General features: G+C 42.9%; 2 protein-coding genes across 3 annotated transcripts in view; one reads left to right on the top strand and one right to left on the bottom strand.

The window, feature by feature from the left end:
* The window catches only part of CAMK1D (calcium/calmodulin dependent protein kinase ID), a 218362-nt gene extending 206571 nt beyond the window's left edge, over positions 1 to 11791 (top strand). For both annotated transcript variants that reach the window (XM_058191375.1, XM_058191376.1), the window contains exons 8-11: positions 1 to 69; positions 4886 to 4973; positions 6174 to 6315; positions 10579 to 11791. The exon at positions 1 to 69 is cut by the window's left edge and continues 10 nt beyond it. In XM_058191375.1, coding sequence (XP_058047358.1) covers positions 1 to 69; positions 4886 to 4973; positions 6174 to 6315; positions 10579 to 10703 — 424 coding nt within the window. In that variant the 3' untranslated portion in view covers positions 10704 to 11791. The remainder of the gene's footprint in view (positions 70 to 4885; positions 4974 to 6173; positions 6316 to 10578) is intronic.
* A 20561-nt stretch (positions 11792 to 32352) lies between these two features.
* CCDC3 (coiled-coil domain containing 3) lies at positions 32353 to 71146 on the bottom strand. Its single transcript, XM_058191378.1, has 3 exons — positions 70699 to 71146; positions 64077 to 64251; positions 32353 to 33488 (listed from the first exon to the last, which is right to left on the bottom strand). The coding sequence occupies exons 1-3, from the start codon at positions 71073 to 71075 to the stop codon at positions 33213 to 33215; spliced, it is 828 nt and encodes a 275-aa protein (XP_058047361.1). The 5' UTR covers positions 71076 to 71146; the 3' UTR covers positions 32353 to 33212.
* Between the last annotated feature and the right edge of the window lie 506 nt (positions 71147 to 71652).

Genomic DNA, 71652 nt, shown 5'->3' with positions numbered 1-71652 from the left:
TATTCGGAACCTGATGGAGAAAGATCCCAATAAAAGATATACGTGCGAACAGGCCGCCCGTCACCCGTGGTAAGCCAAGTTCTTCCATCATTTGCCGTTTTCATAAATTCCAGCCTCATTTGTCTCTGGGGAAAAGATCGCAGCGCCAAGGAAAAAAATAGCGAAGAAGAAAGAGAAGGCGCTGAAAATTTAATTATAATACCATCGCCTGCCGACAAACCCTTGGATTTAAAGCTCCGGGCAACCCAGTCAATAAACATAGATCTGAGATTCAGCTTGGGTAAGCCGAGAGATTTTTAATGGAAAATTGAAGGACCGAAAAATTGAATGCTCTTTCGCTCACTGTAGAGGAAATTTTGCAATGTGCTCCTGGGGGGAAAGGGATGCGGTGGCTCAGGGGCTAGGATGTTGAGCTTGTCGATCGAAAGGTCGGCAACTCGGCGGTTCAAATCCCTAATGCTGCCGTGTAACGGGCTGAGCTCCCGTTACTTGTCCCAGCTTCTGCCAACCTAGCAGTTTCGAAAGCACGTAAAAAATGCAAGTAGAAAAAATAGGGACCACCTTTGGTGGGAAGGGAACAGCGTTCTGTGCGCCTTTGGCGTTGAGTCATGCCGGTCACATGACCATGGAGATGTCCTGGGACAGTGCTGGCTCTTTGGCTATGAAACGGAGATGAGCACCACCCCCTAGAGTCAGGAACGACTAGCACATATGTGCAAGAGGAACCTTTACTTTTACCTTTACCTGGGGGAAAATGTCAATCTGCCATCTCAATTCCTTTTGCCTTCACCCGTCTTTTCTCTCTTTTTTTATTTTAAGTGGAAAAAGATTCAGGGATTTTTTCCCCACTGAATTAACATTATTGTACTGGCAGTCCTCGACAGCTCACTTAGTGAGCGAAGTTGAAAAAAGTGACCATTATGGCCATTTTTTTTTCACACTTATGACGGATACTGTGAAGGGAGAAGACCAGCTCTGAATTCCTGATGGTTGAGGGCTGAGGGGATCTTCCCTCTCATATACAAGGCAAGACCAGAAAAGTTTGACTTGACAAATTTTGTCAGGAAGCTGTTTAAAGAGAGCTTGCGTCCTTTTGCTTATGGAAGGAAAGAAAACCTTCTGGTCTTCAGCAAGTGACTGACTGAAGGTGTGCCAAGACTTTCCGCTGACCCATCCACAATAAAAATCCCCAAAGCTTAGATATCTCTTCTTGGCCAGATGTTTTCCTTGGCGAGATCTAAGCCACACTGGCTCGCCTAGAAACCAAAGTAGAATCAGCCCTGCGGAATATTCGGATGGGAGATTCACCACCAGGAAGCCATTTGGGAATCTAGTTTGCTAGTTTGGGAATCTGAAACCAAGGGTCCTGTAGGATAAGAGTAGGCAGAGCTGGGAGGGAGTTAAACAATCATCAACCAAGGATCAGTACATTGCCACAAATGGTTTAAGTCCAACCCCTTTTGAATTCAGATGATCCTTACCTGGCGCAAATTTGGGGTTCAACCAAGGGGTAGGTTCTACTTACCTTTACTACTGGTTTGCAATGGGAGTGCGCCCAAGTGTGAGAGCATGCGCAGATTGTCAATTATGATGTCCGGATGGGTGGACGGAGCCTCCCGCCGCTTTTACTACCGGTTCTATAGAACCGGACAGAACTGGGAGCAACCCATCACTGGGTTGAACTTTAGATTCTTGCGGGTAGACTTGAGCAATACATGTTCTGAACTGCAATTTAGCATACCCTGATTCTTGGCGCCTGATAGTCCCTGAAGAAACCAACTTTGCTCTTGTCTGTGGAGATTCTCAGTCATCCAGGTGATGGTTGTCTCAAAGGTACTTTTTTTCAAGAGGCAACTGGATTTCCTTGTTTCTGTTTTTGTTTTGAAGACCTTTCGCTTTTCATCCGAGAAGTTTCTTCAGCTCTGACCATATGGTGGGGAAGGGAAGGATTTATGCTCCTTGTAGATAGCTGGTCATTTGCATCCTTTTAGAAGGTCATTGAGGCCACTTGGAGGTTTCTCGAGGTCCTCAGGGTCACCTGAGTGGTGCAAATGGGTGCGGAGCCTCCTTGGCTGCAGGATGTTTTCTGCCCTGTGTCCTGCAACCAAGAAGGCTCCACATCCATTTGCATCACTCAGGTGAACCTGAGGACCTAGAGAAACCTCCAAGTGGCCTCAATGACCCCCTAAAAGGATGCAAATGACCAGCTGTCTGCAAGGAATATAAATCCTTCCCTTCCCCACCATCCAATCAGAGTGTCAGTTTTGGAGGGCAATTTTCTTTTTGCTTCTTAACTGCCACATATTTTAGCTGGGGAAGTTGGGAGGGGGTTGTTGTTGGAGCGGTAGAAAGTTAGTCATAACAACATTCCGTATTCAAGGACATCCAGCATCTGATGGAGACTGCCTGAAGATTGTGTCCAGTTGAGTGAGAAGAGTTGATTGGACAATGTGATGAACTTGTGGGTGTGGGGGCAGGGCTGTGAACTGTCAACTGGGTATGGAAAACCTGGAAGCTTTCAGTTTTGGGTTTTCCCAGCTGTGCCAACATGACATCTCTAATAAATTGGAACTTTGAGGAACCTCAAGCCTCAGAGCTTTATTTCGTTGGGGGTGTTCCTTGGAACCCTGACACAGAGCTCAAGAAGCTTCTTATTTATTTATTTATTTAATTAATTAATTAAACTTTTATACCGCCCTTCTCCCGAAGGACTCAGGGCGGTGTACAGCCTGCATTAAAACAATTTATATACACCCTAAAATAACAATTAAAAAACTTATTCCATAAAGGCCGAAATTAAAACCATCCAAATTGACCATATAAAATACCCAATAAAATACAATTAAAATTTAAAATTTAAGAATTTAAAAATTTAGCAATTAAAAAATCAGGCCAGTCCCGCTTGAATGAATAAATAAGTTTTCAGTTCCCGGCGAAAGGTCCGAAGGTCAGGTAATTGGCGTAAACTGGGGGGAAGTTCGTTCCAGAAAGAGAAGGCCCTTCCCTTGGGGGCCGCCAGCCGACACTGCCTGGTGGACGGCACCCTGAGAAGACCCTCTCTGTGAGAGCGCACGGGTCAGTGGGAGGCATGTGGTAACAGCAGGCGGTCCCGTAAGTACCCGGGTCCTAAGCCATGGAGCGCTTTGAAGGTGGTAACCAAAACTCTGAAGCGCACCCGGAAGACCACAGGTAGCCAGTGCAGACTGCGCAGGAGTGGTGTTACCCGGGAGCAACGTGGTGCTCCCTCAATCACCCGCGCAGCTGCATTCTGGACTAGCTGAAGTCTCTGAGTGCACTTCAGGGGTAGCCCCATGTAGAGAGCATTGCAATAATCCAGGCGAGAAGTGACAAGAGCATGAGTGACCGTGCATAAGGCATCCCGGTCTAGAAAGGGGCGCAACTGGCGGACCAGGCGAACCTGGTAAAAAGATCTCCTGGAGACGGCCGCCAAATGATCTTCGAACGACAGCCGTCCATCCAGGAGAACGCCCAAGTTGCGCACCCTTCTTGGATGAGAAGCGAAACGTCTTCAAAGAAAAACTTCCAGCTGCCTCTTGAAAAAAGCACCTTTGGAAAAACTTCGCTCTTGTTGCCATGAAAAATACATGGGTGAGTTTACGGAGTCTCCAGAAGTTGAGTCAGGTCAAAGAAAACTTTTTGCTCTCCTTTTCTTCTTGTTGCTTCCATTTTTCCTTGGTGGCTTCCCTCCATGAGATGAAAGCACTGTTATTAATGCTCAAAATGGCAGGTGAGCTAAAGATGCTTTTCTAGAGAAGATATTCTGAAGTCAGGGCATCATCACAGTGAAGGGTCTCTGACGTGACCCCCTTCAAGCGCCTCTCAGCTCAAAAGTCCTCAGGGAATTGCTTCAGCAGCAGATAACAAGGCAGGAAGAGACATTAAAGAAATGGTCTATATCCTAACGGCGGCAAGATTACTGATAGGACAGTATTGGAAGAAAAAAGAACTACCTACAATAGAAGAATGGATATTGAAAGTTGCCAATTTGGCTGAGATGGCAAAAATCTCAGCCTTTTTGAAAGATAATACACAAGAAAGATACTTAAATGAATGGAAAAAATGGGTTGACTATATTCAAAGCAGATATCAGACTAAGAGTTATCAGACTGCCTTTGAATGATTAGGATGTATTATTTCTGATTGTTTTGGGGGAAGTTAGGAATTGATGAGAGTTGTAGGAGTATAATTGAGTTAAGAGGAAATTTTTTTAGCGTATGTTTGTTTTATTTTAAACTATACCTTGTGTTTGTTCCGGGAAGTCGGGGGGGGGGGGGAGAGGGAGGTTTGTGAAGGGAGGGGGGAGGGGAGAAAGGGGAAAAAAGTTTTGTAAAACTTTTTCAATTAAAAAAGAAAGAAAGAAATGGTCTATATCCCAGTCAGATCATGATCTTAATGGGTGGAAAACACATAGCCCCTACCCAGAATCAGGGTTTCTGTTCTCAGAGTCAGCTTCCAGATCAACCACAACCTAATCTGATAGCCAGAAGAATCTCCAACTGGACAAATGCCACGTGAAGGCAAAGATTAGGCAATTTTGAAAGACAAGTGAGTAAGCTATATGAGGCTGATCCTTCACTAAATGTAACCCTGCTGGTAGGGAGGGCTACAGAGAGCTTTCCTGAGGCTCATCTTACGGAAAATGATGATTATTTTTTTCATCCAAGAATAAAACGCACTGCTGCGTTTAATTCTGAGTTGCCTTGGTAACCATCAGGGCAGTTATCCTCTTACTGAACCCGTTAATAAAAAAAAATGTAGAGCTGGATCTTATTCTTGTCTTGGTAAGAATGACGAGGAAGGTTCCTACAGTTGTAAACTGTCAAAAACAAGAACTTCATAAAACATCTTCATTTTTTTCCCCCAGGATCGCCGGTGACACAGCCCTCAGCAAAAATATCCACGAGTCTGTCAGTGCTCAGATCCGCAAGAACTTTGCGAAAAGCAAATGGAGAGTAAGTTCTCCGGTGGTTTACGCTGTTGGAAAAGACTGACTGGATGCCTGGATGATTGACTGGATGATTGACTGGATGATTGACTGGATGACTGACTGACTGGATGATTGACTGGATGATTGATTGATTGATTAGATGACTGATTGACTCACTGACTGACTCACTGACTGCTGGATGACTGACTGATTGGATGACTGACTGACTGACTGACTGATTGATTGGATCATTGGATGATTGACTGGATGATTGATTGTATGACTGACTGACTGATTGACTGGATGATTGACTGACTGACTGGATGACTGACTGGATGACTGACTGGATGACTGACTGGATGATTGATTGACTGACTGACTGGATGACTGATTGACTGACTGGATGACTGATTGGATCATTGGATGATTGATTGGATGACTGACTGACTGACTGGATGACTGACTGACTGACTGACTGACTGATTGGATCATTGGATGATTGACTGGATGATTGATTGTATGACTGACTGACTGGCTGGATGATTGATTGACTGACTGACTGGATGACTGATTGACTGACTGACTGACTGATTGGATCATTGGATGATTGATTGGATGATTGATTGTATGACTGACTGACTGGATGATTGACTGACTGGATGACTCACTCACTCACTCACTCATTCATTCATTCGTTCATTCATTTCATTCGCAATGCAGGCATACTTTCTAAGGCATGCGTGAAGGCATTTTCTCATTGCTTTCCAAGGTTATGATATCTTGTTCTCCTCAGGAAAATTTAGCTTGGCCCAGTCAAACCAGCATTAACTTCGGTCATTGGAAGCCAGCTGGGAAGGTGCCAAATGGCGATCATGTGACCCTAGAATGCTACGACCATTGCAAAGACATTCTGAGTATTTGTGCCTGAGTTAGGATCACATCTCAGTAGGGATGCTGCAATGGCCATAAATGTGAGGAACGGATTTCACTCCCTTTCCCCCCCCCCCAGTGCTGTTGTAACTTTGAACAGTCCCTAAACAAATGGTTGTAAACTAAAGCTTGCCAGTATTCAGCCGTGCTATTTGTCATTTCTCAATGTGAGGGTATCTTCAGCAATCCAATATGCTGGGAGAGCAGATATTCTGAAGTATTCTGTAGTAGCGCCATCTTGCTTCTCTTCCTCTGAAATTCCTGAAAGTCGTTTCTTTGGTCTCTTCTTTTCCAGCAAGCTTTTAACGCCACAGCCGTGGTGAGACACATGCGGCGGCTACATCTTGGCAGCAGTCTGGATAGCGGTTCCAACATTAGTGTATCAAACAACCTTAGTTCGGCCAACCCGCTCCCGGATGGCGCACCCAGAAAAGAGTGTAAGTACATGGTGTGTAGCAGACACGGTGTGTGTAAACTAGAGGTTTGGAGCAAGGCTTAATATAATACAGTATTGAACCACCTCCTGCTACATATAATATTGGCCATCTTCTGCATAATATAAAGAAGATGTGGAGACTCTAGAAAGAGTGCAGAGAAGAGCAACAAAGATGATTAGGGGACTGGAGGTTGAAATCTTTGAAGAACAGTTGCAGGAATTGGGTACGTCTAGTTTAATGAAAAGAAGGATTAGGGGAGACATGATAGCAGTCAGCCAATATTTGAGGGGCTGCGACAAAGAACGGGGGGGGGGAGGTGTCATTCTATTCTCCAAAGGCAGGACAAGAAGCAATAAGTGGAAACTAATCAAGGAGAGAAACAGCCTGGAATTGAGGAGAAATTTCCTGACAGGGAGAACAATAATTAGTGAGAACAATAATAAAAACTTAGAAAATAGAAAAATAGAAAATATAAATAGAAAAAATAAAAAATAGAAAAAAAATAGAAAATATGACTTCAGTAACAGAGTTCTGCCAACCTAGCAGTTTCGAAAGCAGGTAAAAAAATGCAAGTAGAAAAAATAGGGACCACCTTTGGTGGGAAGGTAACAGCGTTCCGTGCGCCTTTGGCATTGAGTCATGCCGGCCACATGACCACGGAGACGTTTTCGGACAGCGCTGGCTCTTCAGCTTTGAAACGGAGATGAGCACCACCCCCTAGAGTCGGCAACGACTAGCACATATGTGCGAGGGAACCTTTACCTTTACCTTTTTAACAGAGTTATTAATGCCTGGAATGCACTACCTGACTCTGTGGTCTCATCCCAAAATCCCCAAAACTTTAACCTAAGACTGTCTATTGTTGACCTCACCCCATTCCGAAGAGGTCTGTAAGGGGCGTGCATAAGAGCACCAGTGTGCCTACCGTTCCTGTCCTAATGTTCCCTTTGGTTGTCTTCATCTTGTGTGGTTATTTCATGCTTATACAAAATAAATAAATAAAATAAAATAAAATAAAATAAATAAATAAACTTCCAGTGTTGGAACATTCATAACTTCTAGAGGCAAGTCATTCCGTTGATTAGTTGTTCTGTTAATTTCTCCTTAGTTCTAGATTGCTTCTCTCCTTGATTAGTTTCCACCCATTGCTTCTTGTTTTTTTTTTCCTCCCTAATTACTTGATTCGTTAGGGTATTTATGTTGTTTGTATATATATATATTTGTCATGGATTGCACCAGTGAGGCTAAAACCAATTTCGTTGTATACATGATGTACAATGACAACAAAGGCTATACTACTACTTGTCCTGCCTTCAGGTGCTTTGGAGAATAGGATGAATCCCCCCCCTCCTCTTTGCGGTAACCTCTCAAATATCGGAAGACTGCTTTCATGTCATCCCTAATCCTTCTTTCCCTTAAACTGGACATACCCAATTCCAGCAACCATTCTTTGTATGTTTTAGCCTCTGTGATAATGGAGACCTAGAGATGGTTTGTCTTCTTCTGAAAATATTATTATATTTGGAGATGGTCATCATTTCCTGGAGCCCAGGATTTGATCTCATTACCCAATCAAGTTGTTCACCAAAGTTCAGCCTGTCTCACAGGTGGCTGGCTTGAATCATATGGCTCATTATTATTGGCAGAATTCAAGGTCTCTTATCTCCGAATGTCATTTCCTTTCCAGAGCAAAAGGAGGGTCTTTTAGAGATAGTCAACATAACGCAGGGAAATTCCTCGGGGAATTCATGTCACTAAGACCGGAAGAAGATTTATTCCCCAGGGTTGAATTCGGTATCTAAATGGACCTTATGGGGAGAATGCTGGGCTCCACCAACAGGGTTCGGATCCGGGACATGTGGTTCAGATGAGAATAATATGGGCTTGCAAAGAAGATCATTAGAGTGACTCTTTTTTGAATCCAGTCAAACCATATTTATTTATTTATTATGGCCCCAGATCAGCAGAAGATGGTAGAATGCAAACAATCATTTTAAAAGCCAAAAAAAAAAAAGCTAAAATACACAAAATTAAAAATATTTTAAAGACAGAGGAGGAGGGAGAGAAGGAGGGAGGGAGGGAGATAGTTATTATATAACAATAGATGGTTGGGTGGATAGATAAATAGATAGATAGATAGATAGATAGATAGATAGATAGATAGATAGATAGATAGATAGATAGATAGATAGATAGATAGATGATAGATAGATGATAGATAGATAGATAGATAGATAGATAGATAGATAGATAGATAGATAGATAGATAGATAGATAATGGATGGATAGATAGTTATAGTTATGAATGGATGGATAGATGATAGATAGATAGATAGATAGATAGATAGATAGATAGATAGATAGATAGATAGATAGATAGATAGATAGATAGATAGATATAGTTATAGATAGTTATAGTACAATTTTTTTAAAAAGCTATCAAAAGGTGTAAAAACATTAATAAATTAAAAAAACACAGAATGACTAATTTAGAATTTAGTTATGACTAACTAAATCTACCACAATTCAAAACACTCTTGATTTACAAGTTAAATACATACAAACACACACACACACACACACACACACACACATAATTTTGTGGGTTTTATATTTCTTTGCTTTTAAAATGGTTATTTGCATTGTACCCCTCTTATGCCAATCTCTGACTAATAAAGGTTTGATCGGTAAGGAAGTTCCTTCTTTGGGTCTGTTCTAAATTTCTTTCCCTGAGGGAAGAGGGGCTAAATGTTAGATCTTACCTTCTGTTGGAAGAAAAAATTGGTCCAGTTCCAAGCCGGGAGAAGGATGCTAGAAATAAAATGGAGGCAGGCTGCAGGAAAGGACGTCTCTTTTATTTGGTAGCCAGAAATTTCAGTGAGAGTTGCATGTTTCTGGGCTGGCTAACAAAATGCGGGGTGAGGGTAGGTGGGCTTTTATACATTCTTTGGACTTTGTGTTTGAGTTGCCTGTTTATTGTGAAGTATACTTTGACCTGTGCTTGGGAGTGTCCTTTTAGCATGCTAATTGGTGTTGCCTGACTCCCATTGTGGCTGGGAGGTCATGCCCTGTCCTTGGAGCTGGGTGGGGGAATGTAGATTTTAGGAATCTTTGTTTTTCTACTCTTTAATCCCATCAGCTCCAGACTTCTGGGGGAGCTGTAGCTGAAGGCGTTTTGTTTATGAATAGGCTTTCTTAATGGGTACAAAATATCCATTTCTAAATATTTCAGGTTTCTGCTGGCGGCTGTTTTTCTGTAGCAGGAAGACTGGGGCTGCTTTCTGCCTTTAAGAGCATGTTCCTCCTCTTCTCCTTTTGGGGGAAATAGAATATTCTCCCTCTTTTAATGTCCCAAAGATGCTTTTTTTTCCAGGAAGCAACTGGACTTTCTTGGTGTTTTTTTTTTCTTTGAAGACATTTCACTTCTCTCATCCAAGAAGCTTCTTCTGCTCTGACTGGATGGTGTTGGGGATGAGAAGCGAAGAAGCTTCTCGGATGAGAAGCGAAACTTCTTCAAAGAAAAAACCAGAAAGCCCAGTTGCCTCCTGAAAAAAGCACCTTTGGGACTGTTGGAAGAAATATCCATCTGGGTTCAGTTCCAAGTGGGGACAAAGACACTGGAAACATGGAGGCTGCTTGGAAAGATGGTTTAATGGTGGCCAGGATCACATGGCTTGAGATCCTGAACAGAAAAGGGCTGAGATCCTGTGTGCTCCCTGGTTTTATGCTTTTTCTGAGCTTTGAACTTTCTGGGGCACAGGAAGAGTACCCTGATTGGCTGTCAGACTCCCAGGGGGTAGGGGTCTTAGCTAGCCTTGCTGGCTGATGTAATCTTCCCAGGTGCCATGTGGTGAGTTTCAGTTGTTAGATGGGTTCTATTATGATGCAGATGATGGTTGACAAAGGTGGGGGGAAATGAGTGAGCTTAGCTGAGGCTTTAATGGCCCATTGACAAAGGTGGGGGGGTGGTCAGGAAGCTGCTTTGTCTTTAAAACATGTTTCTCCATTTCTCATCCAGGGAAATATATTCTGCCTTTTAAATATTTTCTAAAATATTTCATTCTTCTAGGAGGGGGGTGGGTGCTAAATTCCTACAGGACAACCATGACCTGGATGACTGAGAATCTCTATAGACTCCCTCTTTTAATATCCCCCCAAAAGGTAGGGGGAGTTTCCCACACTTCCCGATTTCTGAGCATATTATCCATCGGCTGCCTAGAGATTGATTAGTGATGTCTCTTCTCTTTCTCTCGCTTCCTTCAGGTATTCCCTCGTCTACTCCCTGTAGTTTTGCTTCTTCAGCTTCGCCTGGTATTTCTGCTGGAGGAGAGAGGAGGCCCAGACAGACCACGATAACCACAACCACGATACACACAGGGACCAAGTGATCCACAGGTCACCCTGTGATCCCACCCACAAGGAAGAGGTCAGCGATGGGAGAAAAGACCCATCTCGGTGCCCAAACAGGCAGGAAAGGAAATTTTTTCCCAGGTGATGTCATCCTGCATTGCAAACACATCGAAGCATTAGAAGAATAGAAGGATTGGGGGGGAAAATACACACACACACAAAACAAATGGCCATATTTTATACTGCGATTCTGAAAAGTTGCATTCATCGCAAGCGGAAGGGACTTCAGGAAGATGGAGAAGGGAGCAGCACCTGGTTCTAGATCCAGGAATCCAAAATGTTCTAACTTACGTTGGACCTGTTGTTAGTTCCTCAATGATTTAACTCTTTTCTTCTCAGTGTTAACCTGCTTTTGTTTTAATCATTAACAAAATAGTTCAACTGGATGATTTAGAGTAATTTCAAACGTTATTATTATTATTATTTTCGTTGTATATTTGTATTTTTAGCTTTGTTGGGGTTCTTTTTTCCCTTTTTTTTTTCTCCAGAAGTAGAGAATACAAAGAAGTTTGCATTAATCTTTCAAATCGGGAAGGCTTTCGCAGCATGTTTTATATGTACATATATGTACATATCTTTTCTTAACTCCATAACTCTGGACTGCAGACTTGTCTGGATCTTGCAGTGATGTCGAAAACGGACTGTTTTTGCATCTTATTTTGTCAAGAAAATGGGAAGAGGCTCCCGTTTCCTTCCAGTCCCACCGACGGAAAGGAAAGGTTTCATGGGTTGAGTGTATGAATAAGATTCTGTGTTAATTATTCTCTGTTTGTATCCGGACCAGACTCATCTTTATGGGCTCCAGAATCGGGCTTTAAGAATTTCCCTGTGTTTTTCCCCCTTTTTCAATTAAACTGAGGAGGGGGAGGGAAAAAAAAACCCCTATAAAAATTGTATTATGGCCAAAGACCAGCATATTCCATAGGGTGTAAAACGGATATGGAAATATAAAATGACAGTATAAAAAGCAAAGAATGAAACGGTGTGGAACTGCGGAAGTTCATAAAAACACATCAGAATAGACACGTCAGGAAATCAATGTGTTGTAAAAGACTTTGGTGCGATTGTTTCTAGTAAAATATGGAATAGTTTGTTTTAAATCGAGTTTCCTAAGCAAAGGAGCTGGATAAACTTTCACCCAGGCTAAATGTAATTTTTGTTCCCAAGAATTACAATTAGAAAAGGTGTGGGGGGTCCCCCCCCCCAATACCGATCCAGCAGTCATTTGCAGCAAGCTGTGGAAGTGATTGCTGAGTCTGTTTCTTCCAGAAATATTGGGCAATTGTAAATATTAAAATCCACCTTGCATTGAAATATGACCTTCCCAGCCAGGCACAAAAATGTATCTGATTTTTTTTTCCCATTGTGGTTTACTTAAGACTCAAATATACCGCTTTGCAAATCTGAAAAGAAATTGCTGGCGTGCGGCATTCGGAATAAAGGTGGATTTTGCTAGAAGCTTTCCGTCAAAAGACTAGGTCCGGGATTTAAAATGAAAAGGAGGAAATCCTTTAGCTCAAATGGATCCACCATGAAGAAGAAGAAGAATTCGACGCCCAACCACCGGTCTGAATTCTCTCCAATCATTCTTGAGCCAGGAAAAAAATTATAATAATTTTGACAGATGTCTATGGAGATTCTCAATCATCCCAAAGGTGCTTTTTTTTTTTTCAAGAGGCAACTGGACTTCCTGCTTTTTTTCTTTGAAGATGTTTCGCTTCTCATCCAAGAAGCTTCAGAACTGAAGAGGCTTCTTGGATGAGAAGCGAAATGTCTTCAAAGAAAAAAAAAACCCAGAAAGCCCAGTTGCCTCTTGAAAAAAGCACCTTTGGGACAATAATTTTGACACAAAATTTAGATTTTTCCTGTCTCGTTTCTTGGAATTCTCTTCTTAATCTATAGGTGTAGGGCAGTGGTGGGGTTCAAGTAATTTAACAACCGGTTCTCTGCCTTAATGATTTCTTCCAACAACCAGTTCGCCAAACTGCTCACAAAGTTAACAACCGGTTCCCCCGAAGTGGTGCGAACTGGCTGAATCCCATCACTGGTGTAGGGTCTCCTGCTTGGGCGGGGGGTTGGACTAGATGACCTACAAGGTCCCTTCCAACCCTGTTAATCTGTTAATCTCACCCAGACCTAACACCCCTCCACAAATTGACGGATTATCACCGCACCGGTTCAAAACGAGGAAGAAAATACTACTTTTAATGGCAAAGGCCGTGTTACTAGAGTCCATAATACTTCAAAACCGCTGGTTCTGGAATTGAAAGCTCAACTCCAAAACAGATGTAAACATCTGATGCTGTGCTGTGAATTTTAAGCCGGGATAAAGGCACCAGCAGAATCCTATCTTCTGAAAATACAGTATATGGCTAAGTTAGCTTCCAGGACATACATGTGAATATTTAGATCAGTCTATGTGGTTTTAATTCCAGTGCCATCCCCATGAAAAAACTTGGAAAATGTCCCTTTCTCTTGCAGATAGATTTTGCCTGCCTGATTAAAAAAAGGCTGGTTAATAAAATCATCTATATGATACATGAATATAAGCCAATAGCACAGTATAAAGCAACAGTCAGGCCTGTGAGAAAAACGCTGACAGGCTTACGTCCTTCCCATTCAAATCAATAGAAATGCTTAATTTGGGCTGGACCCCCATGGCCAGAATTAATTCCTAACAGTGTTTCTCTTCCTTATTCCTTTCTCTGCCTCATTTTTCCCTTTATCTCAAGGCTTTACAGTGTAAATTAGCCTGCCCAGACTAGCAGATTTGATGATGTTACCTAGTTGGGTCATGAAACATCTGCAGGAAATTAACCAATATATTGCAGAGATATATGGTATATACTACCATTGCAGAGATCTAGGCTAGGAGGGAGGAAACAGTAGGAATTAAGCCTCCATCAACCAGTATGATGACAGCAAAAACAACCCAGCTAATTACAAGTAGGAGATGGCTGGATGGGCGTATTGAACGCACAATGGCCAAATTGATTAATGGCATATAAAGGCAGAGATCTCTGCAATGGTAGTTTAATACTCTGACGATGTCAGCAGATGGCTGATGAAAGCTTAGTAGAATAAAATTGTAATTATTTTAGTTCCGGAGCTCGCAGAATGTCTGTTTTTTGTTTTATAAATATACATGGAATATACATGTATTCCTTTTAATTTGGTAGGACTAGAAAAATCATGTAACAAAAGAGAATCACTATTCTATTTTATTTCAATCTGGGGGGAAAAATCACTATGCCCCTATTTTTCATAAATCAAATATTTTTTCAATCAAGGCTGTTTTTTTAAAAAATCTATTTTACTAATACCCATTTTAAGTCTCAGGGTGCCTGATTTGGTTTCACTTTAGATTGCAGGTAGTTTTAGAATCATGATGTCATTCATCATTTTTATTTAAAAGGGTCTCTGGTTATAGAAGAGGGGAAAATAGATTCTATTTTTATCTTTTTTTAAAAAAATAAGAATAATAAACCGATACATGCCTACTAATGGCAGTACATTTATCTATAGGAACTTTTTTTTAAAAGAGAGATTATTATTTTCTTGATGGGAAAAACAATATAGTTCTGGTTTTGTGCGAGGTTTTCAATGTGTTTTTTTTCCCCCACCCAAATTGAGGAATGGTGAGAAACAGATCGGTGAAGCCAAGCCTTGGTATAGAATTGGGAATTATTGCTTGGAAGAATGAACAACTCCGAGATGTTGAAGGAAAAAAAATAATAATGCATGAAACTGCACTGCATGTTTTTAATGACTGAACTTGCTTCTCCAAACTTTGCCTTTGTATGAAAAAACCTTCCGAATCCGTAGGCTTTCTTTCCATCTCTCAAATTTGATGTTTTTTTGGTAAAACGTATCTCATTCTATATATCTTCTGAGTCATGGCTTACTCATGAAAGTGGAAAAGCTAAACAAGTAAGGATTAAGGAAGTCTTTTTCTTTTTCTGCTTATAGAAACTGAAGTTTCTTTGTAGGTTTATCAGAGAGCATGGAGATGTTTTAATCCAAGGGTCTCCAACCTTGGTCCCTTTAAGACTTGTGGACTTCAACTCCCAGAGTTCTGTCCCCCAGAGACAGAACTCTGGGAGTTGAAGTCCACAAGTCTTAAAGGGACCAAGGTTGGAGACCCCTGTTTTAATCTGAACATCGGTCCATTGTATCTATGGAAGGAAAGAGACAGGAAAGTCCAATAAATTAGACAAAATAGTGAAAGGATATATGTGCCATTTGCATTCCTTCTGATCAGAATAACAGTTAGGAAGCCTTTTATCTCTGGTCATCAACAACAACAACTTAAACATCGGTGGAGATTTTCAATCATCCAGCTCATGGTTTTCCCCAAAAGTGCTTTTCCCAAAAGGCAGCTGGTGGTATTCAGATGGTTCAGACGGGTTCAGGCGAACTGGTAGCAGAAATCGCGGGGGGGGGGTGCCACCCCGCCCTGTTGTGACCCAGGCCCAAGTAGGTAGTAAGAAACTCAGTCTGTGAAAAAACAAACAAACTTTATTCAAACAGCTGAGAATTACTTCATTCCCAGCGTCGTTCAATTCAAATTAAAACAAATTCCTCCCAACACAAATTCCTCAGTCCTATCGCAAACCTTGGTCCAATTAGGCAAACTGCCAAAGGCCTTTCTTGGCAAACGTTCAGATGACGCCGATACAAAAATAAATGCAAGAAGATGAATCTACCAATGTTGATTTCCGGCAAAGCTGAAACACCAGTGCTGGTCTGTTTTAAGCCTTATGGGAGGGGCCAATCATCTCTTGGCCTTACTCCTGAGTTGTCCTCTTTGCTTGAGCTGCTCTTACCTTCTGGCAGCTCTTCTCATGTGTGCATTAGGAACAGGCTCCTCCTGTTCCTCTGCCTCACTACTATCAGGCTCTGGAGTCCACACCTCACTCCCCGATGGCCCTGGCCTCACCTCAGCCTCATCGCTGTCTAACTCTGTTGCCAGCTCCGCAGGTTGCTGGCGGACCACAACATGCCCAGCCTCCCCGGTTCTATGCCGTTCTATTTAGGCACGTTTTTGAGGCCGGGTGCATGTACACAGGGCACATCTGCAAGCAAAACACATGCACGGAAGTCCAGGCACATCTGCAGAAGGCATGGCGAACCAGTATAACAAAATAAGAAACCCACCGCTGCGCGTCTCATCCAAGAATCTTCTTCAGTTCTGCCAACTTGAACTGAAGAAGCTTCTTGGATGAGAAGCGAAATGTTTTCAAAGAAAAACAAAAAGACCTAGAAAGTCCAGTTGCCTTTTAGAAAAAGCATCTTTGGGACAGCTCCATGTTTAGTCCTGCAGCCTCAGCAGAAATTGGAGAGGAAGAAGCAAAACACAACATCTCATTTTTTATTTTTATTTTTGTTTACATTTATATCCCGCCCTTCTCCGAAGACTCAGGGCGGCTTACAGTGTATAAGGCAATAGTCTCATTCTATTTGTATATTTTTACAAAGTCAACTTATTGCCCCCCCAACAATCTGGGTCCTCATTTTACCTACCTTATAAAGGTACACGATGATGCTTTGTATAAAAAGGGGTAGCCTTGAAATGTGGCTTTGTTTCCTTGCTAGGAAGATCAGAAAGCATGAACAAAAAACAGTTTGAAATTCCATCTTTCCTCTTAAGGGACACAAAATAGGAAATTTTCTAAGTCCTCACCATGTTATGCAGGAGGGGATTGTATTCCAATAACAAAAATGATTTAGGAAAACCTCTTATCTATCTAGGCCTTTCATCCACTTATGTTTCTGGGAAGAAAGAAAGAGGAAAGTTCCATTAAATATTGCATAATCCTCTGCAACACGATGTTTCCACAGGAATTTCTTGGCAAATGGCAGTGGGAAGTTTGAAAGCTACCATTTGAAAGCTGGGAGGCATAGATAGAAGGCGTGCATACTCTTAATTTTTCCATGGCCACAGTGTGTTGGCTGAGGCCCGTTGTCCTGTTCCGTGAATTCTAGAAGTGCACCCTAGTCAAAGTAAAAATACTTTCAAGCAGAGATGTTTAAGAATCTCTGGGGTCTTCACAACCCAAGTCACACTGAAATTAATGGTGCTCAAAAGTGCTTCATTTTGATTAAAAGTGATTCACTTTGATCTTGGTCACCATGATGTTTAAAAACGAAAGATATGGAGACGCTAGAAAGAGTACAAAGAAAAGTAACAAAGATGATTAGAGGCTAAAAATATAAGAACAACGATTGCATTAAACTAAGACTAGTTTAATGAAAAGGACTAGGGGTGACATGATAGCATCTTCCAATATTTGAAGGGCTGCCACAAAGAAGAGTGGGGTCCACTTATTTTCCAAAGCACCTCAAGTCAGGACAAGAAGCAACGGATGGCAACTCATCAAGGAGAGAAGCAACTTGGAATCGAAGAGGAACTTCCTGACGGAACAATTAATGAGTGGAATGGAAGTTGCCTACAGAAGGTGTGGGTGCTCATCACTAGAGGTTTTTAAGTAGAGATTGTCTAAAATGGTATAAGGTCTCCTGCTTGAGCAAAGAGTTGGACTAGAAGACCTCTAAGGTCCCTTTCAACTCTTGTTATTCTGATTAGAACAAATATCTACAGGCTTTGACCGCAGTCTGCTATAGAATGAAATACGTTTTAATGGACTTCTCTGGCAAAACCTTACGGGTACTTACTTGAATAAAAGCCCATTCGGTTCCATGGGACTTGTTTCTCCATAAGTAGGTTTAGTTTTGTAGCCTTAAGCTTTCTGGATGCTTTGGACTGTGAGATCCAGCACAGGCAATCAACCAAGAGTTACGCTATGGCATATAGTGTTGATTAATTTGTGTGATCTCATCCCTATTGCAATGTACTTTCAAGACTCATTCAACGGCCTGGTTAAGATTTTGGATGTATATTTTCAAGCAGAGCTATCTATTGTTACATGTGACCGGTTGTTTGTGACTGAAGCTGACTGAAGACGTTTGTTCCTAAATGAAATTCAGCCTTTTATGTACTTTTTATTCATTTGGGTTGTTTGTTTGGGTTTTTTTTTTAAAGCTTGGTCTTACTCAGATCCAAATCTGGAACGGTTCTTAAACATGGCATTTAACGGCAAAACATCTCATTCTTACTTTTATTTTTACAACAACAACAAAAAGCAAGCATGTTTTTTAAAAATAGTTTTTAAAAAGTCCATGTAAAAGGAAACAAAAAAAAAAACTTGCAAATTTAATCCGGGAATGTTCAGTCTGCCTGTTATTATAAGTCTTGTAATCAATTCAGTTCCATAAAAACCATCTTTGAGAAGGGCAATGTGTATTTATACTCAGTGCATGTAACAAGGCATAGCAAAATGTTTAACCCGCCTAAGGAGTTTGCAATGTTACAAATTGTTCATGGGGCTGTGTTGCAAATTATTCTCTGCCTTGACAATCATGTATACAGTACTTAGCGAGATTTCTATCATAAAGATTATTTAAGGGATATAGAGAATAATTTTCCTCCAATAAATGAAACGAAACTGGATTCTTCTGAGATACTTTATTGTCTGTTCTGCGCATGGATCTGTAGGAAGTTAGCATCACCATCCCCCTCCTGGGAAAATGAGATGATTTAGGAAATATTAAAAGGGACGAATATTTCCCCTAAAAGTGAGGCAGAAACTCAGCCCCTCACCTTTGTCAATGGGCCATTAAGACCTGAGCCAATCCATTCTAGAGATCCAATCCAAAGATCTACCTCTTTCAGCCAGAGCCATAGTAGGAATTGCCCAAAGCCCTTTCATTACATTATCACCCTGCAGAGTCAACCAAGCCTGGAACACAGACAACCTACAAAGTTACCCCTGCATGGCCCTATAGGAGTCTGACAACCAATCAGAACACAAGCTCAAATTCAAAGCCCAACAGAGGGCATAAAACCCAGGCATTCTCAGCATCTCCCCCGCTTTCTGCCCAGAAAACCATGTGATCCTGTCCACCATTAAACCATCTTTCCAATCAGCCACCATGTTTCCAGTGTTTTTCTCCCCACTTGGAACTGAACCCAGATGGACATTTCTTCCAATAGGTCCAAGAAGGTGGGAGCTCAAGCATAAAGGCAGGGAAAACCCAGCATCTAACTGTTGGAATACAGCGTTCATGCAGTATTCAGTAGAGAGAGATATTCAGTAACACAATTGTAAAGTGAATCTGGCTTTTGTGATGACTTTGCTTATCAGAAGGTCGCAAAATGGGATCATGTAACCCCAGGACACTGCAACCGTCATAAATATGAGTCAGTTTCCAAGCATCTGAATTTTGATCACATGACCACAGGGAGCCTGCAAGTGTGAAAAAGAGGCATAAGCCATTTTTTTTTCAGTGCTGTTGCAACTTTGAATGGTCACTAAATGAATTTCTGTAAATTGAGGTCTACCTGTAGATTATTCTGTGCCATTGCACCAAGATACCTGGGAAATAAGGTAAGGCCTTCTGATGGAATTGGTTCTACAGTTTGGAAAACGGGGCCACCACAAAGCAGGTTTGACTTTCTTTTTAAGTCCCTAGTTCCAGCATTATAAAATGCCTTCTCAATATCACGTCTTCTCCTTCCAGTTTGGTAGTTTTTCAAAGTGCTTGTTCACTGCTTTAACAAACAGTTCTAAATATATATTCCCCCTAGATTTCCTTGGGGTCAAATTTTAACAGAAAATATTATCTCGCCCAGTTCACACACTATTCACCAAAGTCTGCTCCTGCACAGTACTTAGATGTTTGTTGGATGTCCCAGCTTCATGGGAGCCATCTTAGACTGCCTTTCTCCTCACCGTGGCATAGAGGGGGAAAAAGCCCTGGGGTTCAGCAGGAGAGTTGCAATCGCTCCTACGACCTCTCAGGGCACCACCTCCTTAGCTTCACCGCCCCTACAAGGTGGCTTTGTCTCCTTTCGGAGCCAAACAGGGAGAAGCCAGCACAGGAACAGAGAACTCCGATTCTTGTGACTGGTAGTACCTCTATGTCAGTCGGAAGTCTCAACTTTCTGATGGAGAAAGAATCAATGACATGGAAAAGGAAAATATACCAGAAGTCCATCGAACGCAGGGAGTTCTAATTACAACGGCAATATTTTACTACTTCTGTCCCAGAAAGCTTGCAATCTGAACTAAATATGTTACGGGAGATGATATTACTCACAACGTTCTTTTTATACCCTGTTTCCCCCAAAATAAGACCTCCCCTGATAATAAGCCCAATCAGGCTTTTGAGCACACGGCAATAAGGCCAAGCGCTTATTTCAGGGTTCAAAAAAATATAAGACAGGGTCTTATTTTCGAGGAAACACGGTGGCTGAATTGGGTTCAAAGCTTTTGTGCCAAAGATGGATTTACTGCTAAACGCTGGGCTTTGGTTTTTAAAAGAATTCTAGGGGATTTTTTTCCTTCTGTAGAGAACATATTCAGAAAGTAAATGTCACACCACAAAATCCTACCTACAAATTACGATGACTTATGCTTCCTTGAACGTGAATCTTGCGGATTAAATAATGACACGCCATGGCAAGTTAAGGCAGCAACGACAGGAAATATAATAAACTCGGCCCTGTTGTAAATATGTTTCATGCGGAACATCTTCTACCAGTTGTAAGTCTTCACCTTCAAATGCTTGTTCTTCTAGTATCATGTTCTTTATAGACTTCAGGTCACACATCTCTTTTCAGGAGGAATTACACCTTTTTTTTTAAAATTTGCATTTATATCCCGCCCTTCTCCGAAGACTCAGGGCGGCTTACATTGTGTTAGCAATAGTCTTCATCCATTTGTATATTATATACAAAGTCAACTTTTATTGCCCCCAACAATCTGGGTCCTCATTTTACCTACCTTATAAAGGATGGAAGGCTGAGTCAACCTTGGGCCTGGTGGGACTTGAACCTGCAATATTGCAAGCAGTTGCTGTTAATAACAGGCTGCATTAGCCTGTTGAGCCACCAGAGAATTACATCTTTGTGATGGTTGCGCTGAAGTATTGGGAGTATCCAGGATACAGAATAACAAGAGTTGGAAGGGACCTTGGAGGTCTTCCAGTCCAACCCCCTGCTCAAGCAGGAATCCTTATACCATTTCACACAAGTGGCTGTCCAGTCTTTAATTAAAAGTCTCTAGTGATGGAGCACCTCCAACTTTCTGGATGAAATTAGTAGATGGTGCTTTCATTTTTGGTAAAATATTGCCATTTTCTATATAGTTTTATCATACCCAAAGCATTAGCAGTAAATCTGATTCATGAACATTATAAACTTGTGGTTTGGAGTTAGGTTTCCATGGTTATTGGTTATTGGAATTCCATGGTTACCCTTCCTCCCTCCCTCCCTCCCTCCTTCCCTTCCTTCCTTCCTTCCTTCCCTATTTCTCTTTCTTTCTCTTTTCCTTCTTGCCTGCCTGCCTCCCTCCCTCCCTCCCTCTCCCTCCCTCCCTCTCTCTTTCTTTCCCTTCCTTCCTTCCTTCCTTCCCTCCCTCCTTTCTCTTTCTTTCTTTCTCTTTTCCTTCCTTCCTTCCTTCCTTCCTTCCTCTCTCTCTCTCTCTCTTTCTTTCTTTCTTTCTTTCTTTTTCTTTCTTTCTTTCTTTCTTTCTCTTTTCCTTCTTTCCTTCCTTCCTCTCTCCTCCCTCTTTCTTTCTTTATCTTCCTTCTTTCCTTTCCTACTACTGTCTGTCTTTCTTTCTTTCTTTCTCTTTTCCTTCTTTCCTCTCCCTTCCTTCCTTCCTTCCTTCCTTCCTTCCCTATTTCTCTTTCTTTCTTTCTCTTTTCCTTCTTGCCTGCCTGCCTCCCTCCCTCCCTCCCTCTCCCTCCCTCCCTCTCTCTTTCTTTCCCTTCCTTCCTTCCTTCCTTCCCTCCCTCCTTTCTCTTTCTTTCTTTCTCTTTTCCTTCCTTCCTTCCTCTCTCTCTCTCTCTCTCTCTTTCTTTCTTTCTTTCTTTCTTTCTTTCTCTTTTCCTTCTTTCCTTCCTTCCTTCCTCTCTCCCTCCCTCTTTCTTTCTTTATCTTCCTTCCTTCCTTTCCTACTACTGTCTGTCTTTCTTTCTTTCTTTCTCTTTTCCTTCCTTCCTTCCTTCCTTCCTTCCTTCCTTCCTTCCTTCCTTCCTTCCTTCCTTCCTTCCTTCTCTCTTCTAGGCAGCTTAGCAGAAAAGGGCCAAGAGGCAAGACAAGGGATTGTATTTATTAGAGGACCAATCAATTGTTCTGAAGCGGAAACTGCACAGAATTGAGCAACGGCCTACAGGTTGTTATTTTTTCCTGTTCTGTTAGTCCCGGTGGGAATATTGTTGCTGTTTCTTTCAATTTGAGCGACTTCCTTCTCTGTTTTAGAGCGTCACAAACTTTGTCTTCTGTTACACGTCTCCTCTCACTGGGATTCGTGTTATCAAACACTTTGCTAATAAACCATCAGCTGCTAATGTGCAGTTTGCAGCGATCAATAGTCACTTAGGTTCTTTATTCTGGCTCACTCCAAGTCCTATCTATAATAGAAGAGAATATTCTTTATTGGCCAAGTGTGATTGGACACACAAGGAATTTGTCTCCGGTGCAGAAGCTCTCTGGGTAGATGCAAAACAACAAAGTAATAATAATAATGATAAACATGATACCAATAAGATGGGAAGGATAACAACAACAACAACAACAACAACAACAATAATAATAATGTTGTTGTTTTTGTTGTTAGTCACGAAGTCGTGTTCGACCCATTGCGACCCCATGGGCAACATTCCTCCAGGCCTTTCTGACCTCTACCATCCCTTGGAGTCAGGGGTGAAATCCAGCAGGTTCTGACTATGTCTTGCTTAACAACAGAAATGTTGGGCTCCGTTCTGGTCATAAGTCAAGGACTATCTGTATTTTCTCAGCCCTCTTTCTGGCCTCTTTCTGCAGTATACAGGTTCCCCATGGAGAGCAGTCTGGTTGCAACTGTGTTTTCTAACTATCCTTTCTAACTACCCGTTGGAGTCTATACCTGTCCTGTTTAAGTTGCTGCATCAAACCAGACAGTTATAATAAAAAAATTGCTGTACAAACGACAGACTCAATAATTCCTCTGTATGACTGGATCAGCTGCTCCTTGGCCAGTCTCAGTTTAACAGAGTTGGAAGGGACCTTGTAGGTCATCTAGACCAACCGCCTCCCCAAGCAGGAGACCTTACACCATTTCGGACAAATGGCAGTCCAATCTCTTCTTGAAAGCCTCCAGTCTGAGTTTTCGGAGTTGCTGAGGGGCTTAAAGCAGTAATGCAGTCTGTTATTAACAGCAGCTGCCTGCAATTACTGCAGGTTCTAGTCCCACCAGGCCCAAGGTTGACTCAGCCTTCCATCCTTTATAAGGTAGGTAAAATGAGGAACCAGATTGTTGGGGGCAATAAGTTGACTTTGTATATAAATATACAAATAGAATGAAGACTATTGCTTGACATAGTGTAAGCCGCCCTGAGTCTTCGGAGAAGGGCGGGATATAAATGCAAATTTAAAAATTTTTAAAAAAACATAGAAAGGAAAGGATCTTTGGCTTTTAAACCTCTTCAAATTACAGGAAGAATTAAGGTTGAACTATCTGAATCAACAGTGGAATGTTTGAATTGATATTGGAGAATTCATTCTATCTATCTGGGCAGAAGAATAGAATGCCGAGCAGAGACGATTATGCTATCTGTCAAAAATAATTGATGATGCACTCATCAAAGGAGCTGAATTGTTCTTTCATTTTTGTATTAGCATAACGAAGCTTATTTGCATTTCTAATTAAAGCCAGGTTTAATTGGGCCAAGGATATGCAAGAACTTCACTTAAGGGCTATTTGAAGGTATTGTGAGTTTGGATGGAGGATTTGGTTCTTTATGTTGAATGACTGTTCTGATATATTTGTAATGGTTATAACTGCCCTGTGGCTACCATGAACAGGGAAACATTGGGGGTGTGTGCACAGATTTTCCTTGGTAAGATAGGAAGAGTAGATAACATAATGGCGTAAATCAAGGACTAATAAAGGAGAATATTTGTAGCTCAGGGTTGAAATGAGAGGACCTTGGTGTTCTCTCCACTTGGTGGTTTTCTTATAGACATTTCAGTACCTAACTAGGTTATAGAATAGAATAGAATAGAATAGAATTTTATTGGCCAAGTGTGATTGGACACACAAGGAATTTGTCTTGGTGCATATGCTCTCAGTGTACATAAAAGAAAAGATCAAGGTACATCAAGGTACAACATTTACAACACAATTGATGGTCAATATATCAATATAAATCATAAGGATTGCCAGCAACAAGTTATAGTCATACAGTCATAAGTGGAAAGAGATTGGTGATGGGAACTAAGAAACGATTAATAGTAGTGCAGATTCAGTAAATAGTCTGACAGTGTTGAGGGAATTATTTGTTTAGCAGAGTGATGGCCTTCGGGAAAAAACTGTTCTTGTGTCTAGTTGTTCTGGTGTGCAGTGCTCTATAGCGTCGTTTTGAGGGTAGGAGTTGAAACAGTTTATGTCCAGGATGCGAGGGATCTGCAAATATTTTCACGGCCCTCTTCTTGATTCGTGCAGTATACAGGTCCTCAATGGAAGGCAAGTTGGTAGCAATTATTTTTTCTGCAGTTCTAATTATCCTCTGAAGTCTGTGTTTTTCTTGTTGGGTTGCAGAACCGAACCAGACAGTTATAGAGGTGCAAATGACAGACTCAATAATTCCTCTGTAGAATTGGGTCAGCAGCTCCTTGGGCAGTTTGAGCTTACTGAGTTGGCGCAGAAAGAACATTCTTTGTTGTCCTTTTTTAATGATGTTTTTGATGTTGGCTGTCCATTTGAGATCTTGCGATATGATAGAACCTAGAAATTTGAAGGTCTCTACTGTTGATACTGTGTTGTCAAGTATTGTGAGAGGTGGAAGTATGGAAGGGTTTCTCCTAAAGTCTACCACCATTTCTACGGTTTTGAGTGTGTTCAGTTCCAGATTGTTTTGGTTGCACCACAAGGCTTATATCATCAGTACTAGAAGGGAGCAGGATTTTCAGAGAGGAGGAGGAGGAGGATGAAGAGGAAAAGAGGGGCTATGGGGTCTTTGTGCTCTCTGAGCCTTGTTGTTTTCTGGCAGATGTTTCATTACCCAACTAGGTAACCTCATCAGTGCTAGAAGGAAGGGGAGTTTGCTCAGAGATTTGAACTGTGGGGTCCTTGGTGCTCTCTGAGCTTGGTTGTTTTCTTGCAGATGTTTCATTACCCAACTAGGTCAGATCATCAGTACTAGAAGAGAGGGGAGTTTGAGAGGAGGAGGACGGTGGGGTTCTCTGAGCTTTCTGAGCTTGGTGGTTTTCTTGCAGATGTTTCATGACCCAACTATACAATCACTGCATGAAATATCTGCAAGAAAACAACCAAACTCAGAGAGCACCAAGGACCCATCAAGTCAAGGACTATCTTTATATTTTTTTACTTTGAAGAAAGAAAGAAAGAAAGAAAGAAAGAAAGAAAGAAAGAAAGAAAGAAAGAAAGAAAGAAAGAAAGAAAGAAAGAGGGAGGGAGGGAGGGAAAGGGAAAGAGAGAGAGAGAGAGAGAGACAGACAGACAGACGGAGACAGTTAGAGAAGGAAGGGAAGGAAAAGAGAAAGAAAAAAGAGAAGGAGGGAAGGATGGAAGGAAGGAAGAGAAAGAAAAGAAAGAAAGAAAGAAAGAAAGAAAGAAAAAAGAAAAAAGAAAGAAAGAAAGAAAGAAGAGAGAGAGAGAGAAGGAGGGAAGGAAGGAAGGAAAAGAGAAAGAAAGAGGAAGAAGGAAGGAACGGAAAGAAAGAAAGAAAGAAAGAAAGAAAGAAAGAAAGAAAGAAAGAAAGAAAGAAAGAAAGAAAGAGGAAAGGAAGGAAGGGTTTATTTTATAATCCACAGAAATTTATTTTTTTATCTAGTGCTCCTTTAATTTTTTTTTTAAAAAGACAGATTATTGTTTTTAAAATATGCATGTCTATTTGACTGGAAGCAGAGATTCAAATGAGCTCCATATTTTTAAAAAATGGGAAATGAAGTGTTTGTCAGTGTGTACCCTATATCTGTTTGTTTGTGTGGGTGTGTGGATGTGTGGGAGATGAATGACTACGGCTTTCTTGATTGCTGCCACGGTGAAATGAGTGGAAACGCCACTGTGAAGGTGGTAGCTCAGCTCAGTATTTTTCAACGTTAAATAGATGCTGAATCTCTGGGCCCAAGAAAATCAGGGAAGGAAGAGGGCAGAGTTCAAGTAAACAAGGCAGCGCCAAGTGAAGTGGCAGCTTTGTCAGAGACCCCAAATAAGCGAAGGGGGTCTTTCGCCTCAGATTTTATCTGCTGCCTTGGGAATAGAGGCTCTTTCTTGTGGTCTCTTGAAAGTAAAAACCTCTTTCCTTTGAAAGCTTCGGCTCCTCTTACGTTATTTTTTTTTGAGAGAATTCAAGGGGAACAAAAAAGGGATTGAGAGAAGAGATCAAACACAGGAACAGGAGCAGCTGCTCTCATCTTTCGCCAGATGTCCCTCATCTTCCATTTCCACTCAGTCCTCCACAGATGATCTTCCCAAACCATCACGCTTTGAATCGATGACACGTTCAGACAACCACCGAGCTTTGAAGATCGATTTGGAGATAACCGGGAACGGGAGAAGTTGATGCGGCATCTGATAAGGATTCAACGATGAAAAGTTCTCCGAGAATTCTTCGTTGAGACAGCTTCCATCTGAAGATTTCTTTGGTGACTCTCCGTTTTAGGTCCTTCACAGTTCCCCCCCCCCCCGAAGGCCATCACTCTGCTAAACAAATCATTCCCTCAACACTGTCAGACTAGTTACTAAGTCTGCACTACTATGAATCTTCTCATCGTTCCCATCACCCATCTCCTCCCACTTATGACTGCATGACTTTAACCTTGTAGCTGGTATCCTTAAGATTTATATTGGCTGTTTCCCTATGTTTCCCTATTCCCTGTTTCCCTCATTAAGTGTTGTACCTTATGATTCTTGTATCTTTTCTTTTATGTACTCTGAGAGCATGTGCACCAAGACTAATTCCTTGTGTGTGTCCAATCATACTTGGCCAATAAAGAAGTCTGTTCTGTTCTGTTCTGTTCTGTTCTGTTCTGTTCTATTCTATTCTATTCTATTCTATTCTATTCTATTCATTGAACCCAGAAGTTGTGGGTTTCCTGCACCAAATCTAACTTCACAGAGTGGGAAGAGACCTTGGAGGTCTTCTAGTCCAACCCCCTGCTCAAGCAGGAGACCCTACATCATTCCAGACAAATGGTTGTCCAATCTCTTAAAAACCTCCAGTGTTGGAGCATTCACAACTTCTGGAGGCGAGTTGTTCCACTGATTAATTGTGTTTTTTTAAATTTGCATTTATATCCCGCCCTTCTCCGAAGACTCAGGGCGGCTTACACTATGTTAAGCAATAGTCTTCATCCTATTTGTATATTTATATACAAAGTCAACTTATTGCCCCCAACAATCTGGGTCCTCATTTTACCTACCTTATAAAGGATGGAAGGCTGAGTCAACCTTGGGCCTGGTGGGACTAGAACCTGCAGTAATTGCAGGCAGCTGTGTTAATAACAGACTGTCTTACTAGTCTGAGCCACAGAGGCTGCCAAGAAATTTCTCCTTAGTTCCAGGTTGCTTCTCTCCTTGATGAGTTTCCACCAGTGGCAAAATGCACTTACCTTCGCTCAGAAATGTGCGCGCACGTGAGCCTCTTCTGCACATGCGCAGACCCTTCTGCAAATGTGTATAGGGTCAAAAATGGGACGTAATGATGTCCCAGTGAGTGGGCAGAGTGTCACACTGCCGGCCCTACTGGCTTGCGCGAGCCAGTTAAATCCAGCCAGATTCCACCCATTGCTTCTTGTCCTGCCTTCAGGTGCTTTTGGAGAATAGGTTTACCCCCTCTTCTTTGTGGCAGCCCCTGAGATACTGGAAGACTGCTATCATGTCTCCCCTGGTCCTTCTTTTCATTAAACTAGACCCACCCAGTTCCTGCAACTGTCCTTCATATGTTTCAGCCTCCAGTACCCTAATCATCTTTGTTGCTCTTCTCTGCACTCTTTGCATTTACAACCAACTACTCCAATTATTGAAGGGGCTCAGGGGCTAGGACGTTGAGCTTGTCGATCGAAAGGTTGGCAGCTCAGCGGTTCGAATCCCTAGTGCTGCCGTGTAACGGGGTGAGCTCCTGTTACTTGTCCCAGCTTCTGCCAACCTAGCAGTTTCGAAAGCACGTAAAAATGCAAGTAGAAAAAATAGGGACCACCTTTGTTGGGAAGGGAAGAGCGTTCCGCGCGCCTTTGGTGTTGAGTCATGCCGGCCACATGACCACGGAGACGTCTTCGGACAGCGTTGGCTCTTCTGGCTTTGAAACGGAGATGAGCACCGCCCCCTAGAGTCGGCAACGACTAGCACATATGTGCGAGGGGAACCTTTACCTTTACCTTTACTCCAATTATTCTCGGATTTGGAAGAACGTTGTTCTACTCCGTGTGTTGGTCAAGATGGTCGCAAGGAGTAAGTCGTATATGCAGGAAGGTTAGTGGATGGACAAGGGACCTGAAACAAGGTTAGAGTTAGATTCCTTGAGGCGTGTCTAGAATCATGCAATTGACAAAAAAAGGCCAACATTTGGATTCTATCCACTGATGATTAAATGCCTCTTTCAGGTCTTATATCCCCGCGATGATTTATACCCATAAAACAGCTGCGTTTCTAATGAGCAGCTAAAAATGCAGAACTACCTCCCACAGGCAGCTCTTACACGCCTGTGTAAGGGGGAGGAGGTAGGAAAGGAATAAAAGAAGTATCTCAACTCCATCCATTTTGCTTCGGGGACAAAGTTTGGCAGAGGTTCCAGCGGGCGCCGCGAATTCCCCCAGTGAGTCCGTGAAACATTAGCGCAAAATGGAAAGGAGCGGAACGGTTAAGATTGAAGTAGCAAATTTTGGGTACCAATTTTTGAGTTGAGGTTTTGGTACCTTTTAAGGAAACTGTCTTTGACCAGTAGCTACCCATTTGAAGAGAGTTTGTTTGCCAGACAAAAGGTCCATGCTATCAAAAAAATATTGCCTGCTGGCTTTTCAGAAATCCATTTTTAAAGTATCAAAGATTGAAGCTTCCCTTCCTTTTTCTGGAAGTGAAATTAATACAGGAAATGTGGTTTCCCCACCCCCCCTATCTCAGGTTAACTGAGTATGTTGAAAGTAGCTGATTGGACAGCTAAATAGGCGACAGACAAAAATTTGCAAACCTTGGTCTCACTTCTAACTCCAGGACCAACTGCTAACGCCAGGCAACATTTAACCGCCGGCAAATATATCCAAAGTTGTCTGAAAATCTTAACTCTTTCTTTATCAAACAGGTATGATCTTATCCAAAAGAAAATGCTTTCACTGTTTGATCTATGATTCTAAAATCTCCTGCCCCGTCAGGATGAAGCAGAGGACTTAACACATTCATTTTTGGAAACCTTACAGAAATAATAAAGAGAGAGAGAGAGAGAGAGAGAGCGCTAACAGAGGATGCAAAGCCAGTGTGATGCTGTGATTTAACATAACATAACATCAGAGTTGGAAGGGACCTTGGAGGCCTTCTAGTCCAACCCCCTGCCCAGGCAGGAAACCCTACACCATCTCAGTCAGATGGTTATCCAACATTTTCTTAAAAATTTCCAGTGTTGGAGCATTCACAACTTCTGCAGGCAAGTCGTTCCACTGATTAATTGTTCTAACTGTCAGGAAATTTCTTCTTAGTTCTAAGTTGCTTCGTTCCTTGATCAGTTTCCACCCATTGCTTCTTGTTCTACCCTCAGGTGCTTTGGAGAATAGTTTGACTCCCTCTTCTTTGGGGCAACCCTGGGATACTGGAAGACTGCTATCATGTCTCCCCTAGTCCTTCTTTTTGTTAAACTAGACATACCCAGTTCCTGCAACCGTTCTTCATATGTTTTATCCTCCAGTCCCCTAATCATCTTTGTTGCTCTTCTCTGCACTCTTTCTAGAGTCTCAACATCTTTTTTACATCGTGGCGACCAAAATTTCTACTTGGCTTCTGCTTTCTACTGCCAGAAAATATTGGAGGAGCAAGTCTGATCTTATTAATGTTATGTAAGCTGTTTTCTTTGAGAGCCTAATCTAGCAGAATAAGAGAATAACAGAGTTGGAAGGGACCTTGGAGGTCTTCTAGTCCAACCCCCTGCTCAGGCAGGAGACCCTGTACCATTCCAGACAAATGGTTGTCCAATCTTTTCTTAAAAACTTCCGGTGTGAGAGAATTCACAACTTCTTTCTTTTCATTAAACTACACAAGCCCACTTCTAGCAACCGTTCTTCATATGTTTTAGCCTCCAGTCCCCTAATCCTCTTTGTTGCTCTTCTCTGCACTCTTTCTAGAGTCTCCGCATCTTTTTTACATCGTGGCAGCCAAAACTGGATGCAGGATTCCAAGCGTGGCCTTACCAAGGCATTATATCTATCTTATCATTATATTATATTATATTATATTATATTATATTATATTATATTATATTATATTATATTATATTATATTATATTATATTATATTATATTATATTATATTATATTATATTATTATATCATTCTATCCTTCTGTTTATGCAGCCTAGAACTGTGTTGGCTTTTTTGGCAGCTGCAGCACATGGCTGGCTCACATTTGTCCACTAGAATTCCAAGATCCCGCTCACAGTCACCGCTTTTGAGCCAGTTTCCACTTAATCAATATCTGTGCATTTGTTTTTTCTTGCCTAAGTGTAAAACCTTATTTTTATCTATGCTGAATTTCACTTTGGTAGAGAGGGCCCAGTGTTCAAGTCTGTCAAGAGCCTTCTGTATCTTGAGCCCCTCTTCTGGAGTGCTGTCATCTGCAAATTTGATGAGTTCCCCTCCAATCCAAATCTAGACAGCTGTGAATTGGACTCAGAAATGGATTTATGTCTCCCTAAATCACCTAGTTATCACCAGAAGATGAGAAGAGAAAGAGAGATAAATAGAATAGAATAGAGAGATAGATAGATGAGAGAGAGAGAGAGATGAGAGAGATGATAGATAGACAGACAGACAGACCGACAGACAGACAGACAGACAGATAGATGATAGAGAAAGATGATAGAGAGATAGATAGATGATAGAGAGAGAGAGATGATATAGTGAGAGAGAGAGAGAGAGAGAGAGAGAGAGAGAGAGAGATGATAGAAAGAAAGAAAGATAGATGATAGAGAGATGATAGATAGATAGATAGATAGATAGATAGATAGATAGATAGATAGATAGATAGATAGATAGACAGACAGACAGATAGATGATAGATAGAGAGAGAGAGAGACAGAGAGATGATAAAGAGAGAGATGATAGAGAGAGAGAAATGAGATAGATAGATAGATAGATAGATAGATGATAGATAGATAGATAGATAGATAGATAGATAGATAGATAGATAGATAGATAGATAGACAGACAGACAGGTAGATGGATGATAGAAAGAGAGAGAGAGATGATAGAGATAGATAGATAGATGATAGAGAGAGATTATATATATATATATATAGAGAGAGATGATATATATATATATATATATATATATAGAGAGAGAGAGAGAGAGAGATGATATAGATAGATAGGTAGAGAAAGATGATATAGATAGATAGATAGATAGATAGATAGATAGATAGATAGATAGATGATGGATAGATAGATAGATAGATAGATAGATAGATAGGTAGGTAGATGGATGATAGAAAGAAAGAGAGAGATGATATAGATAGATGAGAGAGAGAGAGAGATGATATATATATATATATATAGAGAGAGAGAGAGATATGATAGAAAGAAAGAGAGAGATGATAGAGAGAGAGAGATGATATAGATAGATAGTTTGATAGATAGATAGATGAGAGAGAGAGAGAGAGAGAGAGAGATAATAGAGAGAGATAGGAGAGTGGGGGGAGAGAGAGAGAGAGAGAACAAAGTTTCTAAAATTTCCAAAATTTTATAGAATAGAATAGAACAGAATAGAACAGAATAGCATAGCATAGCATAGCATAGCATAGCATAGAATAGAATAGAATAGAATAGAATAACAGAGTTGGAAGGGACCTTGGAGGTCTTCTAGTCCAACCCCCTGCTTAGGCAGGAAACCCTACACCGCTTCAGACAAACGGTTGTTTAACCTCTTCTTAAGAACTTCCAATGTTGGAGCATTCACAACTTCTGGAAGCAAGAAGTTCCACTGATTAATTGTCCTCACTGTCAGGAAATTTCTCCTTAGAAATATGAAGGGGAGGAAACAAGAGTGAAATTGTGGAAGAGAATGTAAGGAAAGAATGTGCAAATTACATTTGTGGCATGAAGATTAGTGTGATTTAAAATGCAATAAAATAGACTAAAGGGAACAGTAGCTTTAAAAAACTAGAGGCACCGTAATCAGGAGGAAAAAAACTGCCCAGTGGGAGTTTCCTTCCAGATACGGTGTAGTAGTGTTACTCAAAGCTAGAAGATTCTTTTGAAGCCTATCTTTAAATCTATCCAGGAACATCTTTGGACAGAAGTAAATTTCATTCATCCCAATTTCAGAATTCCTTCACATTAATGCCAAGACTTTCTCAGGATCAGAATGGTATAAACTTTTTATTATTTACACTTAGACTCTTCTGCTCCTTCATTGAGCTTGCGTGGAGTCCTTGGTCGTTTCTTCTCCCACCATTTGGAGCAGGTCCAAACTCTCTTTAGTGCTTCAGCTACTGGACTACAGGTAGTTCTCGACTTACGACCACAATTGAGCCCAACATTTCTGGGGTTGAGTGAGACTGTTGTTAAATGAGCTTTGCTCCATTTTACGACCATTCTCGCCAGAGTGGTTCAGGCAATGACGGACGTTATGAAGTTAGTCCCAAAGATGCTTTTTTCCAAGAGGCAACTGGACTTTCTTCAAAGAAAAACCAAGGCGGTCCAGTTGCCTCTTGAAAACAACCTGGATGATGGAGAACCTCCGTAGACATTTCTTAAGTTAGTCATTCGGTTGTTAAGTGAACTTCCCCCTTGACGTTGCTGGTCAGAAGGTCACAAAAAGAGATCACATGACACTATTCAATGCTGTTGTAATTTTGAACACTAAACACTAAATGAACTGTTGTAAATTGACGACTACCTATCAATCCTGTATCACTGGACCCATCCAAGACTCAACTTTCCCCCCTTAACTACGGTCCATAAACCCATTCCTAGTCGGTCTCAAGCCAACTGTTCTGAAGGAAACGGTCCACGCTTCCTCCTAGGCAGAACCTGGATCGTATTTTATGAAGCCCATTCGAAGCCGTCGAGATATCCACTTGAGGTGCAGATCCTTCATGGTCAAAAGCCAAAGACTTTGAACGCACTATGAGTCTTTCTCAAGATAAGATTGGGTGGAGAAGGACACGCCGTTCGATCGCTACAGGTAAGACTGTAGCTTGAAGTGCCAAACTGGTTCTTACACTTTCAGGTACGTGGCACAGGAATGGCCTTGCTTTAAGGAGTTCGCGTAGGGGAACTGACCCCCTGTAGAAGACAGTTTCTCGTTGAGCTTCTGGTTCATCAGCTCCATGTGCCGACCGTTCTTCCTGGTTTGTCTCAGCAACCTCTTGACCTTCTTCACTCGGTCTTGTAGCTGCTTGTTGCGTTTCTCCAGGGCTGCCACTTTTTGCTGGAGCTTCTTCACATGGTCCTCCTCGTCGAACAAGGCCTTCTGGAGGGAGGAGCACATGAGCTGAAACGACAAAAGGCAGAGGGACGTCAAGCAAGCAAAATTTCAAGGATGACTCTGCTCTTACCTGCTCCATAAACGTGTATCTCATCACCAGAGGTTAAGTGATGTCTCAATAGAATAGAATAGGATTTTTTATTGGCCAAGTGTGATTGGACATACAAGGAATTTGTCTTGGTGCATACGCTCTCATTGTACATAAAAGATACCTTCATCAAGGTACAACACTTACAACACTTAATGATAGTCATAGGGTACAAATTTAACACTTAATGATACAACACTTAATGATAGTCATAGGCTACAAATAAGCAACCAGGAAACAATCAATATCAGTATAAATTGTAAGGATATCAGTCCCTCTGCTCAAGGTCTGAACTCAAGGATAAACATGGCCTCACTACTGGTAAGAAAATCGCAGATGTAGAAGACATAGAATAACAGAGTTGGAAGGGACCTTGGAGGTCTTCTAGTTTGCCTCCAGAAGTTGTGAATGCTCCAACACTGGAAGTTTTCAAGAAGAGATTGGACAACCATCTGCCTTAAATGGTATAGGGCAGTGGTGGGATTCAAATAATTTAACAACCAGTTCTCTGCCCTCATGAACGGATGAGCAGGCGTGGCCATGGTGGGCATGGCCAGGGGGTGTGATAGACAACACGTGGACTCCTGCACTCCCCTGGGAGCAAAAACGGGCCGTGGGGAGTGGATGCACCCTGTCTTGGGCCTAGGAGGCCTCCCTGAAGCCTCCTGGGAGTGAAAATGGGCCATGGGGGGCGTAACCCCCCCCCCAAATATCGCATTTTGGAACTAGGAGGCCTCCCTGCACTTACCTGGGAGACAAAATAGGGTGCTTGGGGACTCCCGGAAGTGGCAAGGCAGGAATGGGCAGGGCCAGCCAGCAATTTAACTACCGGTTCACCCGAACCATCCCGAACCGGCTGCATCCCACCTGTGGTATAGGGCAGGGGTCTCCAACCTTGGCCCCTTTAAGACTTGTGGACTTCAACTCCCAGAGTTCCTCAGCCAGCTTTGCTTTGCTGGCTGAGGAACTCTGGGAGTTGAAGTCCACAAGTCTTAAAGGGACCAAGGTTGGAGACCCCTGGTATAAGGTGTCCTCCCCGAGCAAGGGGTTGGACTAGAAGACCTCCAAGGCCCCTTCCCACTCTGTTATTCTGGTGTTCTAGTCTGTATTCCAAACAACAGAAGGGCACGGTAAATACCTTAACTTACTTTAGACACACAAAATGTTATTCAACCATTGTGTAGGTGTGAAAAACTACTCATGGTACTACAGTCAAGGTTTGTTTTGTGTTTATTTCCCTCCTCCTCCTCCTCCCCCTCCTCCTAGCCCACTGAGTTTTCTAACATATCTCTCCGAAAGGCGCGCTGTAGTTTGGTTGCAACCCGCCAACCTCCCTTGCTGAGATAATGCAAGTTATTATGTCTTCTTTCTGCGTTCCTGGTTTTGTAATTATTATTTTCCACAAGCGGGAAGAGTTCAGAAGTGAGAGAATGCCGATTTATTTCAAGGTGGGGGGGGGGAGAAATGACTCACCCAAGCTGCCATTCATAGACAATGATTTATATGTCAATCTTGCTGAACTGCTGTGAGTTTTTGCTAAATCTTCAATTCTCTGCAGGGGTACCACCTACTCTCTCACCAGAAGCTGCTTCAGATATCAAGCATTGGGGGTTTATGGGCGTGTGCCTGAGTTTAAATAGAGGTGTCAACACTTTAAAAACCAACACGCCACTGCAAGATTCAAGTTAATTGAGAGTCCTGAAGTACCTGAGAGAAGAGTAAAGGAACTTCATCCAGAAGTAATCCAGGTTTTTTAAAAAATCACTACTCTACAGTAGTGGCCAAAATTGTAGAAACCTTTTGGGAAAAGTGTATTTTTGAGGTTTGATGGCTAAATACCACTTTTTTCGGGGGGAGTTTCAAGAGAATCCTATTCCAGTGCTGGAATGGCCTGGAATAGCCCAGACCTTCACCCAATTGAAAATCTATGGATTTTCCGACTAAAAAAACTGGTTAGTCAGAAGCGACCCAGCAATAAAACTCAGTTAATAGAAGCCATCCTTCAATCTTGGTTTCACATTAGAACAGCTGCAGAACTCAAAGACTTGGTTCACTCCATGGGAAGACCTTGCAAGGCCGTAATTCATGCTAAAGGTTACCCAACTAAGCTAAAGTTTACCCAACTTTTTCTTCGGCCAAAAAAATGCTTGTAAAAGTGAAAAAAAAAAGCCTCTGATGATCACATGGCTCAGCTGGGATCATTTAAAAGCCGAAGAGGGTGTAGAAAAAAATGCTTTTAAAAGGCGATCAGGCAACTCAGCTGGGATCGTCAGAACCCTTTAAAAGCATTTTTTCTACAACCTCTTCGGCCGAATGCTTTTAAAAGGCTCCTCTGGCGATCCCAATTGTGGTGGTAAGTCGACTACAATTGTGTACATCAGACAATTGTGTACGTTCAGATGCGCAGGAAAATTCTGGAGTTTTTCTCTGTCCATATATGTGAAGAATAAATGCTCCGTAGTTTTTGCCACAAGTTCATACTCCAGGATCCAATTTGGAGCAACTTTATCCCCATTTCTCTTGGGGATTTGTTTACTACGATGTGGTTCATTTCCTGGGGAGTTTTCCCAACATTTTTTGGCTGCTGCAGATCAAGTTGTGATAAAAAAAATCAGAGACCAAATTGCAGGCTTGAAACCACCGTAGTTACTGGTTTTTCCAAGATGCCCTGATTCAGCAGAAAAGCAAAATTACAGTAAAACCTTTTCTTTTCTTTTTTGAGAAAATGTACAAAAAAGTACTGAGATCTGCAGATTTTTTTTTTAAGCCTCTAGAAAATGGACTCATTCATTGAAAATAAAAAATGGAGTCTTTCTTTTACTGGGATTATTTGAGCACTTGGTAACCTTGAAGAGAAGTAATTTCAGGGTGAAGACAATTTACAATAAAGCTGAAAAAGTTGTTCTGAAAAACATTCCAGATCGCATGAGAAATGTTTTAAGGCCAAATCAGATCGTTGTGTATCTGTTCTGAGGCGTTTATTTATTTATCAGCTTTGCACATCGATTATTTTCCTTCTGTTCAGAGCTGTTTATAACATCCAGAATACCAATATAATATGAACAGAATGAATAATGAACCTATTATAACAAAAAAAAATACTATCATATAAAATACAGGAATATTTTATATAACCTTGCTTACATGTCCTCTCTTTAAAACAGAAATATCTGTGGGGGAAATGATGACTTTACTAAGATGTCATCAACCTTCCAGTGATGTCACTTGCAGTCTTCCAGTTGCTTGGGTAAGGGGTTCGACTAGAATACTTCAGAGGTCCCTTCCAACTTTGTTATTCTGTTATGCTGCATTAATATAATATAACAGAGTTGGAAGGGACCTTGGAGGCCTTCTAGTCCAACCCCCTGCCCAGGCAGGAAACCCTACACCATCTCAGTCAGATGGTTATCCAACATTTTCTTAAAAATTTCCAGTGTTGGAGCATTCACAACTTCTGCAGGCAAGTCGTTCCACTGATCAATTGTTCTAACTGTCAGGAAACTTCTCCTTAGTTCTAAGTTGCTTCTCTCCTTGATTAGTTTCCACCCATTGCTTCTTGTTCTACCCTCAGGTGCTTTGGAGAATAGTTTGACTCCTTCTTCTTTGTGGCAACCCCTGAGATAGTGGAAGACTGCTTTTTGAGACAGATACCTTTGATTAAGCTGGGCCATCTTTGAGCTGAAGATGATTTTAAGCAGAAGGCAAGAGATGAAAGGGAAGCCATTCAGAAACCCATCTATCAACTTAGCCCTGCTGGAAATGAATCTGATAGCTAATCTCATTCTAGGCTTCAACATCCGATAATAAATTGAACTAAGTCAACCATTTAATAGGGCCTGAAACTAATATTACATCAAGTATGGCATGTTTACTTCCTAATGGTTGGGATGAACAGATACTCAATTCTGCCAAGTTTGATTCACAACAATCCAAAGTGTATTTTTCTGAGCTGGCTGAAGAAACAGTCAAAAAACAGCATAGATCACAAACAGCTTAGGTTCCAGTTCTTGGGGTTTGTATAACTGGGAAAAGAATCCGGAAGTTTTTTATGCAGAAGAGGTTTTTCTGGAACCTTGACACCAGTCAGCAGTGGGTTTCACATTTTGTTACCACCGGTCAGTGGTGGGATTCAAATGATTTAACAACCGGTTCTCTACCCTAATGACCAGCTGGGTAGGCGTGGCTTGGTAGTCATATGACCATGTGGGCGTGGCCAACTCAATGTCACTCACATCGATGGGCACTTCGCCTTAGCTGTTACAATGTAATAAGGGTTCACCAGAGAGGCAGTTTCTGTGAGCAGGGCAATAAAGATTAGGCTAGAAACACCACCAGAATGTTTCAGTTCCTTACAGGATTAGTCCTGTAAAGTGGAAAAAACAAAATAATATTTCATCCAACAACCAGTTCTCCGAACTGCTTCGAAAATTAACAACCGGTTCTCCCGAATAGGTGCGAACTGGCTGAATCCCACCACTGCCACCAGTTTGCTGTGTGCGCGCACACTTGCTTTGCTCATTCGCGCACCCTCCACACATGTGCCCCGCCTTCTGCACGTGTACTTTGATTGCGCGTGTGCCTTCCACGCATGCATCTGGCCTCATAACCGTACCTAAATAGGATGGCATAGAGCCGGAGTGGGTGGACAGGCCCACCCACAATCTTTGCCAGCGGTTTGCCGGAACTGGTACAAACCGGCTGAATACCATCTGTGGTTCCAGTGCAAAATCGGCCTAAATCCTCTAATTACAGTTGGACAACGGCTATGGAAAAGATCTCCTTTTCACCTGTGAAGCTAAGAGGGTTTAAGAAATCACCTTTTAGAGGAGTACATGGGATTTAGGGCAAGTTTAACTAAAAACTCTAAAACTATAATAATAATAATAATAATAATAATAATAACAACAACAACAACAACAACAACAACAACAACAACAACAACAACAACAACAACAACAACAACCAGTTGCTCTGTCAGCCAAGCCTCTTTCTAACCTATCACTTTGAAAGTTTCTGAAGTTAAATAAATGTGGCTCAGGAATTTCCCCAACCATTTCCGTACTTGCTTCTTCACCTCCTTAACAGCCGCTAAATATTTTGATATTTTAAAGATATTTCAAACTTCTTATTCTTTTAAACTTTTAACAGAGTTTAAAGTTCTTTTAATTTATGGAGCGGCTGTGGCCCATCCCAGTGGTGGCAAAATACCACGGATTTGAGAAGTTCTACTATGGCTTTGCTAATTAATTCAGGGTAAACATCATGCAGAGCCATTTTTGAAAAGAAACAGGAAATTTTGAAATTTTTAGAACATTTTTTTCCCCCCAGAAACCCAAATACGCAACAACATATTTTGATTTCTTTAGCCACTCTCTGGAAAATGGCTGGAAGGGAAACACGATTTTAATTATGAAGAGCAGATAAATCTCTTGCTGCACTCAAACGTGGGATATAATTAGTGTCATCTTCCATTTCACCACAGAGTTGGTGGAAATGAGACGTTAGGAGCTCTTTCTGTTTTCGAAGGACTTGCTAGCAAGACATGTGGTTGTTGTTTTTTAAGTCAGTCACAATTTCTGACATGTGTTTAGCAAGCCAATAAAAGCAGGGTGCGGCCTTATGCGAAGTATAATTTTGTGGTGCTGACCACAAGCGGGTTCTTCTTCGAGACTGCTAGAACTTGAAAAGTCTAACCAGTTAAGACAATTCCCTGAAGACTTTGTAGTGGATTACCTTATTAACACTGCAAAGAGGTACAATTACCTGGCAGAAAAATATCCCATCTCTATATAAAAGTAGAGTTGAGTAGAATAGAATAGAGTAGAGTAGAGTAGAGTAGAGTAGAATAGAATAGAATAGAATAGAATAGAATAGAATAGAATAGAATAGAATAGAATAGAATATGCAATGGAATAAGAATAGAATAGAATAGAATGGAATGGAATAGAATAGAGTAGAGTAGAGTAGAATAGAATAGAATAGAATAGAATAGAATAGAATAGAATAGAGTAGAGTAGAGTAGAGTAGAGTAGAGTAGAGTAGAATAGAATAGAATAGAATAGAATAGAATAGAATAGAATTTGCAATGGAATAAGAATAGAATAGAATAGAATAGAATAGAATAGAATAGAATAGAATAGAATAGAATAGAATAGAATAGAATAGAATAGAATAGAATAGAATAGAATAGAATAGAATATGCAATGGAATAAGAATAGAATAGAATAGAATAGAATAGAATAGAATAGAATAGAATAGAATAGAATAGAATAGAATGGAATGGAATGGAATGGAATGGAATGGAATGGAGTGGAGTGGAGTGGAGTGGAGTGGAGTGGAGTAGAGTAGAGTAGAGTAGAGTAGAGTAGAGTAGAGTAGAGTAGAGTAGAGTAGAGTAGAATAGAATAGAATAGAATAGAATAGAATAGAATAGAATAGAATAGAATAGAATAGAATAGAATAACCGAGTTGGAAGAGACCTTGGAGGTCTTCTAGTCCAACCCTCTGCTCAGGCAGGAGACCCTTACACCATTTCAGACAAATGGCTATCTAATTTTTTTCTTAAAAACATCCAGTGTTGGAGTATTCACAACTTCTGGTGGCAAGCTGTTCCACTGATTAATTGTTCTCACTGTCAGGAAATTTCTCCTTAGCTTCTAGGTTGCTTCTCTCCTTGATTAGTAAATGTGGAAGATCTCAGTCAGACAAAAATCTAAAGATATGTCCAGGAAGTGAAAGAAATCAAAACATTTAAGGAAGGTTTCAGGGAAAAACCAAGAGATTTCTTGCTTCTATTAGAATTCCCTACTTCATACCTTCGGAAATGGAGCATAAAACATTTAAGCTTCTGCCTTTCCCTTGTATTATTTAGTCTCTTTCTGTCGTCTCTGCAGGGTTGTTGTTTTTAAGTAGAAAAATCAGATTGACGATCGTTAACAATCGTTGCTAAGAAAGACAAAAGAAAAGTCTGCATAGTGATTGTGGCAATACCTGGAGACAGCAGAATAAAAGAGAAAGAACCGGAGAAGATAACAAAATAGAAAGACCTGCAAATAGAAATAGAATGACTATAGCAAAATAAAGCAAAGGTAGCACCAATTTGTAGGTGTCTTGGGTGCAATCCCAAAACTTCTGGAGCATCACTTGAACACCATTGGCATTGACAAAATCACTGTCAGTCAATTGCAAAAGGCAGCTTGACTTCCAATAGCTGAGATCCAACAATGATACCATTATGTTGGAATATATTTTGTGGGAATGTATTTATATTGCTACCAACCTGCCTTCCATTGAGGACCTGTATACTGCACGAATCAAGAAGAGGGCCGTGAAAATATTTGCAGATCCCTCACATCCAGGACATAAACTGTTTCAACTCCTACCCTCAAAACGACGCTCTAGAGCACTGCACACCAGAACAACTAGACACAAGAACAGTTTTTTCCCGAAGGCCATCACTCTGCTAAACAAATAATTCCCTCAACACTGTCAGACTATTTACTGAATCTGCACTACTATTAATCGTTTCATAGTTCCCATCACCCATCTCCTTCCACTTATGACTGTATGACTGTAACTTGTTGCTGGCAATCCTTATGATTTATATTGATATATTGACCATCATTTGTGTTGTAAATGTTGTACCTTGATGAACGTATCTTTTCTTTTATGTACACTGAGAGCATATGCACCAAGACAAATTCCTTGTGTGTCCAATCACACTTGGCCAATAAAAATTCTATTCTATTCTATATGCAACAACTACAATAATATTCAGTCAATAAGTGGCAGTGTTTACAAATTTGGATCTATGGTATATACTCTATGCTCTTTTGTATCTAGTAGACTTTCCTGTTTCGGTTGAGCAGTTAAGCAGTAAAGCACATGGTGACTACTGAAGCCCACTATCTGAGTTGGCATGAAAAAGATCCTTCAGAAATGGAGAAGAAAAAAAGAAGATCCTGTGATCATATTGACATTGAATGAGAGAGATTAAAAGAAGGGAACATTTAAAACTATGCCTAAATTTTAAATTTTAAAATTTAGAAGTACGCCGCCTTCGGTATGACCTAAGCATAGCTCATAAAATCATCTGCTACAATGTCTTACCTGTCAATGACTACTTCAGCTTCAACCACAACAATATATGAGCACACAAGAGATACAAACTTAAGGTAAACCTGTTGTGACACAGGCCCAAGTAGGTAGTAGGAAACTCAGTCAGTGTAAAAAAAAAAAACTTTATTGAAACAGTTGAGAATTAACTCATTCTCAGCGTAGTCCGCCTAAATTAAAGCAAATTCCTCCCAATTCCTCAGTCCTATCACCAACCTTGGTCCAATTAGGCAAACTGCCAAAGGCCTTTCTTGGCAAATGTTCAGAAGACACTGATACGAAACAAATGCAACAAGACAAAGCTATCAACTTTGTTTTCCGGCAAAGCCCAAACGCCATCGCTGGTCTTTTAAGCCTTATGGGAGGGGCCAATCATCTCTTGGCCTTACTCCCATGTCGTCCTCTTTGCTTTGGTTACTCTTGCCTTCTGGCAGCTCTTCTCATGCATGCATTAGGAACAGGCTCCCTCTGTTCCTCCGCCTCACCACTGTCAGCCTCTGGAGGCTCTGGAGTCCGCACCTCACTCCCAAATGGCCCTGGTCCCACCTCTGCCTCCGACACAGAGCCCTCATCCGTGCCTTCTCCAGCTTTCAAGACTGGCCCATCCTCTTCCTCAGCCTCATCTCTGTCTGACTCTGTTGCCAGCTCCTTATGCTGCTGGCGGACCACAACAAACCCACACCAAACTCGATTGCAGAAAATACGACTTCAGCAACAGAGTGGTCAATGCCTAGAATGCACTACCGGATTCTGTGGTTTCATCCAAAAATCCCCAAAACTTTAACCTAAGACTGTCCGCTGTTGACCTCACCCCATTCCTAAGAGGCCTGTAAGGGGCGTGCATAAGAGCACCAGCGTGCCTACCGTTCCTGTCCTAATGTTCTGTTTAATTGTATTCACTTTATATATTCAATTCATGCTTATACTTATATATATTATCTAATACGTACTGGACAGATAAATAAATAAATAAATAAATCATTGGTTTCCAGTCTTGCAGGAGCTGTGGCCAAGCCCATAATTGTGTGCCAAAGCAATTAGGGGCATGAATGAATTTGGTTGGTTAGAGAATGGAGCAACAATTCTGTTTCAAAAGATTAAAAGTTGAATCCTTCTGTCTGCAATGCAGGAGCAGATATGTTCCTCTAAAAGGAAATATTTGGGGATATTTTTCAGTAACAGTAAAGACCTATTTTCTGTTTCTTTTCTGTGTGCCTTTCATGGAACATCTGAAGTTTACAAGAACCTATAGGACATGTTAGTTGCGAAGTTGTGTCTGGCCCATCGCGACTCCATGGAGAACGTTCCTCCAGGCCTTCCTATCCTCTACCATCCTCAGAAGTCCATTGAAGCTCACACCTACTGCTTCAGTGACTCCATCCAGCACCTCATTCTCTGTCGTCCCCTTCTTCTTTTGCCCTCAATCTTTCCCAGCATTAGGCTCTTCTCCAAGGAGTCCTTCCTTCTCATTAGGTGGCCAAAGTATTTGAGTTTCAGCTTCAGGATCTGGCCTTCTAAAGAGCAGTCAGGGTTGATCTCCTCTAGGACTGACATACCACACAAGACATACCATCTATTAAATAAATATAGATATAGCCAGCTGCTGGTAAACAAGAAGTGCAAATTTGTCTGGAACCTCATCGTTTTCCTGAGACTTAAGGGAGATATAATCTTTCAGCTGCAGCCACGTTTAATTCTGCTTTCTGTCTTTTGACGTTCAACAGGCGGTTTGGCGGTCCCACCTTGGCATCCACGGGGACCCGTTGCTAATGGAAGAGGCAGACGGGGCCTCTTAAAAAAACCTGGACCGCACTTCGCTGGAGGATGTTTCCAAATTCGCTCCAAATAATTGCCTTTTCCTGCTAGTTCTCCATAGGAGCAAGCTCCATGGCTTCCTGATTTTGGCTCCTTTTCTTGTTTTTCCAAATTCTCAGCAGGTTAAAAAGGCGAAGTAAACAGTGCCAAGAATACAATTAAGTCGAACAGATGCTGTATGGTAGCCGGGATTGTGAGTCCAGCAGAATCCCAGAGGTTTCCCCCCCCCAGCTACACATCTGGAACGGTAGTCGATGCCTGTTGCTGTTCTGACTCTTGCATCCATCTTTGTTTTCCAAGATGTCTGCTGTTACCCAACAGCCCACTGAAAGAATAAACAAGTGTGTGTCTTCCTTTAAATAGAGGCATCGAGAAGATCTTCCTCTTAAGTAATGTTTGGGAAATCATGCAAGTAAAATGAAAACCAGGTTTGCACAAGTTTGACTGAACCTAGGATTGGACTGGAAACCTCTGCAAGGTCAGAAGATGTGGAGAGACCTGTCCCATAACGTTGTCAAAAGTTGGGCCTGACTGAGTGGATAACTTCCTCCACCTCCTCCTCCTCCTCCTCCTCCACCTCCTCCTCTTCTTCTTATTCTCCTCCTCTTCCTCCTCTCCTCCTCCTCCTTCTCCTCTTCTTCTTCTTCTCCTCCTCTTCCTCCTCCTTCTTCTTCTTCTCCTCCTCTTCCACCTTCATTTTCATCATCATCACCATCATCATCATCGGATTTTCCATTTCACATTTCCACAGCCTGGTGCTAAACTAGAAAGTCTACTCAATATGGTCTCACTCATGATCTGTTCCAACCTGGATAAAAGTTCCATTCCGGAGTAGGTCTGTGATTAACAGAACCACAAGTAGCATCTAGAACAGTGTTTCTTGACGTGTTTAAGATGAGTAGACGTCCACATAGCTGGCTAGGGAATTCTGGGGATTCAAGTCCATCTGTCTTAAATTTACCAAGGTTGAGAAACACGGATAGAACATAGACGGTGCAAAAGAGACAATCAACAAGCCCAAAAGAGACCCCAGCGCCCAGGGGTGAAATGTAAAATTCGTTACTACCAGTTCTTTGGGCGTGGCTTGGTGGGGGAGGCGGTAATGTGACTGGGTGGGCATGGCCAACTTTTTCTTTTTTACTTTTAAAAGCATTTTTTCTACAACCTCTTCAGCCAAAGAGATTGTAAAAAAATGCTTTTAAAAGGTTCCTCTGATGATCACGGCTGAGTTGCCTGATCATCAGAGGCTTTTCTTTTCTTTTAAAAGCATTTTTTTTGCCTTTAAAAGAAAAAAAAAGCCTCTGACGATCAGGCAACTCATCTGGGATCGTCAGAGGAGCCTTTTAAAAGGATTTTTTCTACAACCTCTTCGGCCAAAAAAATGCTTTTAAAAGGCTCTGATGATCCCAGCTGAGCCACACGATCATCAGAGGGGTTTTTTTTACTTTTAAAAGCATTTTTTCAGCCAAAGAAAAAAATGCTTTTAAAAGTAAAAAAAAACAAAAACAAAACCCCTGATGATTGCATGGCCCAGCTGGGCATGGGGGGGGGCAGGGATTTTTGCTACCGGTTCTCCAAACCACCCGCCGCCATTGCTACCGGATCAGGCGATCCGGTCCGAACCGGGAGCATTTCACCCCTGCCAGCCCCTCTCCAACACTAATCAGCATCCAGATCAAGATAGATTAACTCCAAGGTCAACTTCAGACCAACAACCAAGCAAACTATACCCCAGTGAAGAAACTGCCGAAGAGCCATCCGTAAACAGCCCAACCAAAGAATATCTGAGACCAGCCCCCACCCAGACAGACAGGAAAGATACCAGAATATAAACTGATACAGAATATATCCTCTGATTCTGACATCCTTGAGCTGCGTGCAGCTCCTGCCTAGAACCACGCCGGTTGGCAGCTTCTTCTGGGATAATTTTAAAGTTTGGCCAACTGCCCTGAGGTTGTTCCGCGGATCTCCAATGTAAGCACGAACTGGGCTTGACCCTGCTTGGCTTCTGAGTCTTAGAAAGAAAGAAAGAAAGAAAGAAAGAAAGAAAGAAAGAAAGAAAGAAAGAAAGAAAGAAAGAAAGAAAGAAAGAGTTTACTACGTAAATCCTCAGTCACTTACAGTATGTCCTGGATCTAAATGTGCAGAATTAGCCTGAACCCGGGAATCAATAATCTATCCAGCCAGCCTGAGCATTCCCTCCTTGTCCACCGGGGAGTTTTTGAAAAGGAAACCTGCTGAGATGGAATGAAATCCATCTGCAGTCCTTTTTCTTTCTTGTGGCGATTAGATACAGCGCAGCAGGCCAGGAGATTCTCGGCAGTGTGTTTAGCACAACAGGATTAAAGGGGATAATTGCTCACGGCCCAGAGCAATAAAACAGCAGTCACCCCTGGAGAAGGACAGCATTTCCCAGGAACTCTTCCATAGGCTAACTGGAGCCCATGGTGGCTGTAGGACTTAACTGTTTTCTTGCTGGCTCGGCAGGCTGCAGGCCTTACAATACAGTATATACGGTCTTCTTTACTGGCCAGGTGGGATCAGACACAGAAGGAATTCAGTGCAGAAGCTCTCAGCGTATGTGCAAAACAACAAAGTAATAATAATCATAATATCAAAATTGATTGTAGGAAATACGACTTCTGCAATAGAGTAATTGTTAAGTTCGGGAAGTAAGAGGCTGGAGACCAGGGTAGTGACAACAGCTCTTTAATATAGGGTGAACCCAGCAACAGGCTGGGGGAAAAACCTCTCCTTTTATACAGTTCTACTGGAGGCTTCGTCCAATCAGCAACGTGCTGCTTTCCCGCTCAAATATTTAAAGGTACAAACATAAATACATAACACTCCTCCCCTCCCAGAAAACACTTTGCCTCTATTTACATATTTATTTACATGTTATTTTTCGACGTAGTCACGCAAATAACCTGGGCGTCTCCTAGTTCTTTCTGACCTGCGCGGTTCAGTTCTGGGTGGTGTTTTGAGCTGGTCGGAGGGGCTGTTTTCTCCTCCCAGCTCTTTCTCTGAGCCAACGGGCTCTGGATTATTGGCTGACTCTTTTTCTTGGCCATCCGGCCTTGGATTACTTCTGAAACTTTCCCAGCTGTTTCCCTCGGGAACCTGATGGCGTCGCTGGAACTCTGGGACCTCAGCTAAGTCTTGCGCCTCCCGGGTCATTGTCAGCTGTGAATTCAAATTGGTATTGGTCATGATTTGTTTCATTTGGTTCGGTTTGATCAGTTATTCGCTTCTTAACTGATCTATGTGGCGCCTCCACACTCGGTTGTCTGGTAGCTCTACCACGACGATTTGGGCCGGTTATCTTTATTATTTGGCCTGCGAACCAACTAGGGCCGTCCCCATAGTTTCGGGCCCACACCCGGTCGCCTATGCTCATTTCCCTTGTCTTTTCTAGTTCCCCCTTGTAACCCTCTGGTGTGTAATGGGGATTCAAACGGTCAAGTGGGCACCGGAGTTTCCGTCCCATTAGGAATTCGCTGGGCTTTTCCCGGTGGCCGTGCTTGGGGTTCTGTGCTGGACGGCTAGGAAAAAGTCTATCTTTGTTTGCCAGTCACCTGGCTTGAGCCTGGACAATGCCTCCTTAGCGCTCCGGACGGAACGCTCTGCAAGGCCATTCGACGCAGGGTGGAAAGGCACAGAGAGGGCATGTCGGATGCCCTCCTCTGCCAGGTATTCTTCAAACTGGGCTGCCGTGAATTGAGGCCCATTGTCGGACACCAGAGTGTCCGGCAACCCGTGAGTTGCAAATAGGTGGCGCAGGGCTGCGATTACTGCTTCGGCCGTAGTGGATTTCATGAGTATGATCTCCAACCATTTGGAGAATGCATCAACAACCACTAGGAACGTTTGGCCGTGGAAGGGGCCAGCAAAATCAATGTGGATTCTTGACCAGGGCCCTTGGGGCTTTTCCCATTCCCTGACTGGGGCCGTTGGGGGTAGAGGTCTGGACTCTTGGCAAGCCTGGCATTTCCCTACCCTCTCAGCAATCTCTGCATCCATGAGTGGCCACCACACATAGCTTCTAGCTAACCCCTTCATCCTTACGATCCCTGGGTGACCCTCGTGGAGGAGGTCCAATACCTTTCCCCTTAATTTATCAGGAATTATTACGATCACCCCATAACAGGCACCCCTTGAGCCGAGAGCTCATCTCGTTTTTAACAAATTCTTTGAACCGTCGCCCGGGCGCAGCGGCCACCCTCTCTGTACCCAACCGAGTACAGTCCTTAACACAATGTCCCGGTATGATGCCGAGCCACTTCCTTAGATGTGACTGGGCCAGAGTCCAAAGAGTCAATAAGTAGAATGGGTGTCCCGGAGTGGGGTCTTGCCCCTGGTAGTGGGCTTAACGCGCCTGCATGCCCCACTTCTTTTCCTGGTCGATGCTGCAGCTTGTGCGAATAAGCGGCTAGGAATATAGTCCATCGGGTCAAGCGTGGCGAAAGTGCCACAGGCGTTGGGCGATCGCCAGCCAGTATCCCTAGTAGCGGTCTGTGGTCAGTCACGATTTCAAAATTCGCCCAAAGACATATTCGTGGAATTTTTAACCCCTGACACAATGGCTAGTGCTTCTTTATCTAGCTGGCTGTAGTTTCTCTCTGGGGAGGACATCGTTCTAGAGTAAAAGCTATAGGGGCTTCTGTGCCGTTTGAAGTCTATGGCTGAGTACAGCCCCACCCCATAAGGGAGGCATCGCAAACCAGCACTAGGGGTAATGAGTTGTGATATTGGATGAGCAGGCTATCACTTGAGAGCAGGTTCTTTACTGCCTCAAAAGCCCTATTTTCCGACTTTCCCAAGACCAAACAGTATTTTTCCTAAGAGCCTATGCAGCGGTTCCAACGGTTGCTTTGTTCTTTAAAAGACCGCGTAAAATTCACCAATCCAGGAATGCCTGCAGCTCTGCTTTGTTTTTGGGCGCTGGAGCCTTCCTAATTGCCTTAACCTTGCTCTCAGTGGGGTGAATTCCTTTCTTGTCTATCCGTAGCCCAAGAAATCGACGGATTCAATTCTATCTGGCATTTGTTTGCCTTGACTTTTAATCCGCTGTCCGGAAAATGCCCAAAACCTTTCTTAAACGCCTCCCCAATTCCTCCATGTTTTCCCTGAAATTAGGACATCATCAAGTAGGGACTACCCTGGGAGCCCTGCAGGAGTCGTTCCATTAGGTTTTGGAACAACCCAGGTGCCACACTGACCCCAAATTGCAATCGGTGCACTTGAATGCCCCTGTGCGTTACAATCGTTTGGGCTTCAGCCAGCGGGCGCCTACGGGCAGTTGTTGGTAGGCTTGGGCCAAGTCTAACTTTGCAAAGACTTGCCCTTGCCCCAAAGAGTGCAATAAGTGTTGCACCACGGAACCGGTAAGCGCTTTTCTGTAAGGCTTTGTTAAGCGTCGCCTTGTAGTCAGCGCAAATTCTAATTGACCCGTCCGGTTTATTGGGGTGACGATTGGCGTCTCCCACTTTGCGTGATCGACTGGCACCAAAATCCCTGATTTATGAGCTTGTCCAGCTCCTTATCGATTTTGGTTTTAGGGCAAAGGGACTCTCCTCTTAAGCCTAATGGGGGCTACCTGGGGGTCTAAGTTGAAGGAAATAGGGGTCCCCTTGTACTTGCCCAGGCAGTCCTTGAAGACATCTTCGAACTCGTTAAAGAGAATGTCTTTCAGGTTACAGTCACTCCTGTAGATGCCAGTCACTCCCATGCCCAGGGCACGAAACCAGTCTAGTCCCAACAGACTGGGCAGAGTTCCTTCGACGATCGTGATGGGCAGGGTCTTCTTGTGTGGACCGTACTCGACTCGGACGGAGGTGGTCCCTCGAACAGGGATGCGATTCCCCTGGTAGTCGTGGACTCGTAGCCGTTGTGCTTGCAGGTGGCGCTTCGCGACAGACGGCAGCGACTTCGCCAGAGTGTCCCAGGACATGATGGTGATCGCTGATCCCGTGTCTACTTCAAGCCGGCACCGTACACCCTCTATTTTTGGCTTGGTGAAGATCTTCTTCTCCACTTGAGTCGAGGCGCGGCCTATGACCACAGTTGTTTGGTTGGAATCCGCCTTTTTGTTTGAGCCAATCGCGGTCGCCTTGCCGATTCCGCGCTCTGATTCGATTTGAATTTTCGGCGGAAGGTTGGGCCGCTCGACAAACTTGAGCTAGGTGCCCTTTCTTCCCACACCGCCGGCAGGTCGCGTCCTTAAACTTGCAGCGTTGCGCTGGTGTTGACCCCGCAGCTCCGCATTCATCTCTGTCCCTTTGTCGCGTTTCTCGGTTCGGCAGACCCCTTCCTCATCTTCACCGTCGGATTCGGTCTGAACCTCCTCCTGGTGCACGGGGTTGCCTTGCGCTCGCCTTTGGTGGGACAGGCTTCTGCAGTGTCTCCGCCGCTTGGGTGGACATTTCATGTGCTCTGGCTTCGTCCAGGGCGTTGGCCAGCCTTAGGTTGCTCTTTGCTAGCAGCCGTCGCTGCAAACGGATGTCTTTGGCCCCTCGGATGGGGTGCTCGAGGAGCACCTCGTCTAGGTCGCGGTATCCGCAGTCCTTGGGCGCTTTTCTTAGGCGGCCATGTAGTCACCGATGGTTTCGCCTCCATCTGCCTTCGCCTCCAATTCAAACCGCCGCACGTATTTGGGCGGCGTTGGTGCGTGGTTTTAGTAAAGTCTGTAGAGTTGGCCATGACACCGACTGCAACGGTGTTGGCTCTGCCAGGGCTTCCGCGATATCAATGACCTCCGGACCACAGTGGCTTAAGAAATAAGCCCTTTTTCGGTTATCTGGAACTCCTTGCAGTTCGTTGGCTTCTAGAAAGCTTTCGAAACGGGTCATATACGTTCCCCATTTCTCCTTAGCCGGGTCAAACGGTGCGGGCGGAGTGTAACTGGCCATCTCCGCTTTTCTGCCCTGAGTTTGCTGGGTTCGGGTCTATCGTGCTTCAGCTCGGTTCTGGTTCTCCTTAGCCTCGATATCCCACCCTCGTCGCCAATGTTAAGTTCGGGAAGTAAGAGGCTGGAGACCAGGGTAGTGACAACAGCTCTTTAATATAGGGTGAACCCAGCAACAGGCTGGGGGAAAAACCTCTCCTTTTATACAGTTCTACTGGAGGCTTCGTCCAATCAGCAACGTGCTGCTTTCCCGCTCAAATATTTAAAGGTACAAACATAAATACATAACAGTAATAAATGTCTGGAACACTCTACCTGATCCTGTTGTTAGTCTCTCTAATAATCCCCATACCTTTTACCTTAAACTGTCTACCGTGGACCTTCCATGTTTCTTCAGAGATCCCTAAGGGGGCGTGCATAAGCGCACCAGTGTGCCTACCGTCCCTGTCCTTCTGCGCCCAATTCTGTGTAATCATTCTATGTGTTTATGGCTATGTTTTGCCTGTTTATATCCTTTCTTTTTGTGCCAATTTTTTTCACGTGTCCATGTCTGTGTTTATACGGTTGTTTGTTTCCTTGTACTTGTTGATTGATAAATAAAAAATAAATAAATAAATAAATAAATAAATAAATAAATAAGAAAAAGAAAATTAAGAATGGAACAGAACAGAACAAAATGCAGAATGCAGAATGCAGAATGGAGTGGAGAGGAGTGCAGTGCAGTGGAGTGCAATGGAATGCAGTGGAATGCAGTAGAACAGAACAGAACAGAACAGAATTCTCTATTGGCCAAAAGTGATTGGACACACAAGGAATTTGTCTGTGGAAGCTCTCAGTGTACATGCAAAACAACAAAGTAATGATAATCATAGTAACAAAAAAGAAAAAGAAAATTAAGAATGGAATGGAATGGAACACAACAGAACAGAACAGAATAGAATGCAGAATAGAACAGAGGGAGGGAGGGAGGGGAGGGGAGGAAGAGAAGAGAAGAGAAGAGAAGAGAAGAGAAGAGAAGAGAAGAGAAGAGGAAGGAAGGAAGGCAGGAAGGAAGGAAGGAAGGAAGGAAGGAAGGAAGGAAGGAAGGAAGGAAGGAAGGAAGGAAGGAGAAAGAGAGAGAGAGAGAGAGAGAAAGAAAGAAAGAAAGAAAGAAAGAAAGAAAGAAAGAAAGAAAGGAAGGAAGGAAGGAAGGAAGGAAGGAAGGAAGGAAGGAAGGAAGGAAGGAAGGAAGGAAGGAAGGAAGGAAGGAAGGAAGGAAGGAAGGAAGGAAGGAAGGAAGACATGCTTGTATCTCTGGGATCAGAGCATATGAAATAAACCAGTGGGGATTCTACAGTGCCTCATTCATTTCTATGGCATCTTATTCTCAAAGGCGTAAAGCAAGGCTCTTAAGGAGCACCAAGCGTCTCCCATGCTCATGGTTGCTGCACATCATACTTAAAATGCATCTTGGCTTTTCTCTCGTGGGGAGCCTGGCTGAACGCAAGCAGCTGTTGAGGTGAGTTGTAGCTCACCAAAGCTAGAAGATCGGCAGGGTTAATGCCGTGGGGAAGGTAGGAGTGAAACAAGAAGCATTTTGGGGGGAAACAGATGGTGCCCCCTCCCTCCTCCCTCCTCCCTCTTTCTCTTCTTCCTCTCCTCTTGATTTTCCTTCTTCTCCTCTTCCCCTCCTCCTCTTCCCCTCCTTCTCCTTTCTTTTCTTCCTCTCCTCCTATTTTCCTCCTCCCTCCTCCCTCTTTCTCTCCTTCCTCTCCTCTAGATTTTCCTTCTCCTCCTCTTCCCCTCCTCCTCTTCTCCTCCTCCTCCTTTCTTTTCTTCCTCTCCTCCTATTTTCCTCTTCCTCCTCCCTCTTTCTCTTCTTTCTCTCCTCTAGATTTTCCTTCTCCTCCTCTTCCCCTCCTCCTCTTCCCCTCCTCCTCCTTTCTTTTCTTCCTCTTCTCCTATTTTCCTCTTCCTCCTCCTCTTTCTCTTCTTCCTCTCCTCTTGATTTTCCTTCTTCTCCTCTTCCCCTCCTCCTCTTCCCCTCCTTCTCCTTTCTTTCCTTCCTCTCCTCCTATTTTCCTCCTTCTCCTTTCTTTCTTTCCTTCCTCTCCTCCTCTTATTTTTCTCCTCCCTCTTTCTCTTCTTCCTCTCCTCTTGATTTTCCTTCTCCTCCTCCACCTCCATTTTCTTCCTCTCCTCCTATTTTCCTCCTTCTCCTTTCTCTTCTTCCTCACCTCCTCCTAATTCTCCTTCTTCTCCTCCTCCCCCTCCGACTCAACATCATCCACACCAGGGCAGCTTAAAAGAGAAAACTCTTTGATTTTAACCACCAAATCCACTCCATTTGGTGTCTTCCTGATCTTTTGGAGTTGGAAATGACTCACTTTAGATCTACCGCCTTTCTAGAGATCCCTGGAGGAAAGAAAAGGTTGACTCAGCCTTCCATCCTTTATAAGGTAGGTAAAATGAGGACCCAGATTGTTGGGGGCAATAAGCTGACTTTGTATATAAATATACAAATAGGATGAAGACTATTGCTAACATAGTGTAAGCCGCCCTGAGTCTTTGGAGAAGGGCGGGATATAAATGCAAATAAAAAAAACCAAAAAAAAAAACACAGGGTACCAATCGAAGATCCCTGGAGGAGATGTAGAATAGAAAGCCCAAAGGTGTCTCTAATGCAAGCTGCCATCCCAAACTTTCCATTTCAATCAGGAGCTTGTGAAGCACTTCAAAGGCAAGCCGTGTTTAAGTACAACATTGGCGCCTGCAGGAATATTCTGTGACTAGACTCAACCTTGGCAATCCCATCTATTTTAATTATCTCTTTAGGAGCAGATGGAGCTAGAAAGAAACATTGCATCCATTAAAGGATTGCTGGAAGACCAATTTTGTGTGTGTGTGTGTGTCTTATGAAGACTCCAAACTTTTACCAAAGGATGTGCTGTTCCCAATTTTAAAATGTAGGCATATCTCAGAAACCTGGTTTAGTGGAATTATGGAAGAAAGAGCAAATATATCCTTGGTGCTTTCTGAGCTGGGTGGTTTTCTTGCAGACGTTTCATGACCCAACTAGGTAATGTCATCAGTGCTAGAAGGGAGGGGAGTTTGCAGGAAGGAGGAGGAGGAGGAGGAGGAGGAGGAGGAGGAGGAGGAGGAGGAGGAGGAGGAGGAGGAGGAGGAGGAGGAGGAGGAGGAGGAGGAGGAGAACTGTGAGGGTCCTTGGTGCTCTCTGAGCTTGGTGGTTTTCTTGCAGACGTTTCATGACCCAACTAGGTAACAGCATCAGTACTAGAAGGGAGAGGAGTTTGCAGGAAGGAGGAGGAGGAGGAGGAGGAGGAGGACAACTGGGGTCCTTGGTGCTCTCTGAGCTTGGTGGTTTTCTTGCAGACGTTTCATGACCCAACTAGGTAACATCATCAGTACCTGTAGGGACTCCCTCGTAGCACTGGTGATGTTGCCTAGTTGTGTCATGAAACGTCAGCAACAAAACAACCAAGCTCAGGGAGCCCCAAGGACCCCTCATGTCATTCCTGAGCTACAAATATTCCTGATGTACCTCCCCCTCCTCCCCCTCTTCCAGCACAGATGATGTCATCTAGTTGGGTCAAGAAACATCTGCAAGAAAACCACCAAGCTCAGAGAAGACCAAGGACGGCCTCATTTCAACCCTGAATATTTCAATAAATATTCTCCTTTATTGACAGGTGTATTGCGGTAGGACTCTTGTACTAGCGATTGTCAACTTCATAAAATACCAATGTACTCTGTGGGATTTCCTTCCATCATGCAAACATATCATGCAAACACATCATGCAAACATAAACAAGAAAAACACAGACTTCAGAGGATAATTAGAACTGCAGAAAAAATAATTGCTACCAATCTGCCTTCCATTGAGGACCTGTATACTGCACGAGTCAAAAAGAGGGCTGTGAAAATATTTGCAGACCCCTCGCATCCTGGACAGAAACTGTTTCAACTCCTACCCTCAAAACGACGCTACAGAGCACTGCACACCAGAACAACTAGACACAAGAACAGTTTTTTCCCGAAGGCCATCACTCTGCTAAACAAATAATTCCCTCAACACTGTCAGACTATTTACTGAATCTGCACTACTATTAATCTTCTCATCGTTCCCATCACCAATCTCTTTCCACTTATGACTGTATGACTATAACTTGTTGCTGGCAATCCTTATGATTTATATTGATATATTGACCATCAATTGTGTTGTAAATGTCGTACCTTGATGAACGTATCTTTTCTTTTATGTATGTCTTTTATGTACACTGAGAGCATATGCACCACAATAAGGGGCCAGAATAGCTCAGGCTGGTAAAGCCTGTTATTAAGAACACAGTAGCCTGCAATTACTGCAGGTTCAAGCCCGGCCCAAGGTTGACTCAGCCTTCCATCCTTTATAAGGTAGGTAAAATAAGGACCCAGATTGTTGGGGGGGCAATAAGTTGACTTTGTAAAAAATATACAAATAGAATGAGACTATTGCCTTATACATTGTAAGCCGCCCTGAGTCTTCGGAGAAGGGCGGGGTATAAATGTAAACAAAAACAAAAAAAAAGACAAATTCCTTGTGTGTCCAATCACACTTGGCCAATAAAAAAAATTATATTCTATTCTATTCTATATTCCAGGTTGTTTATCATGTGCATGAATGAATCACCTTTACGGTAGTTAATGGGTTTACTTCTGAGTAAACACACGAGTCTCAGCTGCAGAATCTTCTCGGTGTCTCATCCTTCCAATTAAATGATAGATGACATGCAAACGGTTGCTTACATCTGGAGTTTGAAATTAACATCACAGGAAGATATTTTTAATCTCCCACGGAACGGATGCATTTTCGATAACACGGCAAATTTTAGAAAGAGCAAACTAGCAAAGTTTTGCTCACAGAGGTTCTCTGGTAGCTCATGTCAATTTTTTTTGGGGGGGGGCTCTTATTCCAGGAATAATGCTGTACCAGTGTTTGCTCTTGATGATAAGGCAAGCTGAATTATCTAAGCTAGTTTACTTTGGCGAGAGCTGAAGACTTCCAAACATTTCTGGGTAAGGAATGTATTGTTTTTCCAACTTTATCTGTGGTACATTTCACTGAGTTTCTTCAGAAGACAGTAAAGAAACATCTGTTGAGTCCTTAATGAAACAAGTTCAGGTCTTAGAATACTTTTAGTTCAGTGGTGGATTGCTACCGGTTCGCCCCTGTTCAGGCGAACCGGTAGCAGCAGCGATGGGAGGCTCCGCCCACCCACCCAGACATCATCAAATATGATCTGCGCATGCGAGCAAACCAGTAGCAAAGGTAAGTGAAGCCCACTCCTGTTTTAACTGGAAGGTGGGGACAATGCAAGTTCGTTCAATGGCCGTTCTAAGTTACAACGGCCCTGAAAACAGTGAATTATGACCATTTTTTCACATTTATGACCATTGCAGCATTTGCCCCCACCCCATAGTCACATGATTTACATTCAGACATTTGACAGCTGACTCACATTTATGACGGTCGCAGTGTCCCGGGGGTGACCTGATCCCCTTTCGCGACCTTCTGGCGAGCAAAGTCAGTAGATTCACTGAACAACTGTGTTACATAATAATTTCAGAAATGCAGCGATTCACTTAACAAACGTGGCAAGAAAAGTGATAAAAACGGGCAAAACCCACTCCATAAATTGGTCACTTAACAACATAAATTTGGGGCTCAGTTGTGGACGCAAGTTGAGAGCCACCCGTAAACTGGGAAAAGCTGTATATCCTAAATATTGGAACTAATTAACTGTGTTTCCTTTGCTCATAAAATATTAATAATTATCAAGTTATTGATACATCTACATGAAGCCGCTGGGTGAGATCATCAGTGGTTTCGGTGTGAGGTACCAGCTGTACGCTGATGACACCCAGCTGTACTTTTCCACACCGGGCCACCCCAACGAAGCAATCGTAGTGCTGTCCCGGTGTTTGGAGGCCGTACGGGTCTGGATGGGGAGAAACAGGCTCAAGCTCAATCCCTCCAAGACGGAGTGGCTGTGGATGCTGGCATCCCGGTACAGTCAGCTGAGTCCACGGCTGACTGTTGGGGGCGAGTCACTGGCCCCGATGGAGAGGGTGCGCAACTTAGGCGTCCTCCTGGATGAACGGCTGTCTTTTGAAGATCATTTGGCGGCCGTCTCCAGGAGAGCTTTTTACCAGGTTCGCCTGGTTCGCCAGTTGCGCCCCTTTCTAGACCGGGATGCCCTATGCACAGTCACTCACGCCCTCGTGACGTCTCGTCTGGATTACTGCAATGCTCTCTACATGGGGCTCCCCTTGAGGGGCACCCGGAGGCTTCAGTTAGTTCAGAATGCGGCTGCGCGGGTGATAGAGGGAGCCCCTCGTGGCTCCCATGTGACACCTCTCCTGCGCAGACTGCACTGGCTACCTGTGGCCTTCCGGGTGCGCTTCAAGGTTTTGGTAACTATCTTTAAAGCGCTCCATGGCATAGGGCCGGGCTACTTACGGGACCGCCTGCTGCTACCGAATACCTCTCACCGACCCGTGCGCTCTCACAGAGAGGGACTCCTCAGGGTGCCGTCAGCTAGGCAGTGCCATTTGGCGACACCCAGGGGAAGGGCCTTCTCTGTGGGGGCTCCCACCCTCTGGAACGAACTCCCCCCAGGACTTCGTCAACTTCCGGACCTCCGAACCTTCCGCCGCGAGCTTAAAACACCTCTATTTATTTGCGCAGGACTGGATTAGATTTTAAATTTATATTGGTTTTAATGGGTTATTTTATATTGTTTTTTAAAATTTGGCTATGTAGAATAAGTTTTTTAAGTGTTATTTTATTTTGTATTTATATGTATCTTTTTTATCTGCCTGTGAACCGCCCTGAGTCCCTAGGGAGATAGGGCGGTATACAAATGTGATAAATAAATAAATAAAAATAAAATAAAATAAAAAGTTCTGTACTGCGTAACTCCTAACCAAAGCCACATGGTTTTAAATGAATAGCTTATTTAAAAACTCCGAGGGTCACTTTATTCCAAGATTTCTAACCCTTGCAAATTATTAGGTGCATTTTTTTCCTGTTTCTTCTTTTTTTGAAAAAAAAAAAGTTTTTTATTGATTTTACTACAACACAACACAAACATTGTGGGAGTGATATAATCGGCAAAACATACATAACACAAACATATAATTTGTTTCGTTTTTACATGTCAGTTTCATTCCACAACTTTCTACTTTATATATTTTTCCCCTCTTTTATTATCTTTAGCGTCCCTTTATATCTAGTTTTATTCATTTACAATATTTTATAGATTTGTCACCTTCTCTTCGCCATCATTTATTCATATTTACTTTTCCTATTCTCTAGCCAATCGTACCACTTGGTCCATACTTGATAATAATCTGTCTCTTCCTTTTCTTTTATTTCTTTCGTTAGTTTATCCATCTCTGCACAGTCCAGAATTGTCTTGATTGTTTCTTCCTCTGTTCTTATTTTGTCCTGTTTCTTCAGAAGTGTCCAGGCTGCTATTTTGCTTTGTACCCGGACTTCTCCCCCCAGAATATCCACTTTTTGGCAGAAATTCTAGGAACTGTTTTCTCCAACTAATCCTCCCTAAATCTTTCCACAACTAAAACAACAACCGTTCTTTTATAAGGGAAGAAGCATCAGATGACTTAAGAAAAGCCCAGAGTTTGCCAACAGAGAAGAAAACAGGCACAGGAACGGAATTAATGGAAGAAAAACAGACTGTTGACTGACGCGCTGCATTATTTATCGAATTTGTACGTTGCCAGTTTGATTCATCTCACGGCAGTTTTTAATGAAGTCCCTGGCTGGCTGTATGGAAAACACAATGAAGGGAATTTGTAATTGAACAAAATGCCCTGTTAATGAAGGTGGCTGGCTTTTATCCCACAGACATAAACTGACCTAGCCATTTTAGGTCCTACTTGTTCAACATTTGAACTGAACCACTTGTGATGCCTAAATGCAGCATTTCTTAAACTTGGCAACTTTTGGCTGCCAGAATTTTCTACCCTAGTCACGTTATAGTTCCTATTTATTTCCCAGGCTAAAGCCATTTTAAAAAACATAACACAAAATTATTTCACCTATTTGTTTACTGTATGTTTGTCATACGTGTGGCCACCCAGACGTATGAAATTTATGAAGAACAGTTGCCGAAATTAGATATGGCTAGTCTAGAGAAAAAGAAGGAGTGTGGGGAGGGAGACACGATAGCAGTGTGGCAATATTTGAGGGGCTGCCCCAAAGAAGAGCAGGGTCAGGCTATTCTCAAAAAGCCCCTGAAGGCAGGACAAGAAGCAATAGGTGGAAACTCATCAAGGAGAGAAGCAACCTGGAATTAAGGAGAAATTTCCTGACAAATAGAACAATTAACCAGTGGAACAGCTTGCCACCAGAAGTTGTGGGTGCTCCAACACTGGAGGTTTTTAAGAAGAGATTGAACAACCATTTGTCTGGAATGCGATAGATACGACACCAGAACCCTTCCTTTTGGGCATAGTAAGGGATAATTACAAAAAAAGAAGAAATATATCTTATCATACACATATTAACAGCAGCGAGGTTGACCTACGCACAAAATTGGAAATGCAGAGAGAACCCACAGGAGGCAGAAAATATCAATAAAATATTGACCGGTGCAGAAATGGACAGGTTAACAATGGAGCTTACTGATAAAGATGAATCGGAATTCTATGAAACCTGGAATACGTTTTATAAATGGTTAGAGAAAAGGAGGAATGTAGGGATAGAGAATTAGAAACAAAGTGAAAAGTAGTGGGTGGGGCGGGGAATAAATAAAATATTATAAGAAATAGTAGAAAGGAGTAAATAGGATTCAAATAGATATGAAGGGAATATGTATGAAACTGGAGTGTGACTGAATGTACAAGAAAGTATATACGGAATAAGCATCATGATGTTATATGGTAATCTACCCAAAAGAAAAAGTGTTAGAAAAGTATGTACTAGACAAGTTGCACTATGTCTAATGTTTTTAAATTGTATATTTAATAAAACGTTTAAAAAAAAACCAACCCATTTGTCTGAAATGGCATAGGGCCGTGATGGTGAACCTATAGCACGCATGCCTATAGACACGCTAGCCTATAGTGACCAGACGTCCCGCTTTTGGCGGGACAGTCCCACTTTTTAATAATTTGTCCCGCGTCCCACGGCATTTCAAAAAAGTCTCGATTTTTCCCCCCACTCCCATTCTGAAAATGGGAGGCGGCAACGCAAGAGGAGGAGGAGGAGGAGGAGAAGAGGGAGTGGCGGAGAAGGGGGAGTGGCGGAGAAGGGGGAGTGGCAGAGAAAGGGGAGTGGCGGAGAAGGGGGCGCGAGATCGCCCGCTGCCTGGAAGAGCCGAGAGGAGAGCCGTGGAGAGCCGAGGAGAGCCGAGAGGAGAGCCGAGGAGAGCCGAGCCTGCCTGGAAGAGCCGAGAGGAGAGCCGAGGAGAGCCGAGCCTGCCTGGAAGAGCCGAGAGGAGAGCCGAGGAGAGCCGAGCCTGCCTGGAAGAGCTGAGAGGAGAGCCGAGCCTGCCTGGAAGAGCCGAGTAGCAGCAGCCGCTCCTCCTCCTTCAGCCAGGTGGCGAGACTCAGCGCGTATGCGCAGCCCCTTCCTCCCCCCGTCAATGGTGTCCCGCTTTGCCATCGCTGAAATCTGGTCACTTTACACTAGCCGTCGCCTGTTGCTCTTCCAGGTTCAGGTGTGCACATGTGTACTGGCCAGCTGGTCCTCACGCACACATACGAGCCAGAAGCTGGAAGCCAGGTGACTGGCACACATGTGCATGCTGGAAACCAGAAGCTCAGCATGTGCATGCCAGGGAGCTGCTCTTCCAGTTTCCGGCGCTCCCCTGCGTGCGCACGCCCTCCCGTTTTGGCACCCGATGCCGAAAAGGTTCGCCAACACTGGTATAGGGTCTCCTGCTTGAGCAGGGGGTTGGACTAGATCAGTAGTCATCAACTGGTGGCCCGTGGACCACTGGTGGTCCATGAGAAAATTTAAAATTATTTTAAATTATTTGCATTTGTTATATTGCACTAAATCAGGAGTCCTCAAACTATGCCCCTGGGATGGATATGTGCAATGAATGCTTGTGTTGCTGCAGAGAGTCTCCCCCTTCGGGGTCTTTTTGTGTGGGTCAGAGGGGGGCAGAAATTCCGACTTGTGGTCTGCTTCAGCCTCCTGGTGTGGGGCTTTGGGTGAAGGCTGGAGGGAAGCGCTGCTGGTGGCAAAGAGGGCCTTGTTCCAATGGGACTGTATCATGGCCTGGAACTGACTGACCATCTCAGGCAACTGAGCCTCCAGGCTCCAGTACCTGGCCTTGCACTCCCACAGGTCTTCTCTCTGCTTGGAAAACCTATGCTCCTAGTCCTCAGTGAGGTGCTTCTGCTGAGCCTCTTTCTCGGTCAGATCCAATTTGAACTGAGCTATTTTGCCAACTCTTTCTCGTGGGGGCTGCTTAGCTCCAACAACTGATTCCTGTTGGGGCCCTAAGGAGCTCGGGCGGGGAGGCGAGGAGTGGCTGGCAGGGGAGGGACAAGTAGAGGCTGGCAAGGCGTTCCTTGACATGAGTGACATTGAGTTGGCCATGCCCACCCGGTCACATGACCACCGAGCCACGCCCACCCAGCTGGTCATTAGGCAGATCATATTAGTGGTCCACGGGATTTAAAATTATGAATTTAGTGATCCCTGAGGTCCCAAAAGTTGGTGACTCCTGGACTAGAAGACCTTCAAGCTACCTTCCAGTTCTCTGATTCCGATTCTCACCAAGTAACTTGAGTGGCAACCACATTTTTTTTGAAAATAATAATAATAATAATAAAACCAATCAAAAGACTCTCCAAATTAAAATACAAGAATAAATCACCCATCAGAATCACCAAAATCCACCGTGAATGAATTAACTAGAGTTCCTTAAGAAACGACCAGCAGAAAGCCTAGCTCGCAAAGGGCCTGTGGCATCTCTGCGATTGGGATGTGACGAATATTTGCATATTTTAAGGAAAGATGAGCCTGAGCTAAAAGACTTGCAAATAAGTGCCAGAAAGTTCCATTTAAATATAGATTCTTAGAACTGCTGCTTTACACACAGGTGCAAAAGGCCGGAGGCCCAGGACAGCTGTTTCTTAGGCTGAAGACATTTTACTTCTCTGTTTCCAATTGTAGTAATTTGATTTTAGACAACTGCTCTTTAAAACTCACTGGAATATATTAATGGCCTCAGCTCGAAGGGAGCCTAAGAAAGAGTCAGGGATGGAAATGAAATCCTTGCCATGGATTCTCCCTTGGGAGAAGTTTCAACAATGTCAGAGAAGCCAAGAATAGTAAACTTTAGATAGAAGATACTGTGCTTCTTCTACAAAGCCAGGGTAGATAGATATTTCTGCCCAAACATTTCCCATCACAAAGAATTTCAAGGGAAGATTGTATCCCATTAAGATGATCTCAGTTCAGAGAATTGAAAACAGAATTGGAGATCCAGGAAGATATTCTTGAAAGGGCGATAGGGGCCTGGGTAGAAATTTTGGAAGCTAGGCAGTGGAAGAGGGTAGAGGTGGGAGAAATATCTAGACTGAACAGCCAAGAAGTAGATGCAGATAGAAATAAAAATCCAAGAGAAGAATATGGGAGGCAAGGGAAAAAAAAACATAACGATTAAAGTATTGAAGCGGGCAAGAGACGATGGATAGATGAGTTCTCCTTTTTGTTGGTGTTCTGATTTGCTTTTCTTTCTTTCCCTCCCCCCCTTTTCTTTTTTTTAGGTAGGTGACATGAGCAGAGAAAGAAAACATTTTAAAATAAAGGTTAGAATAAGAGATCGAAATAAGAAAAGGGGGAATATTAGTGTATACACTTTTATGTAATAAAAGAGAACAATGAGAAAACAATGAACAATTGGATAATGAGAGACTGCAACTTAATATAAATGTGTGCTATTAATAGAAATATGTATGTTGATTAAATGTAATAACTATGATTAATCCTACTAGTTTTATTTGTTTTAGAACAGGGGTCTCCAACCTTGGCAACTTTAAGACTTGTGGACTTCAACTCCCAGAATTCCTCAGCCAGCTTTGTTGAAGTTCACAAGTCTTAAAGTTGCCAAGCTTGGAGACCCCTGTTTTAGAATGTATGACACCCAGGTGCCACATTGTTCATGCATTGATATGTTTGTTAAAAATAAATAAAAAAATAAAAAACTTGGGGTGCGGGGGAAGAGTATCCCAGTTCAAAAAGGAAAGTGAGAAATTTGGAGTGAGTGAATTCAGAAGAAAGATACCAAGTCATCTCAGAAATAGAGAAAAGGCTATCAAAGTTCTAGATTCAAGAACAGATGCAATTTATCCATTTTTGGAAAAGATTCCCCCCCCCGCTCCTAATAATAATAATTTTTTTTAAAAAGACCACATTTATAACAAGGATTCCACACTGTTGTTGTTGTTTTTTTACAAGAAGAGACCCTTATTTGCATGCAGCATTTGATACATTGTTATGACATAATTTAATGAATATGTGATGTATTTGGGGTGATGTATGTTAATTTAGCATCTCAGGAAGGCGGTTCGGTGTTCTAGCTGCTGTTTGCTTTGGTGGTACGATTTAATGATGAATTAATCTGTTTGGATAGTACCGTTTCTTTGTTTAAATGATTAAAAATAGCTAAAGGCGCTGGCAATAATATGCTTAGCTTATCAAAAAGAACAAGTTATAAATAGTTTTAAATTAGAGCAGACTAGAATAACAGAATTGGAAGGGACCTTGGAGGTTTTCTAGTCCAACCCCCCTGCTTAGGCAAGAAACCCTACATCACTTCAGACAAATGGTTATCCAACCTCTACTTAAAAACTTCCACTATTGGAGCATTTACAACCACCAGTCATGGAGATATGATTGCCTTCATCTAAATCTTTTTTGCACAGAAGGAAATTGAATTTATTCCAGCAGTAAAATCTACTTACCTTTGCTACCGGTTTAGGAACGGGAGCGCACATGCACAGAGGGTCAAAAATGGGATGTAATGATGTCCCTGGCGGATGGCTGGAGCCTCCCGCTACCAGCACTACCGGATCGCATGATCTGGATAGATCCGGCCAGATTTCACCGCTCATTTATTCTCTGTTGTCTCAGAAGGCCAGACTAGAACCAAAGCAGGGGTGAAATGCTCCCAGTTCGGACCGGATCAGCTGACCCGGTAGTGATGGTTCAGAGAACCGGTAGCAAAAATCCTTGTCCCCCCCCGCCCCCCGCTGCCCATGCCCGCCTGGCCGTCGGCTTGCCTGCTTGTCACTTCTTTTGCAGAATGCTTTTAAAAGCTAAAAAAAAGGCTCTGACAATCCCAGCTGAGCTGCCTGATCGTCAGAGCCTTTTTTATTATTATTATTTTTAAAAGCATTTTTTTTACAATCTATAAGTTGGGAAAAAAATGCTTTTAAAAGAAAAAAAAAAAGACCGGGCGCCACAGCTGATCCCACACATGCACACACACCCGCGCGCTGCTCTACCTACCCCATGCCTCCTTTCGGCATGCGCTGTGCACGCACACCTCGCTTGGAGGATGGAGAATCTCATACAGCTGAAAAGTAACTTGCATCCAAAGTTTGGTTAACTGCTTCCTGAGAAACGCATAAACCCAGATAACCTTACCCGGTTGTCCTCTTGGATCTCCCAATCGCTGGAGAACATGACAGTGTAGGGCCCTTGACTGCAGTTGGAAAATTGGAAAAGGCTTGAAAATATCCGCCGGTTTTCCTGCGTATCCGGAAATATCGCATCCTGGAAATTGACCCCGTGTGGAAGGAGATTGTAATTCTCATCCATTCTGTGAAAGGAGAGGAAAGATCAAGAGTTAAAAGGGTTGCAGGTTATACTGGGGGGGAAAATAAATATTTGAACAGATGTATTTGTAGCGGGAAACCACTTCTATACTATGGTTGAAAAAAAGAAAAGAAAAGTACACGATTAACCTAATCTCACGTAGGTTCTTCTCCGGTAATATTGAACTGCAAACTAAGGCATGCAAAACTTTTGCCAGACCAATTCTTGAATACAGCTCATCTGTCTGGAACCTGCACTGCATATCAGACATTAATATAATTGAAAGAGTCCAGAGATATTTCACAATATGGGGCTGAGAATGTGTTTGTTAGTTTGCAGATGTTTCATTACCCAATTAGATAACTTTCTTAGTAGAAGCATAAATGATATAATAGTATTACTAAGTAATAATAGTATTGACTATCTTCTCACTTTTTAGTTTATAGCTTGCTTTTTCGTGCACAAAACAAATTTTAACCTGTATTTTAAGATTGTATTTTAATTTTAATACAATTAAATGTAATTTTAATTCAATAAAATTTAATTAATTAAATAAATTAAAAAAAAAAAAAGAAAAAATAAAAGAAAAAAATAAGTAAAAAATAAAAAAATAAAAAAAAGAGATATTTCACAAGAAGATTCCTCCACTCCTCTGCTCATAACAAAATACCTTACGCTACCCGACTCGAAATTTTGGGCTTAGACAACTTAGAACTACACCGTCTTCGGTCTGACCTAAGCATAGTACACAAAATCACCTGCTACAATGTCCTACCAGCCAATGAATACTTCAGCTTCAACCAAAACAATACAAGAGCACACAATAGATACAAACTCATGGTAAACCGATCCAAACTAGATTGCAGAAAATACGACTTAAGTAACAGAGTTGTCAAAGCCCGGAATGCACTACCTTACTCTGTGGTTTCTTCCCCAAACCCCCAAAACTTTAACCTTAGACTGTCTACTATTGACCTCACCCCATTCCTAAGAGGTCTGTAAGGGGCGTGCATAAGCGCACCAACGTGCCTACCGTCCCTGTCCTAATGTTTTCTTTTATTTGTATCCTTTACATGTATTTATAATTATGTTTATGCTTGTACCTGTCATAAAATACGATGCTTGACAAAATAAATAAATAAAAATAAATTAAATAAATAAATTGCAGCTCGCATGAGTGGAATTTAAGGATAACTCCAAGGTCAGTGGAAGTTTTTAAGAAGAGATTGGATAGCCATTTGTCTGGAATGGTATAGTCTCCTGCTGGAGCAGAGGGATGGACTAGAAGACCTCCAAGGTCCCTTTAAACTCTGTTGCTTTGTGAGTTGAGATTCTGTAGCCTCCTCTCGGGTCTCAGCACTTGCTGATTTCAGCTGATCGAGAATAACTAAGCAAAGCTCAAAGCTCTCAGCGCTTGCAGCTAAAACAGCAAGCTCAAAAGACCCCGGAAGACTATCGCAAGATGCTTCTATGTGGTTGCAATAAATAAATAAATGAATGAAATATGTCTTAGGAGACCAGGAGTCGAATTCCTCTTGAGGGAAAATTTTATTTATTTATTTTTTTAAATTGCCTGGAGGATAATGAGCGCTTATTTTCAATTCACCAACCTTCCTCTGTATACACGTTATGCTAGTGATAATTGCTGTAACCCATAAAATGAGACTGTTCTTCATTTCATTGGGTTATCTCACTCAATAGTGCAATGTCTGGAATGCATCATTGTTTTTGTCAAACATGTTGTTAATTACCGATAGAAGAGAATATTTGTAGCTCAGGGTTGAACTGTGGGGTCCTTGGTGCTCTCTGAGCTTGGTGGTTTTCTGGCAGACCTTTCATGACCCAACTAGGGAACATCATCAGTGCTAGAAGGGAGTGGGATTTGCAGAGAGGAGGAGGAGGAGGAGGAGGAGGAGGAGGAGGAGGACTGTGGGGTCCTTGGTGCTCTCTGAGCTTGGTGGTTTTCTTACAGACCTTTCATGACCCAACTAGGGAACATCATCAGTGCTAGAAGGGAGAAGGAGAAGGAGGAGGAGGAGGAGGAGGAGGAGGAGGAGGAGGAGGAGGAGGAGGAGGAGGAGGAGGAGGAGGAGGAGGAGGAGGAGAACGACTGTGGGGTCCTTGGTGGTCTCTGAGCTTGGTGGTTTTCTTACAGACCTTTCATGACCCAACTAGGGAACATCATCAGTGCTAGAAGGGAGAAGCAGGAGAGGGAGAAGGAGGAGGAGGAGGAGGAGGAGGAGGAGGAGGAGGAGGAGGAGGAGGAGGAGGAGGAGGAGGAGGAGGAGAACGACTGTGGGGTCCTTGGTGCTCTCTGAGCTTGGTGCTTTTCTTACAGACCTTTCATGACCCAACTAGGGAACATCATCAGTGCTAGAAGGGAGAAGGAGGAGGAGGAGGAGGAGGAGGAGGAGGAGGAGGAGGAGGAGGAGGAGGAGGAGGAGGAGAACGACTGTGGGGTCCTTGGTGCTCTCTGAGCTTGGTGCTTTTCTTACAGACCTTTCATGACCCAACAAGGTAACATCATCAGTGCTAGAAGGGAGAAGGAGGAGAGGGAGGAGGAGGAGGAGGAGGACTATGAAGACCTTGGTGCTCTCTGAGCTTCATTGTTTTGTTGCAAATGTTTCATTACCTGACTAAGTAACATCATCAGTGCTAGGACAACCAAGCTCAGAATGTTATTCATTGCTGGATTTTTATTTGGATGGTCACATTACCATCTTGATGGCCAAATACTAAACTCAGAAATTGGCCTGACCCAGCATTTTATTACCCAGGGGCAAGGAAAACCATTCATCGTCCTCGTGTCTTTCTACTTCCAGAACATCCTTTGAGAAAAATCAGAGCTGCGGCATCTCCTTATTGAGCAAAGGAAATCACGCCAATGACTATATGGGACCCAGGCCTTCTTTTTCACGAACATGGAACAGTCTCCTCATTCCTGGGATCCCCTGGTGGTCCCCCATCCAAATGGGAAGCCCGCTTAGCACTCAAATTCAGATGGGTCTGAAACTCTCTTTCCAAAGAACAAGGAGAGTGTGGATAGCAGGAAAACAAAGACCTGCGTCAAAGATTGTCCCAAGAGACTTGAGTGATAGTGCTTAGCTTAGCTTCTTTTCTAATCGTGTCTTTTGAGCAGCTGAAAAAACTTCAGCCCGGGAGGGAATTAAATGCGGGGTGGGGGGGGAGATTTGCAACTGGCTGCCTCTTGTCCTTCAGCTGCCTCTTGTCCTTCAGATATATCGGAACGACAACGGTCACAATGGGTGACCTGCAGGCCTAGGACATTAGGAAGCCTAATTCGTATATGGTTGAAAGGCTTCCAAATTTCAGTTTCGAATCAGAATAGAGCTGGAAGGGACCTTGGAGGTCTTCTAGTCCAACCCACTGCTCAAGCAGGAAACCCTCTATCATTTCGTACAAAGGGCTGTCCTGTTTCTTCTTAAAAACCTCCAGTGTTGGAGCATTCGCAACTTCTGGTGGCAAGCTGTTCCACTGGTTGATTGTTCTCACTTTCAGGAAGTTTCTCCTTAGTTCCAGGTTGCTTCTCTCCTTCAATCCGTTGCTTCTTCTCCTGCCTTCTGGCGCTTTGGAGAATAGCTTGACACCCAACCACCCCTCTTCCTTGGGGCAACTTCAGATTGCTGGCCGGTAATGTCCATCTGTGCATTTATCTATTTTTACATTTTCCTTTAAGTTACACAAATATCTTTCTGCACACACCATCAGGAAGATTTTGGCTTTCTGCCTGATGTGTCCTTTTTCACTTTATAACATCCATAGCGGAGGTGGGTTTCAGCAGGTTCTGACCAGTTCTGGAGAACCGGTAGTGGAAATTGTGAGTAGTTCGGAGAACCAGTAGTAAAAATTCTGACTGGCCCCACCACCAATCTATTCTCTGCCTCCCGAGTCCCAGCTGATCAGGAGGAAATGGGGATTTTGCAGTAACCTTTCCCTGGAGTGGGGAGGGAATGGAGATTTTGCAGTATCCTTTCCCCGGCACACCCACCAAGTCACGCCCACAAAGCCACACCCACAGAACCAGTAGTAAAAAAATTTGAAACCCACCACTGATCCAAAGGTCCGTCTGGATGAATGGAAGGATAAATCTAATGGAAGGACAAATCCTTCCCTTCCCCACCATCCAGTCAGAGCTGAAGAAGCTTCTTGGATGAGAAGTGAAATGTCTTCAAAGTAAAAAAACAACAACCAGAAAGTCCAGTTGCCTCTTGAGACACAAAAGAACCGTTGGGACATCCAAAGGGTCTGTTTGCTTTGGGGAACCCTCAAGAACATAGCACTGATGAGGTTCCCTAGTTTGGGACATGAAACTTCTGCAAGAAAACCACCAAGCTCAGAGAACACCAAGGACCCCCACAGTTCAACCCTGAGATACAAATATTCTCCTTTATTGGTATACAGAACAACAGAGTTGAAAGGGACCTTGGAGATCTTCCAGTCCAACCCCCAGCTCAAGCAGGGGATCTTATATCATTTCAGACAAGTGGTTGCCCAGTCTCTTCTTTAAAACCTCCAATGATGGAGAAGGAAGGAGGGAGGGAGGGAGGGAGGGAGGGAGGAAGGAAGGAAGGAAAGAAAGAAAGAAAGAAAGAAAGAAAGAAAGAAAGAAAGAAAGAAAGAAAGAAAGAAAGAAAACAGAACAACAAAGTTGGAAGGGACCATCGAGATCTTCCAGTCCAACCCCCAGCTCAAGCAGGGGACCTTATATCATTTCAGACAAGTGGTTGTCCAGTCTCTTTTTTAAAACCTCCAATGATGGAGAAGGAAGGAAGGAAGGAAGGAAGGAAGGAAGGAAGGAAGGAAGGAAGGAAGGAAGGAAGGAAGAAAGGAAGGAGAGGGAGGGAGGGAGGGAGGGAGGGAGGAAGGAAGGAAGGAAGGAAAGAAAGAAAGAAAGAAAGAAAGAAAGAAAGAAAGAAAGAAAGAAAGAAAGAAAGAAAGAAAGAAAGAAAGAAAGAAAACAGAACAACAAAGTTGGAAGGGACCATCGAGATCTTCCAGTCCAACCCCCAGCTCAAGCAGGGGACCTTATATCATTTCAGACAAGTGGTTGTCCAGTCTCTTTTTTAAAACCTCCAATGATGGAGAAGGAAGGAAGGAAGGAAGGAAGGAAGGAAGGAAGGAAGGAAGGAAGGAAGAAAGGAAGGAAGGAAGGAAGGGGAGAGAGGGAGGGAGGGAGGGAGGGAGGGAGGGAGGAAGGATAACAGCATAGCAGAATAACAGAGTTGGAAGGGACCTTGGAGGTCTTCTAGACCAACCCCCAGCTCAAGCAGGAGACCCTTCCCCATTTCAGACAAACTGATTCTCCAATCTCTTCTTAAAAACTTCCAGTCATGAAGCACCCACAACTTCTGGAGGCAAGTTGTTCCACTGGTTAATTGTCCTCAATGTTAGGAAGTTTCTCCTTAGTTCTAATCGAGGGTCTCAGAAACAGACGCCAGGCCCTGAAGTCTGAAATAATACACAGTGGGCAAAGCTCCCCATTCCTCATATTATGTTTGAGCATAATACGCTCAAACATAATAGGATCATAATATGATTATAATATAATCGTGCATAAAGGCACAAACGTGCCTACCGTTCCTGTCCTATTGTTTCCTTTCGTTATATCCAATTAATAGAGTTATTACATACTCATGCTTATATATATGCTTTTTTTTATATGTTTTTTCCCGAAGGCCATCACTCTGCTAAACAAATAATTCCCTCAACACTGTCAGACTATTTACTGAATCTGCACTACTATTAATCGTCTCATAGTTCCCATCGCCAATCTCTTTCCACTTATGACCGTATGACTATAACTTGTTGCTGGCAATCCTTATGATTTATATTGATATATTGACCATCGTTTGTGTTGTAAATGTTGTACCTTGATGAACGTATCTTTTCTTTTATGTACACTGAGAGCAGATGCACCAAGACAAATTCCTTGTGTGTCCAATCACACTTGGCCAATAAAAAATTCTATTCTATTCTATTCTATTCTATTCTATTCTATTCTATTCTATTCTATTCTATTCTATTCTATATACTGTATAATTATTTCATGCTTATGCTTATATATATTGTGTGACAAAATTAAATAAATAAATAATTAAATAAATAAACTACCACACCTGCACACGCAACCCAAAGGTGTTTTTCAAAAGGCAACTGGACTCCCAAGAAAATGAGCAGGGGGTTGGACTAGATGACCTTCAAGCTCCCTTCCAACTCTGTTACTGCTTACCCGTTACCTTTGCAAAAGCACCTTTGAGACCTGGACGATGGAGAATCTCTGCAGACGTTCTGCACGCACGACCTGGGCACAAAATCCATGCCAGGTTTTGTTTTTTGTTTGTTTTGTTTTATGTTTGTTTTATGTTTTGTTTTTGTTCTGGCCAGGTGGTCTCTCTCTCTCTCTCCCTAAAGATAAGCAAAGGTGACTCACCTGAGGAAGAAGAAGTAGGAATAATCTTGCATGACCGTGTGGGAATGACAGGAGAAGTAGCCCAAGCCGGTCAGGTTCAACCGGGAGCCCGCCGGCACCTCCAACATGCTCCCCCAAGCTTGGTCACACAGCATCTCGATCTCTGCGGAGTAAAACAACCCTCCGTCCAAGGCTTCGTACTGCCAGGGCAAATAGTTGTACATGCTGTATGTATCCTGGTGCAGAGCTAAGACTTTGGCGTAGACGATGGTAGCCGCCAGTTCTGCCCGGCACCCTTCGCTGAGCGGCCTCCAGTCGGAAGGCAGCTGACAAGCCAGGTTGGGTCTCAGCTGCTCGCCAAGGAAGAGAAAACTTAGCAACAAGCTTGCTTGCTCCATGATGGATGCGGGGCTGAGCTCTGGGTACTCCAAGATCCCCAGAGCTGTTTTGTAAAGCGCACAGACCGAAAGGGAGGCTAACTATGATACAGGATGCCTGGGATGGGCAAGAAGCTGAGAGGTGGTCCCTGGCTCCAGTTTGGCCAATGGGGACCTTCTCCCTCCAAGGGAGGGAGGGGCAGTAACTGGAGAAGTTTCTTTAGTCAGTGTTTGGCAGTGGCTGCAAAAGAAGGAAAAAAAGGGGGGGGTGTTGCCATGTTTCTGCCTTAAGTTGAGGACTTCTGGAGCAGAAGAAAAGGGAAGAGGGAAGGAACGAACTGCAAAAAGAAAAAGAAAAAGAAAGCACCAGAGCTGAAAAAAATGGCTCCTGGACTGTTGCTTCTCATCCTCCTTTGAGTTTTGCAGCAGATTAAAACCACATGGACAGTTGCAAAGGTTCAGACAGATGCATGGGGAAACTTGGAGGGAAGGAATTAGAAGAGAAGGGATGGGAAGGCTCAAGGATAGGATAGGATAGGATAGGATAGGATAGGATAGGATAGGATAGGATAGGATAGGATAGGATAGGATAGGATAG

The sequence above is a fragment of the Ahaetulla prasina genome, chromosome 7, assembly GCF_028640845.1.
Source record: "Ahaetulla prasina isolate Xishuangbanna chromosome 7, ASM2864084v1, whole genome shotgun sequence".
Lineage (NCBI taxonomy): Eukaryota > Metazoa > Chordata > Lepidosauria > Squamata > Colubridae > Ahaetulla > Ahaetulla prasina.
Note: the sequence above shows the minus strand (reverse complement) of the source record. Positions and strands in the feature narration are given on the sequence as shown.

Excerpts from the sequence above, each read along its gene's own strand:
- CCDC3 (XM_058191378.1), bottom strand. The coding sequence starts at position 71,075 with ATGGAGCAAGCAAGCTTGTTGCTAAGTTTTCTCTTCCTTGGCGAGCAG. Across the intron at positions 64,252-70,698 it reads TCCTACTTCTTCTTCCTCAG|AATGGATGAGAATTACAATC; the intron begins GTGAGTCACCTT and ends CTCCTTTCACAG. Across the intron at positions 33,489-64,076 it reads AGATCCAAGAGGACAACCGG|CTCATGTGCTCCTCCCTCCA; the intron begins GTAAGGTTATCT and ends TTGTCGTTTCAG.